The sequence below is a fragment of the Cupressus sempervirens genome, chromosome 2 (assembly GCF_028749045.1).
Source record: "Cupressus sempervirens isolate cs-2001-9-10 chromosome 2, ASM2874904v1, whole genome shotgun sequence".
NCBI classification, from domain to species: Eukaryota; Viridiplantae; Streptophyta; class Pinopsida; order Cupressales; family Cupressaceae; genus Cupressus; species Cupressus sempervirens.
In genome coordinates, this window is record NC_143119.1 from 576,709,858 (window position 1) to 576,781,946 (window position 72,089).

Sequence of the window (72,089 nt, forward strand, 5' to 3'; positions counted from 1 at the left end):
TCTAGTTATTTAAGGATCCCCATCATAGGTAATGCCTTAAGCCTTTGAGTGTTTATTATTAATGGACTTGTATCTATATTTGATTTTATAGTAGCTTGACTGTCCTTCTATTTATCTAAAAATTTGCTACCTTGTCTACTTATTTCAGTTAGAGTTGTTTCTTATACTTCATCAAACAATTCCACAGTTGCAACTATAAGAAAACCCAAATAATATCCATTTACAAATATGTCTTTAAGTAATCTGAAATAAACTAGAACTACCACTCAAAATGTGCAGAGAACAGAGAACAAATTAGGCTTAATACTAAAATAAACTTTATATATATTGGTGTCAAAAGATTACATAGATTCAAAAAGGAGATCTTAGAGCTGATTTACATAGTACTGTCTTACTGACCAGCCTCTGAAATCACTACCATTGGATGATAAATACCATCTAAACACTATGCAAAACTCCCCTTCTAGGTCTATAATATACATACCAGACTAATTCTATAGAAAGAAAATTACCCAATAATAGCCATCATAGCCTACCAACCAAAGAAAGAGATAGGGAAAGCTCAAACCTAGACACCAGGCCAAGAGCAGAACAAGGAAAAACTTCAACCAAACTACATGAACAAGAGCTAAGATCCTAACACACCCTATTATTTCCAAAAAACCATAATGACCTCGACAATATCATTGGGGTTTTTAGACTAGAAGTGTGGAGGCAATTCAAAAGAATTCTTTTCCTTACTTGACCTTTCGATTTTATGGGTAAAAAAATCCAGAGCAGCCAAATTTCCCAATTCCACACCCAGGAAGATGTAGTATTTCAACATTCTGAGGTAACTTTTGAGCCATTCTTTGCCATCATCTGCCACTATCCCTCTCCATCTGAGGAGGAATTGAATGCTAGATTCCATTTTTGGCCACACCTAGTTAAAGCTACAAGATCATGAATTACCAATGAGAGTAGCCTTGGTACTATAGCTAGATCAAAGCTCCCTAGAGGATGATCCATATACATTTTAGGGAGGGCGCCCTAAGCTTCTCATCTAAGCTCATGATGGCTTCTTCCAAACCTCCACACTAGGCCAGATCAAATATGTTTTGAGAGAGTCTCACCATATCCCATTTGTCTATTCTAGCTCTAGCCATACAATGAATAAATGATCCTATAATATCACTGTTTGTCCTCCATGTAAAATCATATTTGAAATAACCTTCACCTAGGGCCCTTCGTACCACAATTATTGTCATCCCATCTAGTAATCTTACACATTTGCCTTCATTGTGATATTTTGATGTGCCCATAGTTGCACTTTTATGCTTTTATAGCATTGTTCTATGCCCATGTTGGCACTTTATGGTTTATACCATTGATATACATGATTTATATGATATTTGTTTTGAGTTGCATAGGGAGCCAATTTTTTCAAGGATAACTATGTAGGTCCCCTCAGTATAACTGATACATAGTTTCCTTATCTGGCCCATGGAGTATTCCTCCATCCTATATTGGTATGCACTCATTTTATATGGAGTTTCCCTCCATTTGATCCTATCTGTTCCATTTTAATAGGATAATATTTTTATGGAGTTTCCCTCCATGTTGTTCCATTTTTGTTCCTCAATGAAGAGGATGTTATTATTGAAGTTTTCTCGCCAAATTTAGATGATTTGATCCAATTTGAAGGCAATATGTTGTTATATCCTCATAATCCATTCTTTTGATTATCTTAACAAATCATGATAATTCTATTTTGATCAGCATGTCTCTCCTTTATGTTATTTCCATATATTAATGTGATAATGATCTGCATACATTATTGCTTAGATCATGAGTCATGCATGTTATGGAGGGACGCCCCCATTAGCTTGCAGTGGGATGATTCATTAAGTGGACTGTCTATATCCACGTGATTGATGCAAGATTGATGCAAGTATCATTAGTTGGCCTTGTCTGTGGTCATTTGTGCATTAGTATAATATACTGTTCATGAGAGCATTGATCAAGCTTTTTACTTAATTTGTCCTTGTTGACAATTTTTTTGAGCATATACTTTATCTTGATATCAGGTTATCTCCATTGTTTTTTGGTAACATATTTTACTCATTTTTTCTCTATGAGAGTTTTATTATCCTTATTCAAAAGGATTTCGAATTTGCATATATGATGGCATTCTACTTGTGGATATTTGTCTTGTTCTTTTTTTCAGGTGGTCCATCAAGGAACCTTCTCGAAGATGTGTCTATGCTTCCACTTGATCACATTCAAAGGACTCATGTACTTCTCTTGGATATGCAAATGTACCATATGGCTTGAAGATAATCAAATTACTTCATATTGAAGATTAAGTTGCACATTTTTGTAAAAATTATGGGTTTAATACCCTTTGATATAATTACCCCAAGTAAAGATTAAAGGGGGGTGTTAGAAGTTGTAATCTTTCCTTGGTGTATTTATAAACCAAGGTTAGAACTCCTTTCTTTATTGTTGTAATATATTAGGATATAAGCCAAGGTATCCTAATATATTTATTTTTTGTCCTTTTTCCACTACATCTTATTTTGTCATCTAGTGGAATATGTGAGGACAAATATATATTGTAATTTCTAATTTTAGATTATTCCTCCTTAAGAGGAATCTCACACTTGGCCTCACACACTTATGAATGGTGGCATTCATAGACATGGGAGTTACATTCTAACTCCTCTCTCTCATCTCTATTTAAGAGATGACCCTCTTCTCTCATTTAACAATGAGGTTTCTTCCTCTTCTCAATTATTGTATGAGCATTGCTCTCTATCTCTCTCTCTCTTCCTTCTTAGGCTTTTCATGCCTCATTCATAATGTCACAAGGGGTTTTCTTTGCTTTCCCCTTTCCAAATATCTTGTCTCATGGTGTTGGAGCTTGAAGCTTTCTCTCTCCTATTTTATGGTAATATCTTTTCATGCATTTACTCACTTAGATTCTTTCCTGGTATTGCTTATTTACATTTTTTTTTTCCATTTCTAACAGTTATAAATACTAGAGCTCTATTTATGAGTAACAATCATTAAAAATCATAGAACTTTTACCATCAACCCCCTCATTTGCCAACTGGTCTACCTTTTGATTACCTTCCTAAAAAATATGATAGATCTGGGTATCTACAAATTGGTTTAGTAAATTGAGGACTTCTTCTAACTTTGAGTTTAGAATCCAGTTAGGCATTGCTCTTTTCCTTATTGCATTTAATACAATTTGAGAGTCACCTTCGATGATGATATTGGATAATCCTAGCTTTAGGCAAAGTTGAAGACCTTCTTCCAATGCTTCAAGCTCTACCAAATTATTAGTTGTTGGATTTGTCATGCCCAAATTTTCTTGAACAAGACACACGTATACACACATACAATAATAATAATATTTAATTTTATTTCTTGGAAACAATTTAAGAAATAATTAAACTAAAATATATTCATAGTATTGAAAAGTCCTTTCAAATGTTACAATCCTAAATTGATCCTTACATCAATTTTCAAATTACAAGAAGATCTACTTTTGATCTTTACAGAACATAAATTTTACAAATTTGCATAATTAAATCATCTTCAAATCTTCAACAGAAAGTGAAAATCTTCTAAGCTTTTCTTCAACACATATCCATTTAGAAAACCTGTACAAAACAACCCTGTAAACCATGGAGAGCTCACCTCCCAGCCTAGGTCTCTAAGAGACCACCCACTGAGCTTGGAGAACCAAGACCAATCGAGTAACCAATAGAATGGGTGAAGATGTGCCTAAAACCCCATGGAGAAGCCAAGTACATAAAACCAAATTTTCCTTCACAAGGCATACAAAATAAATACCAACTCTCACAAAACTTTCTCCCCTTATCACCCCCAAACTACATAACAAAGTACTGGCACATGCAGCCCATACTACATGCTTATCCCTCTTCCTTCACCCTAAAGGCCACTTGTTCCATCCCAAGGGTGAGTGATGTCCTTCCACACCCTTAACATCATACTCTCAAAATCAAATAAAAATAAGGCAATGGAAATTCATCCACACCCAACAGTACAATAGAAACAATGAACAACACACATATGCATTTGTAGAAAAATTTACACATTTTATATTTAGAAAAATAATTCAATACATAATTTCCAAAATATGGAAAAAGCTCCAACCTTTCTCCAAGCTATGGTAAATGACCCGATTTGAGAAGAGCCCCCTATTCTTCCTTGATCTCAATCTTCAAAACCAAAAATCTCTAAAACTGGAGAGTAGGTGAATGCCCAACCTATTTTCCAATTTCCCTCTAAAAGAACATTCCTAATTTTTCTCCATCATGAAAGAGAACAAACACTTTAACTCAACCTAAGTTTCCCTATTTGGTTGGAATTATCAACTTACTGGAGATAAGGTGGGAACTTGGGTAAGTCTTCTTCCATTTTCACAAATACTTAAGATATGGGATTTTAAAAGTGGTAGAAAAAATATTTTGACTCAAGTAAAGCCAAAATTAAAGCCCTAACATGTAGTACTAAGATGTAGGTAACTTAATTTCAGTAAAAGAACACTCTAAGACTCAAACAAAGCCCTCTAAAGTTACCCTAAACTTGGGATCCGAAATTTAATTTAATTAAAAACCTTCATAAGATATTTTATGCAAGGGGATGACAACTTAAACATTTCTAACTAGTTGGGAATAAGGTTGGGTGTCTTTTGCCAATGACTCAACCTGACTTGCCAGTAAACACATAACATCACAAGTGTCAAGTGACACTATAAATACACATATAACATTACAAGTGGCAAATCAATTTTCACAAAAATAAATCTAATCTAAGACATCCATTCACATTATGTTCACAAAGTAAAATACTTAACAATGAGGTTAAGATCTCTTCATTAGATCTAACCTTGGCAATCTCAATTAATATAAAGGTATAGTCCTGGTTCTCCATTTTACCATGGATATTTCCTGCACATTCAAACCACATATCAGTAATCCAAGATAAATAAAATATATGCATATATAAATCCTCAATCAATTCTATATTCATAATTGAATCAAAACATAAGGCATTTCCCAATTGAATAACATTTTTCTAACCATTATGCATATATAATACTACAATTATCAAACTAAACATGACATAACTCTTTTGCACATTTCATGATTTTCTTATATATATATATATATATATATATATATATATATATATATATATATATATATATATATATATATATTCAGATATAACTTCCTACTCATTGATAAAATAACCAAACGAGTACATGAATGTAACTAATCATCAAGCATCCTAAATAAGTTCTAACATCATAATGATTACCATAAAATAAAGTATCCCATAGTATCAATAGTCTGAGTAACAGTCCAAAATAGTCCAACATATAACAAGGTCTCAAAATATAAAGTATCTGCAATGCAAAATATAAGGTATCTAACATGCAAATAAACTACTATGATATGCTATGATAAAGTATCTAAAATGCAAATAAACTGCTATGATATGCTATGATGGGCCAAGGTGAGGCCTCACATGATGGTATTGCAATTATTGAATGCTTTATTTGTTGATCTAAGCCACTTTCATATTGAACTTGTTCATATCAATTTTCTCTTTGACTTGTGAGATTCTAGTATGAGGCTATGAATTCAATCTAGCTACAGACTTTTATAACATTGTTTTTTATTTGCCTTGACATACTTAGTTTGCTTTAGCATAAAAATAGCATTAGTATTTTTTGGTTTACACTTTACAAAGAATAATTGCTTTCTTTATGTTGAACTATGTATGACCATCACTTTAATTATTGTATGACAATACTTTAAAACAAGCAATATATGCTAGATGATTAAGTGATGCATATTTTCTTATAAATTCTCATGGTAGTGTATGCAAGTAATAAATAATAGAATTGAACCATCATAAAAGGGTAGTCTACAAGATTTTTTTTATTGTAGGAATTCATGGTGAAAATATGTTTGATAAGAGCCTTCTCTTATCATATTTATGTAATTATGCTATATTCTTAAAATAATCAAACTATATGTCTTTTGTCAAAAAAGGTTAAAAGTAACAATTCTAAGGTAATTAGATTTGAAGAGATCAAATAAGATTTAAGTCTTTGAAATAAACTAAAGTTAGACTTTCAACTCAAAGTCAACAATCAAATGAAACACTTTGTTTTGCGTGCCACCCTGTTTTCTCATATTTTCTTGGCACAATGTGGGTCATGGACTTGGATGATCCATTTGGATATCAGTCAGACCACTTCTGCACTTTTATGTTGCATTGGGATGCGTGTTGCATCCGTACTCCCGACATTGTGTTTAGTTCAGTGATTTTATACCTATTGTTATTGTTTCTTTTGGACCTTTGCTTTGTTTCATGGACGCTAGGATTCATGTAGAATCCATACTCTCGGATTGAGGCCGGTTGAGTAAGTTCATGACTTTTGGTCTTGTTACATCATTGGGATTTGTGTAGAATCCATACTCTCGGATTGAGGCCGATTGAGTGATTTTATGATGTATGGTTTTATTGGCTTTGAGATTCGTGTAGAATCTGTCCTCTTGAGTTGCTTTCGGTTGGGTGTTTTGTTTTGCATTATGTTCTCATTCTTGTCCTTGTGTTATGATCTTCGTGATGGTGGTGCGCCACACACGAGTACGTGCACGTACATTTGTTGGGTGACTTGCGAGGCCCGATCTTTCATGGATTTGTCGAAAGTTATGATCATTGGGGTTGGGATGGGAGTATGCATGCCCACGAGCACTTGTCGTAGGATGAGCATGGGTAGAGTAGGCTAGCATATGGAGGGAGCTTCTATCTCACAGCCTGACGATCATGACACCACAGGTATGGTTGAGAGGAGCTTGATTAAGTGATAACTAAAGAAAATGTGTGAATGGTAATAAAAACTTAAGATAATAAAACTTCATGTGATGGTTCCAAGGGAGTACCTTGCGAGAGTTTCCACACGTGATCCAAGCTTGGGCTTGTGAATACCAAAAGACTCTCCATGATGTCAGCCCCTACTTGGTAGCCTTTTGAGCATTGTCTTAGGTTATTGGTTATAGCCATCATACTGACTGGCGTGAGTGTTAGCCTTCGATGTTGTGCTTTTTATGTGTTTGTGGTTGGATCTTTATCTCCATCAGCATAGCGGGTGTGGACCTACGGGTTCCACGTGGTTGGGAGGCGTAGCTACCTTCATCACTGCTAGGGATCGATGTACAGAGACGATCTTTTGTCCTAGTGTGATCGTTGCTGGATGTTTTCACTTGGTACTTCGAGTTTCAGAGTATGCTTTCTTGTGATTTATGCTTTCATTGGAATGCTTGGATATCATGTTTAGATGATGTTAGTTTATTTGACGCATTACCATATTATGATGTTTAGTATATGATTAGATGATGTGAATTATTGTAGTAGCATATCTATTGCTTATTGATGTTTAGCATGTGATAGGTGATGTTATCTATTGTAGGATTATCTTATGCTTTTCTACTAGCATGTTCGATTTCCTTATGCTTTTGGTTATTTGCATGTTTAGTAGTGACGTCCCTATTACGACAGTACCGATGATCTGGTCAGTGACTTGGGATGTTACGCGGGGGATGGCTAGGATCCATGATGATCTTATGATGCTATTGACGGTTGGGAGGAACCGCATACTTAATTTGTTTGTTCAATTCATTGCAATGTTGCTTATGTTCATTGTGATGTTCCTTCCATTCTTTTCTACTATAGTTTTAGATGGATAGATGTATCTCCCTCTCGGCATCTTGTTGTTTATGCACTCGAGTGTTTGCTCCTCGAATTGTGGTTCTAGTACTCCCCGGTGTGGAGGTTCTAACTCTGTTTGGCTTAACGTTCTTCCTTTGTAGTCTTCTTGTCTTTTCCTGGGTGACCATGTGTCAGCATGGTGCGATACAATAAAGTGTCGCATGCCCATTTGAACTCTGTTGTGCACACCCTGTTTGTGTCACACGCCTCTTGGAGTTTTCTCGTGCGATACTTCACAGTATCGCACTACCTTTGAAGAAATGTTGTACGATACACTTCCAGTATCGCACGCCTTTTGGAGAAGTATCACCCAACCCCTGATTATGTCACCCTCCTGGAGAAATGTCGCACGACACTAGTAAAGTATCGCACAGTGCTGATAAAGTGTCGCACAGTTTTTATGAAACCTGTGCAGGTGGGCAACGAGCACTTTTTGGTCTGATCTAAACTTTGTAGGGATGGTTCGAGGTTACCCTCTTAGGTGTTCTTCAATCCCTTGGTGTTGCTTTTTTATTTCCGTTGTGTGTGTTTCTGTAGTCAGTCTCTTGGGGTTTAAAATATATCGTTTTACTTAAGATATATTTTAAAATATGCGATGAATCTTTTGAGATAGTTTTAGACCTCTAGGAGACAAGTTAAGGATTCTAGGAAATTTCAGGGCTTCAAAAATCCAGACTTAGCCAATTTTTTAGGGCTTTAGGATTTCAGGCTTAGCCAAATTTTAGGATTCTACATTTTACCCCAGCTTGGTGTTTTGTTGATGAGTGGTTGTTTCTTGAGCCCTCATCTTGTTTGTGGTGGTTTTTGGCTTTCGTTCACGTGTGTCAGTTTGGTAGTGGCGCTCGAAGATCTGTTGGTTGTCGGGATTGTGGTGAAGTCTTTTGTTGTGATCTTTGTGATCCTTGTATGATGTTGTCATGTGCATTCATACTTGTAAATATATATATATATATATATATATATATATATATATATATATCTTGGTTTGATTTGAATCCTTGTTTCCAAGGATCTCTGTGTGGGGCATTACACTCTTACTAGAGTTGGATTACTTATCATGTAGTACTGATTGATTTTTCTTTTCAATTAACTTTGCCTATATCTTTTTCATGTTGATGGGCTTGACAATTACACGTGATGACTCTAAATATTACATTGTGCACCAAGGTGAGTTTCAATGCTAGTTAGGTTCCAAGAAATCAAGAAACACTAACTATGGTACACCTTATCTGAAACAATAGATAGAACTCTCAGCATTCTGACTAGTTTAGATATTTCTCAAGTTCTTCGTTTTTCCATTATGTTCAAAATCTTCATGTACTTCTTAATTCTTTTTGGCTATCTATGTTGTTATCATTTAAGATAATAAATTATGTACATATTTCACATTTCAACATTTCATATCCTTTGACTGATGCAGAATTTGGAAAAGATAGTCTCTGGAATGTTAGAAGAATATTTGCAGACTACTGTGAGGAAAATCAATTATTGCGAAACCCCACAAAAAAAATTAACATGAAAGATTTGAGGTTTTTCTTTACCTATGTTAGAAGTTTTTGAGGTTACATTAGGACTTTATCCATGTTGCAGGTTTGTAGAAAAATGTATGCATAAGGAAAAGGGGCTCACCTAGCACTCAACAAGTATGCAAGTTATCCTCATAACCTTCAATTTTTTAGCTTACATATTCAGTCAAGGATTCAAGGATTCAATGTTTTACAAGGCATCCTTGAGAACCAATACATAATCCTCCAAATGAGCATTTCCTGAATGGAAAGGATGGGAAACAATGGTATCACAATATAAAGGCCTATCTGATGGAGAGCATTGACAATTCCTAAAAGAAGGGAAAATGCAAATGATGTGCATGAGATTTTGAAAGGCTGTGAAAGTTAATAACAGTGAAAGTGATGTTATTCTTGTTATGCCTCAATGTATCATTCTTGTGTTTTATTGTCAAAGTTAAAGGATAAAATACATCAATGCATTTGACCAAATGAAAATCATACCATGATAAGTAAACAAAGAAGCTTCATAAAGATCAGAGGTAAAGATTGAAGATAAAATAGGGGCACTGATCTTTGAAAAGCCTTTGAAACCCTTGCCAATTGCTTGATATTGCCAAGTTAATATGATTTATAAGGTTATGTCTTGGTTTTTCAAGGCTCATATACCCCCCATCTCCCCTTGGCCCCTCCACACCCCCCCCCCCCCCCCTCTCTCTCTCTCTCTCTCTCTCTCTCTACACACACACACACACACACACATTATTCTATTCACAATGGCTTTGTAATGATTTATTCAGGTGATAATGAAGTCCATTGTTTTTCATAACACCCTACTGTTATGTTGGTTTGTATCCTGATATTTGTCATTTAGGTTGCCTTCTATTGATATTTGCTTCCAAACATACTAGAATGATTAGAATGTGGTTGTGTTCAATATTGGATAAGAGAACTGAGCCTTGCCAAGAAGGGAATGATTCAGCTAATCCTGGAAATTAATAGGTTTCTACAAAGAAACTCCAATAAAAACCCCAAATTAAGAAGAAAAAGGATAAATAGGGTAGTGACCAATAGCGCATACCTACATTCAACCACAAGAGAAAGGGCTTGGATTGGGCATCCTAGGTTACCTCAGTAAGCCAGTGGGACAGCTTTACCAACATTTTTGTCCGCAATCACATACCCTAAATATTGGGCAAAGTTCACATTAAGGCTGCCTAGGTAGACCCTTTATTATATCCTTCATTTGCTCATTTTTCCAATTGAATTCTTCCCTGCTGAAATCAATACTGTATGTAGCAACAAAACAATCTTAGCGCACCTCGCCAAAAAAATTTGTCTGCCCCTCTCCATGGTATTTTTGTTTCAAAATCTGAATATGGTGTAAACACAACAAACTTTTCATAAGATGATTGCTCCAAGGAGGATGGTGATGGTGTAAACTTTTATTCTCTCAACCCGAAGTAAGATGATTACCTAGTTAACATGAGCGATTTCTGGCTTCTATTTTAAGATGTTTTTCATTTCCATAACATTCTTCTCTTATAGGTTAGGGCACTCGGTGCTCTTATTTTTTCTTTTTCCCATTTCATACTCTATTAATATTTTGGTGTTTGTGTGTAGAGATTCCTCATTTTGGGCCCTAACAACTCACAACTACTAAAATTACCAACCCCAAGGCAGTTGGTCGATGCCCACCATGGATGATACTCTAGCACAAAACCAAAGACTCATACCAGTTGAAGGTAACATCTCTCGACATATGGGCACGACAGGATGAGGCCACAATAGGTTTGTTTTGATCCTTGTCTACTACAAGTGATCTCCCACACCATAGAATTATTCAACCTAGGTAACTCCATACACATAGTTTAGGATGGATCATGTTGGATTATGTAATAACTCCATACACATAGTTTAGGGTGGATTATAAAATTGTGTTTTATGTAATCATGGAATGTCATTGCCATCCACAGTTCATCTTGAACTCACAACATTGTGTTGGACGAGATGCTGCACATTTTGTTTACTACACAACCATATTGAAGTTCCCTTTTCATACCTTCAATTATTGAAGAGATGCATTCTTAAATCTGTTATTTCATAAGGAAATGGTTCTACTCTTTCATCGCTCACAAATGATATGTGTTTCTATAGATGATTTATGTTTTCTACATGCACATCTTTTTAGAACAAGCTTATTTCCGTGTAGGTTGAGGTTGTGAGGTTCTTTGAGTGTTTGATCTCATGAAACAACTAGACCTAAAAATTTTCATATTTTAACATTGTACAAACTACCTTGACTGGCATGTATGCAAAATCTAGAAGCATAGACAATGTACGCGAATTTTTTGACAAAATGCCTAAATGAAATATAGCTTCACCATTTCACAAAATCCGTCAAAGAAATGTAGTTTCAAATATGCACAAAGTGGATCTTTTAGAAAGGCTTCAAAAACATTCAAACAATTGCAATTATCAGGTGCAAAGCCAAATTCCACACCTTTTCCAACATCCTCCATGCCTGTGCTAAAGTAGGTATTTTCAAATTTGGTATGGCTATCCATCAAAGCACAATGAAAAGGAGCCTTTTGTAATATATTATAGTTCGAAATGCTCATAGAAATCTGTATAAAAAGCATGGAAGCATGTAAAAGACAAGCGAATTGTTTCATTAAGTGCCACAAAGAGCTGTCATCTCACTGATTGCAATATGCACAAAATGGATGTGCAGAAAAAGAATTAGGAAATTTTAGGAAAATGCAATTGGCAGGTGTAAAGGTAAATTCTAAGAAGAAAAAAATACAGACATATTTTCCATGGACTTTTACATCACTTGTTCAACAAACAAAAATTTGTGGAAAAAAATGTGACCAATAGAGAAACATTAAATGTATCAAAACAATGTCAACATTAATTAGCCTTCCAGACCAAAACTATTTCTCCTCTCAGGGTATGAAGAATGTCATAGCTTTTAGCAGTCGATGTGGTTGTCATTTGTATTATATTTGATTATCTTAAAATATGGAGAGAGATCTAATCATCCAGCTATTGTAGTTGACTGCATACATTCTTATAAGCTTCTTTTAAACACTGAAATTCTTGTTTAATCCTTTCTTTACTTTGGTCCAACCTATATTGAAGAAGCTTCTTTCTTGAATTTTCAGATAAACCACAATCATCCTTAGAACATTTGTGGAGTAATCATCTATATGCACTACACCTAGAGCACTAGAACTAGCATCTTCATCTGCTACGACACTTGAATTTCAATTTTTACATTATCCATCATCTTCTGGTAAAAGGATGTGAAAGTGATCATATCTAGTCCAGCCATCACCTTCATTCCAAAGTGCATCAATTTACGGTTTGGTAAGTAGATCCAAGCTTGATGATCATATTTTTTGTTATCTATGGTAAGAATCTTCAATAAAATTATAATTATCATAGTTATAAATGGACAGTATAAAAAATATGAAGTTGTGAACTATTGCTTTCACTTAGAGCTCATGTATGGAGTAGGTAGAAAGTGGGAGAAGACATGATAGATTTGGATAAGTGATTGGTTAAAACAAGGGAAATTTTCTAAAAATGAACAGTAACATCTCATGATAGGTGCAGAAGAGAAAAATAAACATACGATAGTGGGAATGTTTCCTCTCATGCCTAATACTGGTCAGACTGGAACCAGATATTCTAAAGAATCTGAAAGGTCTAAAGAAGCCAAAACTAATGGTCAAGATCATAGAGATTAAGGTCTAAATGACTAAGAAATCTAAGATGAAAAGCTCAACTCTGCCCACATAAAAGATTGTAGATGTCGTTTCACCATTCACCAATGAGCAAATTATGAAATTAAGATTACAAACACTTTGATAAATATCTAAAATGCTACCTAGGACTATGTAAACTTAAGCCATGTGAATGTGTTCCCACAAATAAGTAGTCACAAATAAAACCACATTCCCACTAACAGTGAATAGCCTAATTCAACTCCTATTTACTAACAACCAAGATCTCTCAAAATGTAAATTTAAAGGAATCAAAGCCAAAAAAGTCTAACAAACTATAGTGTGAATGAAAACTCATAGAGTTAGAAATGGTTATACATAGGTGTTTATTGAAATAATATTCCACTTGCAATGGATGATGAACTATACAAATACAAATGTTCATTACCAATATTTTGATGAAGCTTTTGTATTTTGAGGATCATATTCAACTAAAGACTATCCAAACAGATTTATTTTGATATTTCAATTCAAGAAAATGAGAGAGAAAGAGGAAGGTTCCTTATTCCAACTTACATGGATGGCATGCCAACCATAGGAACCTAGATCATGGATGAGGTGGGCACGTGATCATAACCAAAGAATATGTATCCCTCATTTTTTGCTTGTCCAACAATACAAATACCAATGAAATTCTTGACGATACCTTGTTTTTCGCACTGAGATGGAAGACTTGTTGTACCCCTGCTCAGACCCAAAACACCATTTGTAGTTTGTGGCTATTTTAAAGACCTGACTTGGTCATATCCACATCTACACCACAAGAAAAATTAAAGTCATCAATACTCTAAACGTCTTTTACATAACCTTTATTTTCTTACAATCAAGTATGTAAAGGTGGTCATATCACCTCAAATGTGTTTTTTGGTTAGATGAGTTTGGCATTATATTCTAGATAATAGGTATGCTGAATTTGTAATCGTGTGCAAAATTTATGTTAAGATTCAGATGAAGTTGTACATTGCCAGTTTCCTATACCTTTAATGTGTTTGTTTCTCATGGTTTTTGAGGTTATCAGCTCCTCTAATTTATGATTTGTCTCAATTTATTTCCACTCTTTTGTAAAAGCATGAAAAGGAAAGGAAAATATAGAAGGAGACCTGAGGACATCGAAATTGGTGAACTTTACAATCAAACTATCCCTAGTAAGAAATTGCATGAAAACCCCTCATCAACATATGTAATCTTGTAATCATATTGCTGATTAGAACTCCAACAATCATATATTCCACGGTAGGCCTACACAGCTGTACAAGGGGGGTCATTGCATGGTACCAATAAGTGCTGATTTGGTTTGTATAATTGACAAAATGTCAGTAGAAATCCAAAGTAACCATTTGAATCAGACATTGAACACCATAAATCATATTTATGCCCACTATGGACTGCTACAAGACATCTAAGCATCTAAAGCCCCCAAAAGCGCTAAACTAGCCATAGAATATATGCAACATTTCTGTAATTTGTACAAAAATAACATATGGGTTTTGATTGTCAATTACCTTGGCAAAACTTCCACAAGAGGCATCACATTGAAGCCATGTTAAGTTATTGCTAGTGTCTACAACCAAAAAATATTGCTTTGGGGGTTACCAATACACGCAACCACATAATATATCCTACAAAATTCGATTTGCATATTCATTAGCTTCCAATTTAAATTCTAAAATGAAAATTAAAATTTGTGGGCTCGTTCTATTTTGTTACCCATATGGAAAAACATTACCTTGCATATTGAATATGATAGTCTTCGTTGCTGCCTGCAATCTCCCAATTCTCTGGGTGTCCTGTTTGACTGATGAGGAGACCTCAGATTGCTCATTCTTCAGATAAACTAGGAATACATTTGTTGCTTCTAAAGACACGAAGATTTGCATGACCTTGATGGAAAAGTCCACTAGTGTTTCAAACCTCTGATAGATAGCAAGTTGGTTGTCAGCTAGGTCCCTCATGGAATTCTCTAGCCTTTCCAATCTCACCTTGCTATGGCTATGCTTACCCTTCTTCTCACCACCTTTGGGGGTGTCTTTTCTTGAGGAAGTAGCTAGCCTTGAGGGTGTTAGAGACATGGGAGGGACTTAAAGTCTTGGGATAAGTTTCTTGTCCTGAGGCATTCTCTTCTTTTTACCAGGTTCCGCATCACTTTCAAAGGAATGGGAGCTAGAATCATGCATTGGGCAATTTAAATTTTTCCATTTGGAGACATTTGTTCGACCTCCTAGCACTTTTCTTACCATTCTTAGTGTCTGAATTTGACTCAATCAGGCTTATTTTACCTCAAGATTAATTTTGACAGGGCAGGGGTTTTCTTGAACTTCCTATGTTTAGGGCTAACGCCAAGGCCAAGGGAGGCTTCGGGAGGTGGCATAGGCAAGAGGGTTAACCAAGAGGAGTGGATTCAGGGCAAGTTGTTGGATATATAGTTTATTCATCAATCCCTGGCGGATGAAGTAGAAGATTTTCCCCTCCTTGTGTTTCCTCCTGCCCTTAAAAATGCAATCCTCTTATGAGTGCAATAACAAGAATGGGAAGGAGATGTGGTCTAGATTCCTCAAATGATTTAGGATAGGGAAATGGTAGTGGTATAGTACCTGGAAATGGTCCTCCAAGGTGATGTACTGCATGATAGCATAGCTGATGACATCCTAGGGCTTAGGAAGGGCAACCCGAGAAAACCTTCCCCACATTCTCTTTGGTTCCTCCTTGCCTTTGAAGAATTTTCGTAGGCTAGCTTCCTCATTGACCTTGGCCTACCTCCACCATTTATTTCCTTCCATTGGAAAATCACCAACCCTCACAATGGTTTCCTCTGAAATATTGAAGCTCATGCCATTATTAGTCACCTTCCCATTCTTCCAAATCTAGAAGAACTGCATTGATACTACCTCATCCTACTACACCATACCCTCCATATACTGTAAAAGGCCACCCTCCTGCTAGTACACTATCATCACCTCGCTGCTACGAATGCTATCTTCCACACCCATCGGTTCAATTTAATCACTATGTTCCATTTCATCACATAGATCAACCACTAATTCTTCAGATGACAAAGCCTTGTTGCAGGTTCTGATGTTGTTGGATATAAATTGAAGAACCCCAACAAATAAAATGAAAAGGCATTGCATGACCATCATAAGACTGCAATGTTTCCCAAAAAACAAAAAATCACTCTTCACAGCACGTGTGAACATTCTCTTAAATCCATAAACGACCGTTGTCAGTTGTATTTTGTGTGCAAATTCATTAACCTGCCATTTTGATCATTACTAGATCATTTGCTAGATCTCGCCAAATCCACCCTCTTTGTACTTTTATGGCAATAATCAATGTTCACGGAAACCAAAATCACAATGCAAATCAGTAAACAATCATGCCAAAAAATCCCTTTATGAAACATCATGTTAAAACACCCACATGGAGACAAGGCGTGCCACCTATTCTAATTATTCATATGGTATTTATCAAGGTACACTCCCTTATCACAACTTGAGTTGATGATGGAAACAATCTAACATCATCCCATTCCACAAGATGCATGATAGCATGGCCAAATTTAGCCAACCCGTCCACCACACCATTTCCCTCATCATGTCACAATCTCAATTCTAATCTTATAATAGTCTGATTTAATAATCTTATATAGACATAGTTTGCAACTTGAATGAGGTAATTGATTGAAAGAACTCAATTGAACTCCTAATGTTTACAACTTTTTATTTACAAAACTAATTAAAAGGACTCAACTAAGCTGCATCCCCACACTATAAGTCATGATGCAAGAGTATGAGGTCTCAAAGTAGTCCCTAACTATTGTACAGTCTGCCCAAACCAAATGTACCTTTGCAGGCAACTTATTTGGTTTTGCAATATTTCTCCAAGAGAAGTTTACATTAATAGAAATACAAATCAAAAGATGATGCTACACAAACTCACATGAGATTTTCAATGAATCGCATATGTTATGTGAGCTGAATCCTGATTCACTTGACAATTGTCACGCATGTTGGTTTTTGAAAATAAAATAAAAGAGTTATTACCTTTTAACTCAGAATCAAGAGGTTTTTCGGCTCTAACATGTGCGGCAAGACACCAAGTTTTTTTCAAGGCCTTGGATATTTTCTTCAAGATGGGTTTTCTTAGAGGCATTTTTCCTTTAGAAAATTTCAATGCTTGAAGACAACAAACCTGTGAGGCTTCCCGCAAGCCCTCTGCATCAAAATCCAAAATTTCTTGGAGATCTCCACCATGGTCCTTCCTTCAAGATAGTGATCCCCTTGCATAGATTGTCCCACAACCAAGTCACCTGACTGTCATTTCCCACAAGGATGTAAAAGATCCCCACCATTATTAGTTGCGTCACATCATTTTTTGTGAAAATCCCTCAAGATTTAGAGTCTAGATTGGTATCTCCTGATGCATCATTTCCACCAGGAGTATTATTAGAGCCTGAAGATGATATTTTAGGTTATCCATGTTCAAAAGAAATCCATGTTGTTAGCTACAAGACACATTTGAAATTTGACACAACTATAATAAATTTAATTCAAGAGTCCAATGCATCAAAATGACAAAAGCTTCATGAAATTTGCATTTGCAAAAGTGTAACAAAGATATGTAGTAGATTTTATAAAAGAAGACACCTAATGATTATTTTATTAGAATAGCATATTGAAATTTCTGCACATACACACAAAAGCATCTCCTTAAATTTTTGATACCTATTTAAATCTCATCGAAAAGAAGTATCATAAGCTATATACATATAACACAAAGTAAATTGAATCGGGATCAGCAAGGCCAAATCGAATTACAAATTAGCCATGAATTGGATTTGAATCGGCTATAAATCGACAAATTATTTTTTTTTAAAACCTTGAAATTTAGACAGTTGAACAATTTAAAACTTATTTTGTGCACCCTTTATTGAATGTATCTTAAACACACTATAACATCATCAAATAGAATCTAACATACATAAACAAGGAACATAAATGATAAATCCATCACATATATAAAATATAAATTTTAGCTTAAGTAAATAGAAACCATAGGATCATAATGAGTCACGACATAGATATATAGAATTATAAATGTTGTCAAATCATATATGTATGTAAGATGAAGATTCATAAAATCAGTGACAGCAAATCTAGCTCAAGTCTATCTCTCACTTTTCCTCTACTTTTGTTGTACTCAACAAATAGAAGGCCTTTTAGAGTTATAAGAAAGAGAAATGTGAAAAAAAATCATTAAAAAAGTTGTATTTTTTAATGTCTATAAGTTGTCCAATTGGGCTGCCTGATTTTTCCAGTCGATTCATGGCAATTCATGCCAAGAAATAATTGATTTGATTCACTGATTCACAAAAAGCTGCCTAGCTTGAATTGAATCGTGTGAATCTCTATGATTACTATGATATAACATGAACTGCAAAGGTCAGACTAAAAAATAGTTAAATACATAAAATAATACAGGAATGTACATTAAACCATCTTTAGTTATTAGAAATGGAATATTTCAATTGAACAGTTCACATCAAACCAAGATGAATAAATGACTCGTCAACTCTTTTGACTAATCAAAGAACTAGAAAAGGGATTCTAATGTCAACAATTAATCAATAGATTAACAAAGCCAAGATAATAAATAATGGAAGAAAGCATGAGAGGTCAGGAATCTCAAATATCTAATCTATTTCAGAGCTAAGTTTGTATGGAAACAAATCTCATGACTATTCTCAATCAATCAGATTTACTGATATTGTCTCCTTATTTTGTAGATTGTGTTGGGACATTTACAAGATTCATGAACTACATAGAAACTAAAAAAGAGTATACCAAGACTAGACTTTGTCAATTACAGCCTACTGCAGCTATAATTTTGCTTGAAAAAAACTATACGAAGGTCTCATTTTTTTAGTTTTATAGACTCTATAAACATATACCTCGTTCAAACTGTCCAAATAAATTATTTTGGTACAAACAGGTAAAATAAGAAATCTTAATATTTTCCATACTGATAGGATATAAATTATAATAATATAGAAGCTGAGATACAAAAACATTTAATTTGTGTTACTCATTATGTGTAGGTTTTTCTTATGCTAGAAAGAACTAAATAAATTGCATGATTGAGTTTTTTTTAATTAAGCTTAGGAAGATTTTGTGAATTAAAAATAAATAAATAAATCAAATCAAATCACACAGCATCTGGCATGGTTGGAAAGTCAAGTTTTTTTGGGCACATGGAGATATGATATCCAACATGTATCCATGTCATATCAGATATAGATACGGGGATACACACACCCAGAGAAGAGCACAGTTGTATCCAGCTACTCGGACAAAAACTGATAGGGACTGAACCTCAAAAATAGTATGTCCCATGGAAAATGCACCCAAATCAGGAATGCAACCTCAATTTGCCTGATTTGGAAATAAAGCACTTGGGAATGGATGCATACTAGGTACAATAGGAATTTTGCAAGGGACATGTACCTAAGTAAACCCTACCTCAAATAAGAGGCCCATATTCTTAACAGCTTGCTTGCCACTGGACCTGAGAATGAAAACAACCCCTTATCACTAGGCCGATGAATACTAACTAAGATAATATTGACAACAATTATAGATGTAATGGATCCATGTATTAGGGTGTATATTGATTAAGAAGAAGGCATTCCAGGTAAAATTTACATCATAACAACTACACAAAAAATAAATATAATTGCCAAGCATTTCAACATTAAATGTACCTTCTGGATGGCTTTGTAGGTGCTACTACTGCTGGAGATTTCCTTGGATTCCAACAAAGATTGAGTTTTTAACACCAAAGCTGTGAGGCAAACCCAAAATAAACATAAGAAAATTAGTTGACCAAATCAACAAGAAATGCTCACAACTTTGAGCAACAAATAGCAGTAAATTAACTAAAACTCCCATTAAAAGAGCTATGAATACTTGCTGGATCTATTAAAACATGCCAACCAAACATCAAAAACAAAAACAAAAAATCTTTATTTCCTCCGTATAACATTACTAAACGCAATTCTCTTCATCGATCTCCATTAACATAGTATTTCCTTTAACATAGTATTTCCTTAGGGACATTTATATTTCAATCTAATCTCTGAAACAACAATAAAAATTACCCAAACTGAGAGCTACTATCGAATGGAAAATCAGTGGATGTTTACCATTCTTGGGTAGGGACGTTGTTCCCCTTTGCCCTTTCAATATACAGGTCCACTGCCCTATGGGGTGCCAAAGAACAAGACTCAGGCATGCATAGTCTGGGAGTCTCAAAGTGAAATCACAACTTTGAAACTAAATCTAAGGGACTTTGGAGCTTCCTGCCCCCCTTCAAAAAAGAAGATTGCCCTAATGACAAGGGTAGAGTAATGTCACTAGGAAGATAAGAGTGAATTCTGTACTATTGGGATTCACTGTAGACTCACCAAATCTTTTAACTTGGACTCAGACTCAGCAACATCTTTATTGGTACAAAACTATCATGATTCAACAACTTATGAAAGTTTTTTAAATTTATAATTGAGTAAAAAAAAAGTTAATCCTACTTATCTTTTGCAATGCAAAAACAAGCTAAATTGCTTAAGTTTTACATAGTATATCTCCTACACTTGTAAGTGGACCTTAAATGCAAACTCCTTTATATTTAATGAAGAATAAAATTTCTTTTCAAGTTTAATCAGCAGATCAAGAGCTATATATTTACTAAATCTAATGAATTTTGCATTACAAGTACATCACAGAGTGATGGCAAAAGCTTTAAACAATATTTCCTATTTTCCATCAATATGGTTTACTACTAAAAATTAAATCTCTAAGAGGATGAAGCTATGACCTTGATAAGAAGTTGATATTTTCCAAATTTAACATGGAAATGGGAAAAGCAATCACCAAAATAATTTGAAAAGTTATTGTAGGTAGTAACAAGAGAATCCGTAAAGGAAGCATCCACAGTGAAACTAACATACTTGTCTAGCATCAGTGTTAACCAATCTCACCCCCACACCAAACATAATAATAGGTCTATCAGTAATGCTACCATAATAGAAAGGACAAGCTATTGTGTCTAACAAATGGATGCAAAGAGATACATAGAACATATTGGATCTTTTAAAAAGGCTTCAGAAACATTCAAGCAAATGCAATTATCAAGTGCAAAGCCAAATTCCACACCATTTCCAGTGTTGGTCTGACTTTTCGTTTGATAGAAATCCTTGTCCAGTTGTAGAAAAGTCAGATTTTTCATTTTAGTGGTGAATAGGGTTTAGGTGAGTCATTGGTTTTCTCCCTTTTTGAAAATTTTTATGAAAACCTTATGTTTCTCTCCATTTCTAAACTGTTAGGCGCGAAGTGTTTAAATTTTAAATCGGGCGAATATTCTTTTCCTTTTTTGTCTTCTATGCCCCGAGATTTTTTCCCTCTCAGTTTCCCAGCCATCCGATCTAAGTAAATCCATCGTTGTCGTTTCCTCGCTATGAAAACATGGGCACTCTTTATGTACAGCGAGGTAGCGAGTGTCAGATAATGTTGAGACAGGACCGCAAAATGAAGACACGGCAATCAGATTTTTAAAAAAAAAACTGGTCATTCAGTCACGGACACCTGGCCATTGTTGTCAGAGCCGAAAGAAGGACCTAATTAAAAAAGGGATAGAGGTCGGCGCCGAAATGAGTATCTTTCCGACCCTTCGCTACCTCGCTATCAGAAATCTTGAGCATCTCACCATTAGCGAAGTAGCGAGGCGCCGTAAAATTGAAGAGTTGGTGACCTTGAAATTTATCGGTACCATGATTAGTCCAAGTGGCATGATCAGTAATAACTACCGATGTCAGAAGTAGTTAATAGCAGCAATAGTGATTTGATGGATCCTTGCATTTTACGGTGCCAAGATTTATTAAATTTGTCAGAGCTCGCTACTTCGCTATCAGTAAATTCTAGCATCTCGTCGTTAATGAAGTAGCGAGGCACCATAAAATCAACAGCCAATGGGACCTTTAGTAACGTGGGATGATGACTAGGACTAAAGTAAAGTCTTACGGGGTGCCAACTGTGCAGAATTTCATACTTCATCAATGCTCTCGACCCACGCCCCATTGATCAAATGTGCAAGAGATCCTGAGCGTCAGATTAGAACAAAATCAATAGTCCTCACTATCTCGCATTGGAAAGTTGCATGTTGTTTAAACTATGTGATGCAGCGAGTATAAGGCCCACCATTTATCAAGAAACTTCGTGCAGCTTCCCCACCTTTGATTCGGTCTCTTATCAACGGTCGTCGTCTTCTCACTATGAAGAGTTGCTAGGGGGATACGTATAGCGACATAGCGAATAAGGGCCCTCTGTCGTCTTTTTGAGTAAGCACAGTAACATATCATCTGTTGAATTAAGATCAGATTGATGGTTGTCATTGCTTCGCTATGGCAAGGTGCTCATTCTTTATGCATAGCGAAGTAGCGACCTGCTGACACGCATCCTCAGTTGCTAGTGGGTCCAAACATAAGCGCCATCAAGGAAAGAGTTATGTACGTGGTAAATTTTCATTGGATCAATTGATCAACATGTCAAGTGCAACGCCTAGTTGTTTTCTCCGTATCACATGATCGTAGGATTTTTGAAGTTCGACGGCACAGCTTTAAAACACAGAATGTGGTGTCACTCTCTGTTTTAATTAGACATGAAAGCATCACGCGTGAAAAAAATAGAGTATAACACAAAAACATTTCATCAATTTCATCTTACGCGAGCAAAGATTCTGAGCCATTCCTGAGCAGAAGTAATTACTGAAGGAAAGCGTGCTGAAGTTTAGCAGAATTTGTGAAATTGTCCGTTCGCAGAAAGTTTGCAGAAATACAGAGGAAAACAAAAACAGAATTCAAGTAAGTAGTACTGCCATAATCTCTGTAGGCTTTTCAATTTTGTAAAAAATAATCCAAGATGCCTCCGAAGAACGGATTTTTAGGTCAAATAAACTATTTGGATAGAAATGTGCATGATGACTTGCTTGAGTTGCTCCCAAAGTCTATTGTAGAGAGAGTGCAAGTTAAAAGGTTAACCTCATTAAACCCTATGCCGAGGATAGCTGATGGATTGTATGATAAGGGTAATTGGGTCCAGGATGCTCAAACTTCACAAATGGGTTTGAGTTTGTTCAAAAAATGGTTTGCAGAAAGGAAATTGTATGCCCCACATGCCAATATATGGAATTTTGATCTGGGAAAGCTAGTTGTTCCCAATGTGTTTATGGATTATGACCTTCTTGAGGCCGTGGCAAAGAGTTATGATCAAGCCACTAGGGTAGTGAGAAGAGTAGATGGTGAAGTTTTAATCACCATCAGTCCAGAAGAGATTAGGGAAGTTTTCAGTTTGGGACCTCTCACTAGGTATCATGTGCCCATTGATTTGACAAAATTAGAAAAAGAATATATGTCAAAAAGGGATGTAGTTAGACAAGGTGCACTAAAGGCCCACATAGGCAGAACTGGAAACCTATCAGCAATAACATCATCTTCTAAAGAACCTTTCAAGAAATCATGCTTCAATGCCAGGACAGTAGAGATATATAGGACCCTGTGCAGAGTCTTTGGAGAGGGTGAAGAAGATTTTATTCATGTGAGCTTCATGTATATGATCATTCAAATCTCCTCTTTTGGTGTAGAAATAATTTTTGATTTTGCATCTTACCTGGCTAATTAGATTCACAGTGGATTGGTGGGGATTGCAAAGGGCAAGATGGAGAAGGTTTGGGGTCAGTACTCCCTATTAATGCATATGTTTCTATTTAAAGGGGTTACATATTTTAGTAAAGAAATGGTACTAAACAGGGAACAAGAGGGGGAAGCACTACCAGTTCAATTATGGAGTGCAGACATGACTGGGGAACCAGAAAATGCTAGTTTTGTTAGATTTGATAGGCACTTTGCTTCCAAACTAAGGTGCCTCATATTTAGTGACAATCCCAAAATTCCTAAGGCACTAATGCACCTTGTTAGGCCTATGGACAGACCCCATAGTCTAAAAGTTTCACATAATTGGGGAGATATCATCCCATATCCGGTCTCAACTGTCATTAGAGTTTATGGATTCAAAGGGACACCCCATGTACTACCTTATTAGGTGCCTTTAAAGGTAGGAGTAGCTGAATTTTTATGGCAGTTGGGAGGAGTGGACGAGACCTTTTTGCACAAAAGGAGAACAGGATCAATTTTTCCTACTTGCATTGTAGCTCACCAGTTTGTAATAACTAAAGAGGGGTGGATCTTCCTCTACAAATTTTTGGATCAGTATAAGATAGCATGAATTTTATTTTGCTGAAGATGTAATAAGGAATGAGTACTCTCTCCAGGAGCAAGAAACAAAGAAAGAGAAATGGAGAGTCTATTCAAAAGTTTTGGAGTTTATTAATTGTTTTGACAAGGATTACAGTCCTCTTAGTAATGCTGCAACTAATGCAGATAGAATAAATAAGCTCATGAGTACATTCCCCGAAATAATGGATGTAATGAATGAGAAGAAACAACATTTTATTGATTTTTCTCCAGATAAAGCTAGGGAAGTAATGAGGAAATTGGGTTTCACCCCCAACATAGGGGCAGGTCCATTGGTTGTGCGAAAGAGGACAGGATATACTGTCATTCGGGATCAGACACTTACTATAAACAAAGGAAAGCAGATAATTGAATCTACTAGTGTTTTTTTTGAAGAAAGACCCCCTGAACCCTCTCCCAAAAGAAGAAAAATAATAAGGGAAGAGGAATCACATGATGAAGGTTACTCACCTTCCCAAACTCCTATGAGAATTGAGGAGGAGCAGCTCACCAATGAGCAAATTGAACAAATGGGATCACAAGGAGGAGTTTTTGTTACCCAGGCAGAAATTGATGAAAGGAACCCCAAGGAGCCTCCTATGCCGAGTTTTGAACTAACTATAGCAGATTTCAGGGGAAGGGAATTAGACCCTGTTTTAGAACAAGCCAGTCAGCAATTTTTGTCTGATAATAGTTTTGTAAAATCTAGGGCTTTCCATCAATTTGCATGGAGGGCAAACATGCACATTTTTGAGAAAAGATGTAGGAATATGAAAATAGAGAATCCAGAAATGGATGAAGCCTCTATTCAGAATCAAATAAAGGAACAAGTGAAACAAGAGTTCCAGAATATAACCCCTGAAGAGGGTAGACAGATGGTGAAAGATGCAAATATTTTATTATTGCCCAATTGGGACATTGTTGATGCCTTAATTTTTAATTCTGTGTCAAATAATTTGAGATTACAGGATCCAAATAAAAAGGAATTCTTGGGAACAGCATTCAGTAATATGACCAAGCTGCTCTTGTTATGTGGTCATTAAGAAGAGGATCCAGGACTACTCCATCACAGCCTGATGATTCAGGACTAACAGGAAGTATCATTGTGAGGAGAGTCGCTGATACTTCACATGTACAGGCAACCCACATGAATGTGGACTATTCTAAATTTGCCTTGGCCACTGCAGAAAAGGAAGAAAAGGAAATGATTGACCTACAGAGCAAGTATGAAACAGTGGTGGATGCCTACAATAAAGAAGTAAAAAGAGAATTGAGCTTGAGAACAAGCTATTGGGAAGAACCACTAGGCCAAAAATAACATACCCTCGCCCCCCAGTTGAACCTTTTAAATCCACCCCTCTCATAGATATACCAAATACACCCCAAAGGCCACAATACTACACTGCTGAGGATTTTGAAGAAGAAAAAGGCAAACTGTGGGCCTTACATGTAGAATTGGAATCCAAATATGAAGATAAATTGAGAAAAGCTCTCACATATTTGGGGGACAAGATTGAATGGCCGCTAATTTATGATTAGTTGGCCAGGGTGATCAGTATCTGGGAGGATTTGAAATCTAATGATGAGGCTCTAATGCCTATTTTGAATAAATGAGTAAGAAGGGAGAAAGAAATAACACTTTTGTGTTTCTCTGTCATAGATGATTCTTTTGATCAAATTGAAAAAACATTTGATATTGCTTTTGATCTTACTGACTTTAATAATAAAAGGGTTCATTTACAAAAATTAGTAGTAGGCTACTTTGAAAAGTACAAGAGCCAGAAATTCAGTTTATTTCCTCATGCCTTAGATAAAAAGAATAATTTGAAAAGCAAAGATGAATGGGCAACACTTGATGATTTATTCTGTTTAAGAATGAATCAAGTCATTAATGAATCAGGGCATGCATGGTGGGCCGCCACAACAGAAGAAATGGTGAAGGCCCAAATATTCTTTGATTCTTTAAAGCAAGAATTCGTTACCCATTAATAAGGATGCTGAATATGTGTTGAAAAGATAGAGGGATATTTTACAGTTCAATTGGCCAGATGATACATTATTTGATAAATGGATGGCAGATATGGCTCCCGTTGAACAGTTTGATGAAGATGAAAATGATAGTGATGAAATGCAAGGCGAGGAGATCCAAATCATTGACCCAGTCACTACTCAGACCCAACCGGAAGAAGAAGACAAGGATGATCTGTTACCTTCAGTTACAGACCCGGGACCATAGGATGCCGATACAACTAAGGAAAGGGAAAAGGTAGAAGTTATTTTCCCCATACAGGATAAAGATGGTGAAAGCCCACAGGTGGAGGTTGACGTGCCATCGTCAGAACAAACTTCATCGTTGGTTAATTTGGCTATTGTATACGAGGAAGGATCAGAATAGCAACCAATTTAGCAACACACGAGCGTGTAATAAGAGGGCCCACAAAAGGAATGTCTAATGTAAAACTTTTGCTATTACTCGCATTTTTGTCATCTTGTTACAAGTATATGTAAGTGTCTTTTAAAGGACACCTGTCATTGTTTTAGCCTGAAGCTTGTTGCATCTCACACTATTTAAGTGAGATTCCAAGGCTAAAAAAGGGTCCAAATTCTATTTTTCTAAGTAATATGCTTAGTCTGTTTTTTGGTCCAAATTTTAAAAGCAAGTTTATGATGTATTTTCTCTGTCAATTTTCTGAGAATACATGAATATAGAATGAGTTGTGTTTCTTTCTGAAGGTCATTCTGAGTCTATTGTAAATGATATACCATTTTCAAAGAAAATGAATACAAATTGTGAACTGTCCCCATATCAGTTCTTTCTGAATCTTGTCTCCTTCCAATTACTTGGTTGTCTTGATATTGTATAAGTAAAGGCTTGTGCAATTGAATGCAATCTAGTTAGGTTGTATATCTATTTATCACTGCTATTAATTCAATGGATTAAATAAAAGCTTTGATGAATGTGATAAGGTTTCTTTAGTAGTGGAAAGGATTTTGAATGATGGATTCTGATAAGAATTGCTGATAGAATTTGTTCTAAGTCAACAATCTAGATCTGAGAACTTGCTATAGACTCTGAACCCCAATGGATTAGGCATTGATCAAATTGATTCAGCTGAAGGAGAAGAATATCATAAATGATTATCAAAATGTAGCATCAAGTCAAATTTTACTTTTATTTCTTGTAGATCTTCAAAGCTGGCCAGCACTTGTCTGCATAGAATGTTTTAGCTTCAGTTAGCCACTATTGTTAAGAACATTTGCAGATCTATAGAAGAATTCTTGGCCATATCTATTTTATGGGATGTGTTTATCAGGTTAGTAAAGAATTATGTATATGTTTGAGGATTTTTGAAATGAGAATCAGAATGGAACTAAGAATAATCCTCATACACTTGTTCCAGTTTTGAATCATCCCTGGGTATACCCACCCTGGTTTTGCAGAGCCAAAAGAGTAGAAAACCAACTGTGGTTTTGTTGAAGTTGGGTCCAAAATACTTTGCATATGCAATTGTTAATAAGAATTGGCTAGTTTTTAGATTGTGTGTGTACTGTCATCCTGGTATTAAGCATTTTGTTGCTTAGTAGTTTTAGTGCATTTTAAAACACCAACAAAATGGCAACTCTGTTGAGGAGTTGTCCAACACATTTGTGAGAAAGTACTGCAGTTTCTTTGGTCCTGCTATGTACGTGTGTGTCATGTTATCTAATTTTTTCCTGTGGTTATAAGGGAATCTTTTAGTGACAAACCTTGAGAATTTAAAGAAGATAAAGCCCAAGTACCATTGCTACACACTGACGTATCCCGCCTATCCAAGTGTCTTATCTAACAAGCAAGAGTTGCAATCTTACGACATCAGTGATTGGTCTATCTGTGCCAGATATTTTTGTTTCTACTTGTGTATTGTTTTCCTTGAGTCAGCAATAAGTGTCATTACATACTTTCCCGAAATAGGGTGGCGACTCAGTCAAGGTTTTGAAGCTAGTGCTTATTGTAACAAAAGGTGAATATGGTTGACAAGAGAAAGAACACAAGAGCTTATATAAGAGCCAATCCTGATGTATCAATGTATACTGATCTACCCCAAGGTGGTAGGAAGAACCAAAATAAGAAGAAGACAGATCCAAATCCCACTTGGAAACCCAGAGCATCCGCCAATTCCCATTATCAACCAGTAGTAGGAAGAGAGTCTTCTTCGCTTAGTTTTGAATCTGAAACTACAAGACTCTTAGGAGGCATTTTCTGTATCCCATTACCAGATGAGAGAGTCTTTCAAGACAAAGATGTGTCTACAATAGGAGTTGCTTCATCAAGGCCAGATCCTATAGCAGATATGAACTATAGGCTAGGATTTAGGAGTTCATTTGATAATCCTTTTAATCCCAGAGCAGCCCCATATGTAGAGCCAAATCTTATAGATATGGATGACCCTGCCGATTCAGAGGCAACTTCTGCAGATCCTAAAGAAGTGCACTCTGAAATAGGATTTTTGAAGAAATGGATTGCTGAGGAAGAAGCTAAACATATTCGTCTTGAAAAAGAAAAGGAGCAAACCACCTTGGATGCCATAATAGAAAGGGATGCTCTGCTAAGAAGGATGGCTGCTTTGAAGGAGCAAAATAAAAAGTTAGAAGAAAATACCACAACTCTCCATAAGGATGTTTTTGGAGATGTTGATAATCTGAGAGCTAAAGTTCAAGAACAAGAGAAACACCTAAATCAAAGGCAAGAACCAGTTATTGCTCAAATCCAAGCCTATAAACCTGTGGATCCTGTAGAGCCCACTGCAAAAGCTCCAGATAAAGGGAAAGGCAAGGCTATAGGAATCCAAATAAATGAGCCTCAAGCTATACCAAGCAAACCTATACAAACCTCCATGTCAAAATTAGATCTAGATTTGGAGAAGGCTCGAAAAGAGAGGGAAGATCTTGCAAAAGAACTTGAGAAGGTTGAGAATGAAGCTCAAGCTGCAGAAACTAGGAGAAAAATCCAATTCATAAAGTCTAATTCTGCATTGGCTTCATGGCCCAATTTGTCTATCCCACCTGCAATTCCTGCACCAACTAGTGGTCCAATAATCTCAATTCAGGGAGTACCCCAATCTGCTCCTACCTCATCTTCCACTATTGGCACCCAAGTCCCATTTGTCCCACCTCAACAATCCCAAGCTGCTCCTCTGAGTCAAGCTAATATAGCTAGTACCTCAAATGTTCCTGGTTTCCAGAAGAAACCTGTGTATCTGAAAAAGTATAGACAAATATCATTTGCTGGTATTCCCGGTGCTCCACATCCCATATCGTTTGATTTAAGAGATAAAGTGGTTAAGTTCTATGGGAATAATGTTGTTACTGGTGAAGAACATTTGAGAATTTTCATTGATATGTTGAATGATTATGAAGTTGAACATGAAGATATGGTAATGAAATTGTTTGTGCATTCACTAATAGAGGATGCAAGGGATTGGTTTAGGAGGTTGCCTGATGATAGTATTACCTCATGGATAAGTGATAGATTTGGATAAGTGATCTGTTAAAACAAGGGAAATTTTCAAAAAATGAAGAGTAACATCTCATGATAGGTGCAGAAGAGAAAAATAAACATACGACGGTGGGAATGTTTCCTCTCATGCCTAATACCAGTCAGACAAGCCAAAAGTAATGTTCAAGATCATAGACATTAAGGTCTAAATGACTAAGAAATCTAAGATGAAAAGCTCAGCTCTGCCCACATAAAAGATTGTAGATCCCAATTCACCATTCATCAATGAGCAAATTATGAAATTAAGATTGCAAACAGTTTGATAAATTATCTAAAATGCTATCTAGGACCATGTAAACTTAAGCCATGTGAATATGTTCCCACAAATAAGTAGTTACAAATAAAACCACATTCACACCAATAGTGAATAGCTTGATTCAACTCCTATTTACTAACAACCAAGATGTCTCAAATTGTAAAGCCAAAAGAATCAAAGCCAAAAAAATCTAACAAACTATAATGTCAATGAAAACTCACAAAGTTAGAAATGGTTATACATAGGTGTTTATTGAAATAATACTCTATTTGTAATGGATGATGAACTTTACAAATACAAATGTTCAAAACCAATATTTTGATGAAGTTTTTGTATTTTGAGGATCATATTCAACTAAAGACTATCCAAATAGACTTATTTTGATCTTTCAATTCAAGAAAATGAGAGAGAAAGAGTAAGGTTCCTTATTCCAACTTACATAGATGGCATGCCAACCATAGGAACCTGGATCATGGACGAGGTGGGCATGTGATCATCACCAAAGAACATGTATTCCTCTTTTTTTGCTCTTCCAGCAATATAGATACCAATGAAATTCCTAATGATACCTTGTTTTTCCATTCAAAATGGAACACTTGTTGTACCCCTGCTTAGACCCCAGTTACCATCTGAAGTTTGTGGCTATTTTAAAGACCCGACTTGGTCATATCCACATCTGTACCACAAGAAAAATTGAAGTCATCGATACCCTAAATGTCTTTTACATAACCTTTATTTTCTTGCAATCAAGTGAGTGAAGAAGGTCATATCACCTCAAATGTGTTTTCTAGTTAGATGAATTTGGTGTTATATTCTAGATAATAGGTATGCTAAATTTGTAGCCATGTGCAAAATTTATTTCAAGATTTAGATGAAGATATACATTACCAATGTCTTATACCTTTAATGTGTTTGTTTCTCATGGTTTTTGAGGTTATTAGCTCCTCTAATTTATGATTTGTCTCAATTTGTTTCCATTCTTTTTGAAAAGGGTGAAAAGGAAAGGAAAATACAGAAGTAGACCCGAGGACACTGGAATTGGTGAATTTTACAATGAAACTGTCACTAGTAAGAAATCGCATGGAAGACCCCTCATCAGCATATTTAATCTCGTAATCATATTGCTAATTAGAACTCTGACAGTCATATATTCCATGGTCTACACACACAGCTGTACAAGGGGGGTCATTGCATGATACCAATAAGCGTTGATTTGGTTTGGAGAATTGATGGAATGTCTATAGAAATTCAAAGTAACCATTTGAATTAGAGATTGAAAATCATAAATCATATTTATGCCCACTATGGACTACTACAAGACATCTAAGCATCCAAAGCCCCTAAAAGCGCTAAACTAGCCATAGAATATATGGAACATTTTTGTAATTTGTACAAAAATATCATATGGTTTTTGATTGTCAATTACCTTGGCACAATTTCCTCAAGGGGCATCACATTGAAGCCATGTTGAGTCACTGCTAGTGTCTACATCCAAAAAATATTGCTTTGACGGGTTACCAATACACGCAGCCACATAGTAAATCCTACAAAATTCAATTTGCATATTCATTAGCTTCCAATTTAAATTGTAGAATTAAAATTAAAATTTGTAAGCTTGTTCTATTTTGTTACCCATTTTGAAAAATGTTGCCTTGCACATTGAATATGATAGTCTTGGTTGCTAACTGCAATCTCACAATACTCTAGGTGTCCTATTTGACTAATGAGGAGACCTCAGATTGCTCATTCTTGGGATAAACTACGAATACATTTGCTGCTACTAAAGACACAGAGATTTACATGAACTTGATGGAAAACTCCACTAGGTTTTCAAACCTCTGATAGAGAGCAAGTTGGTTGTCAGCTAGGTCTCTCATGGAATTCTCTAGCCTTTCCAATCTCACCTTGCTATGGCTATGCTTACCCTTCTTCCCACCACCTTTGGGGTGTCTTTTCTCAAGGAGGTACCTAGCCTCAGGGGTGTCAGAGACATGGGAGTAGCTTAAAAGTCTTGGGGTAATTTTTTTGTGCTGAGCCATTCTCTTCTTTTTACCAGGTTTGGCTTCACTTTCAAAGGAGTGGGAGCTAGAATCATGCATGGGGGATTTAAATTTTTCCATCTGGAGATATTTGTTGGACCTCCTAGCACTTTTCTTACCCTTCTTAGTGTCTAAATCTGACTCAATCAGGCTTATTTTAACCTTAGACTTAATTTTGACATCTGGGGCAGGAGTTTTCTTGAACTTCCTGTGACTAGGGCTAGGGCCAAGGCCAAGGGGGGCTTGGGGGGGGTGACATAGGCAAGAGAGTTAACCAAAAGAAACAGATTTAGGGCAAGATGATGGATATATAGTTTGTTCATCAGCCCCTAGCGGATGAAGTAGAAGATTTTCCCCTCCTCGTGTTTCTTCCTTGCCTTAAAAATGCAATCCTTTAATGAATGCAATAACAGGAATGGGAAGGAGATTTGGTCTAGATTCCTCAAATGACTTAAGATATGGAAATGGTAGTGGTATAGTACCTGGAAATGGTCCTCCAAGGTGATATACCGCATGATAACATAGCTAATGATGTCTTAGGGCTTAGGAAGGGCAGCCCGACAAAACCCTCCCTGCATTCTCTCTGGTTCCTCCTTGCCTTTGAAGAATTTTTGCAAGCTAGCTTGCTCATTGACCTTGGCCTACCTCCACCATTTATTTACTTCCTTTAAAAAATTACCAACCCTCGCAATGGTTTCCTCTAAAATATTGAAGCTCATGCAATTGACAGTCACCTTCCCATCCTTCCAAGTCTAAAAGAAATGCATTTATACTACCTCATCCTACTTCACCATGCCCTCCATATACTGTAAAAGGCCACCCTCCTGCAAGTACACTATCACCACCTCACTACTATGAATGCTATCTTACACACCCATCGGTTAAATTCGATCACTATGTTTTATTTCATCACCCAGATCAACCACTAATTCTTTAGACAACAAAGCCTTGTTGCAAGTTCTGATGTTGCAAGTTCTTATGACCATCATAAGTGTTGGGTGGAATTGTGGTACAAATATTAAGGATAAACGATAAGATTAAGAGCCAGTTCATCTCACATTTAAATATCAATCCAGGGTCGTAAACTCGTGAAAGGTATAGTGGCTATATGCTCAAGGGATGAAGATAGCATGCCAAGTGGGGATGGATGCAACTAAGAACATGTGGAAGGAAACCTACAACAAACCAAAACAAAACTGGTGATAGGAGCTAAGCTGAAACCTGCAATAAATCAAAACATAACTGATGACAGGAATTGTCACTTCCTACGACAGGAATTAAACATTTAAATCTAAAATAAAACAATCCTAAAAACTAGAAAGCATGATAACATAAATTTAATCTAGAATTTAACATTGCATAAAATAAATAAGAAACCACAGAAATCTGAATTCACACTTATATCTTAAACAATACATGAATCAATAATCAATTACAATAACATGAATTAAAAAAAGTAAGCTAATATAAGAATTTTATATAAGAAATCAAATCAAAACATATATAAAATAAAATACACTCTAATCTAAAACAAATCACCAGTCATTCTGAGAAGTGGATCTTGCCTTCTCAATACTCCTGGTGATGGAAATAAATGATCCTCTACGCTCCTCCAATCAAAACAATGATATTTTATTCATCCATATATAACAAAGAATTTACATAGAATTCTGCTACAGGGAGATCTGTGTGTAGAAGTGTTTTTCTGATATATAAATCTGCTATAAATCTGTTCTCCTTATAGCTTACATTATGCATCATATATAATTGCAGTCTTACAACAAATGCATATAAAAATAGAGAGCTTATTTTGTTGTATCTAATAAACATTCTCACGTAATTCCTTGTTTGAGAATGACTACAAATTATTAACAAATTTGTGTGACATCAAGCAAAAATAGAGATGGAAATGGTTATATCAACTCCCCTATCAAAGTGAATTATTATCCACGTGGATATAACCATTAGTTGTTGCAGAAAAATGTGGAGTTTGGGCTGGCCGCAACAGCAAACTCAAAATTCTTATGTTTATAAAACCATCGGTAACTTCTAAATGGTTGAGTTTTTGAAGATTCCATCGCACGGAAACTTAATTGGGCCCATTCTGGACAAAACCCATGTCTTAGATTTTTCAGATTCGTCCTCATTTGCTCACAAATTGAAACGCAAAACTGACTGTCATATTTTTGCCTTGCAAATTTTGTTCCCTCTAAATAGCTGGCACATAAATCACGAGATTTTCCTCTAATTATTTCATGTAGATTTCACTTGATATGATATTATTTATGGATAAGAGATCATGAATAGTTATATCCATTGCCATCATATGACAGGTAGAAGTTTGTGACCAAAAGTGACAGGAAGATTTTCTGCATGAAAAATGACAGGAAGATGAACAACCTGAAATCTCTATATTAGAAAATATATTTTCCAAGACATAAAATAACAATGCTTGTTAGTAACAATAATCAATAATTAATTCCTGTATTTTAATCTCAAAACTATATCAAATATAACTTATATATATTTAACCATATGTAACATAAAGTAGTAAAATGGGACAAGATGGAATGGAAAATAGAATATGGAAGTAAATATGATGGCACATAAAATGAATAAAAAGATGGTATAAAATGATTCATAAACTGCTCTCATCAATAAGACCGCAAAATTTCCCAAAAAACAAAAAATTACTCTTCACGGCACCTGTGAACATTCTCTTACGTCCATAAATGACTGTTGTCAATTATATCTTGTGCGCAAATTCATTAACCTACCATTTTGATCATTACTAGATCATTCGCTAGATCTTGCCAAATCCATCCTCTACGTCCTTTTACGGCAATAATCACTGTTCATGGAAACCAAAATCACAATGCAAATCAGTAAACAATCATGCCAAAAAATCCCTTTATGAAACATCATGTTAAAACACTCATGGGGAGACAAGGCGTGCCACCTATTCTGATTATTCATATCGTATTCATCAAGGTACACTCCCTTATCACAACTTGAGTTGATGATGGAAACAATCTGACGTCATCCCTTTCCACAAAACGCATGACAGCATGGCCAAATTTAGCCAGCCCATCCACCACGCCATTTCCCTCATGATGTCACAATCTCAATTCTAATCTTATAATAGTTTGATTTGATAATCTTATACATACATAGTTTGCAACTTGAATGAGGTAATTGATTGAAAGAACTCAATTGAACTCCTAATGTTTATAGCTTTGTATTTACAAAACTAATTAAAAGGACTCAACTAAGCTACATCCCCACACTATAAGTCATGATGCAAAAGTATGAGGTCTCAAAGAAGTCCCTGACTATTGTACACTCTACCCAAACCAAAGGTAACTTTGCAGGCAACTTCTTCGATTTCGCAATATTTCTCCAAGAGAAGTTTACATTAATAGAAATATAGATCAAAAGAGGATGCTACACAAACTCACATTAGATTTTCAAAGAATCGTATATGTTATGTGAGCTGAATCCAAATTCACTTCACAATTTTCATGCAAGTGTTGGAAGTATTCAAGATATGACAGGTTACTAAGAGGGGAGGGGTGAATCAGTAACCTCAAAACTTTAAAACAATTCAGCACTTTAACCATATATACTATTCACCATTCATTCATCTAATCTATTGCATGTATGAGAGATCAAACATTCATAAAACATGTACACAGTGATTTGGTGACCCAAAAACCTTCCAAATAGAAAGTAAAACTAGGGTGGCGATGACACCCACAAAACTTCAATACTACATAATAAAGTTGGCCTGTTAAGGCTTACATTGACCACTTCTGGTGATCTACCTTGTTAGGAGCACAAAGGACTGCTAGGTCCACCTTGTTAGAGGATTTACAAACATACAATGAAGTATGCACTCAGTTAAGAGATTTACAAAAGACTGTTAAGTCTACCTTGTTAAAGGATTTAGAGACTGGTTCACCTGTTAGGATAAAATACTAGATTTGACTTACAACTTGATTGCTGATTAGATCCTTGAAGTACAGATTACCTCTTGTGATTGATGAATCTTTACTGTTCCTTGATGACCTTGCTGGGTATTTTGCTCTGCTCCTGATTTGCATTCATTCTTCTCAAAACATTACATGTCTATTCCTTGATACTCTCATCCATTCATTGTACATGATATAATACATTACATATATATCATTCCAATAATTATAATTGCAAGGTCGGTTAAAATACAAGTGAACAAAACATTACTAAGTCGGCCCGATAGTAAGTAACGGGTTCACTGAACTGACTCGGTGACCTTCTGATACTCGACGTCCACTGCATTACTCAGCATCATCATGCACTTGGTAGAAGTGAAGGCTTGGTCCATACTAATCACTTGACGTAGTTTTGACCTTGGTGACCACTAGTGACGCGGTAGATGTAGTGTTACTTGGTAGATACTACGCGCTAAGTTTACCTTGCTTTACTCGGTAAGCATTGTAACTTCCATGCTCGCTTTACACTGAATTCCCATGACACAGTCTGACTGTTCAATAGACACTGAGATGCTCGGTAGATATAGAGATGCTCGGTGGATACTGTGATGCTCGGTGTAAACTGTGAAGCTCAGTGTAAACTGTGAAGCTTAGTGTAAACTACTGAACACTTCTAAGCTTGGTTAACACTAAAATGCTTGGTAAATAGTGATGTAGATAAGTGTTGTCACTAATGGCAATAATAACTTAATGCCAACAATCTCCCCCTTTGGCATTAGTGACAAAACACTTATGAGCCAAAACATATGTACATAACCTGACTTATTGAACTTTGGTTTTCCAAAATTGATCTTTGTAGAATTGTTGCGTATTCATTTCTACATATATCTTCTTGATGACTTATAATATATATACAAAGATACTTATGTATACATGCTAACTCTATTGAGTGCTAACTCCCCCTTTCACTTATGTTGAATCTCTCCCACTTTTGACAATAATGTCAAAGGACTATATATATATAGTTTATAGGGTTACACCAAAGTGTGATAGAAAATCTTGATGTACCTTAAGGATGGTGGAAAAAGTATTATCCCAAGTCTGCTGCAAAATTTGACAGGTGGAGAGAGCAATTTGAACTTCTGCTGATAGTTGGATCATGTGATCAGCCACTGAGAAGTTCTGATCTTGGACCAATGTTTTGCAATGAGCAATATGTTTCTGCATTGTATCCATGATAGGAGGGATCATGTTCTGGATGTCTATTAGTGTAGACCAAATCCTTTCTTCTTCTCTCAATAGTTCTACCTGTACATCTGCCAGATATCTTATTTTGGTGTGATGGGAGATTGTGGAGGAGGAGTCCACCTTTAGCTTGGATGCACTTGATTGCATATCAATGTCAATCTTATTTAGCTTATCCTTTATTTCTTTAGTAAAACCAGAAACATCACAAAGTTTGGCAAAAAGTAATGCTACATTATTAAAAGAATTTTCAAAATTACCCAAAAATGTGGACAATTCAACTTGCTTGATTGCTATCTATTGAGCAATATGCTCTAACACCTTGTTATCAAATTTTCTTTCAGCCTTTTAAATTAGTTTCTCTTGTCTGGAAGGATCTTCATTAAATTTCTGTACTGCCTCTTCTAACTAAATCAAAATGTGTTGAGTGGAATATACTTCAACACCTATGGCTTCTGTAATTATATCCTTGGCATTCTCAATTATTCTGTATTCCTTATCCCTTTCAGATCTTAACTACTTCTACATAGCTTTCATCTCTATGAGTTGACTAGCTAACCTCATCTCTTCAATGGTAGCAATGTCATAGTCAATCTTTGGTATTACTATCTCTGTGTCTAGGTCAATGTCTTCTCCAATTTCCTTTCCAGTGATCAAAAGTTTTAATGGATGTTTTTATTTGACTTCTGTGATTACTGGTTTGACCTTTGGAATAGACACAATAGTGGAGATAGAAGGGCTAGCGGTGAAAAATGGGATAGGACTCAAGGATTGAATGCCAATAGAAGTACTAACTAGATTAGAGATTGAAACACTTCCCAAAAATGGTGACACACTTGGTAGAGTACCCATAGCAGTATCTGAACTGATTGGAGTTGAAGTGGATATAGATAATGCTGACAAAAAAAAAAACTCTAGAACTTACTGGAATTGATGAAAACAAAATTGTAGAACTTACCGGTACACTCACTGATGGTGAAAGAGCTAAGGAGGCTAACTCGGTAGCTGAAGAAGTGACAGATAGCTCGGTAGATAAAGTGCTTGGCACATTTGATTCAAATACCTAGGGCTGGGATGTGGCTGGTGAAGATTGAGCAATTGTAGTGGCTGTTGTGCTCACAATTTCACTTGCAGAAGTTGTCTCCATAGTATTTTTAACAGTTTTTGGTGGAGAGTGAGGAAGAGATGCAATAATTGCTACTGCAATTCTTTTCGGGTCATCTTCATCTTTTTCTTCCTCAAGTGCTTCTTCCTCCTTGTCTTCTTCCTCTTTTTCTTTCATTACAGCATGCAGCTCTCCTAGAGTAACTGTGATGGATGGAGTGTTATCAAAATCATCATTGTCACTGCTATCATCATCCTTGATTTCAACAGGATCATCTGATGGCTTCCTGAGATGATATGCATCACTCCAAACATCTGTAGCATTTTTGACAACTGATTCAATGTCTTTTAATAATATGAGACAAGTATTGAATCTCTTATTCATTCTTCCTTCATGATCTTTCATTGCCTTTTTGACTTCTACATCTGTCAGAGTGGGTACTAATTCCTTCAATTTTTGCTCAAATATATCTTTGATAGTTTGTACCGTGTTCTCCCATCTGACTTTTATTTTGTCAAGAAGTATTGCAGGAATTTGAGATGCAAATTGTTCAAGAGAGAATTTCCAAGTTCCTAATTTTTCCATTACCAAGTCTTTAATCTCCTTTTGCTCTATAGGATTCCGAGTTTCATATTTGAGAGCTTTAAAATTGTTGATGCCTACACCAATCCTTAATTGTTTTAGCCTTTCCTCAAATGTGAGTGGAGGCTTGACAAGTATAGTTTCCTTCTTACCTTTCTTGGTTCTCCTAGTGAAAATTGCAGTTGGTTGTTTCTGAGGTTTGGTGATAAACACCTTTCCTTTCTTCTTTGGTGGTTCCTCTTCTTTTTCAGATTCATGTTTTTCGCCTTCTTCTTCTTCTTCTTCTTCTTCGTCCTCTCATTTTCCTTCAATAAGCATTAGAGGGCCGATTGCAGTTTTCAATTTTGCTATCTTCCTCTTGCCTTTGCTTATAGCCTGGGGTAGCTTGATTTCAAGCTCAATTCTAGTCTTTGCTTCATCATAAGTGCCAAAGGTAGGAAGCTTAGGATCTACAGGCTCATTCACTAGTGCTTCAATAATATCCTTGGCTTCTTCAATATTGACCTCATAAGGAAGAGGTTTCACCCAGGCAACTCGGGGTCTGACTACCTGAATGTATACTCTGTCACAGTCAACCATGAAGCATACATCATCTTTGTAGTCTTCAACCAGTTTTGGTGGAATTCGAAACCTGTTATTCATTCTTTCCTTGAAATCTTCAAAATAATTATCCATAACCTTCTTAAAGTTTTCACCCATTTCAGCAATAAACTCATTAATCTGATATAGAATTGGGGTGTCTTTTCTCCATACAATTGAGCCCTTTGATGGAAAGAATTTTTGAACATAGAAAAATAAACAAGTGAACAGGGAGCCAAATTTGTAGGGATTATTCTTTGAGGTCCTTATGCTATCCATTTTCTTGTTCAATTGTTTCAAAAATAATTCTGATAGGTCAAATTCTAGATTTTTCTTCACAATCTTGAATGCCAAATCCACGGCCTCACAAGGCACACTATTCAAATGACTAGAGCTATAAATTTTGTGAGCAATGATGTGAATGCCAAACCTTAATTCAACATCAAATACAGTGCTAACCTTCAAAACTCTACCGTCCCATTCAACTAGGGTTTTCTTCTAAAGTTTTTCTCGACCCAGGGTTTTGGTAGTTTTGGCTTTCCTGAGAATGGGAAGACCAGTAATCTTATGAATCATCTTCTTGGTGATTAATACTAGCTGCTCTAACCATAGTTGCCCATTGTGAACATGACTGAGTATGTACCTGATCCACTTAATTTGGAAACTTCTTGGCATATGCGAGATATGGGTTAATCCTTTGGTCTCTAGATGCTTATGCTCGGGTTTCAAAGAGCCATCAACACTCATTTCTCCTAGGGCATTATCCATTTCTAGGTTTCCAATCTCTTGAACAGAACATTTAAAATGTGTACAAATATCATTTATGAGGAGCACCTTTGGTGGAATTTGGGATTGAGCTCCATTAGGGTCAAGTGACTTTGCAATGGCTGGAACAATTTTGAAGTTAGGCGCTTTCCATTCTACACCCTTTACTAGCATCTTCGAACCCTTCTTTGCCTTGTTGCTGCTGCTACTCCTAGATGCCATCACTACTCGGTAGGTGTAAGAAAAATTTGAACAAATTCTTTGCTAGAGAATCGCTTAAAATTGCTTGGAATTTGCTTGTGTGCACCTGGAAATCTCTTACCTCTGAAATCGCGGTGAAGAATGAAATCAAATTCTGCCTTTTTGACGAAAATTTTGCCATTAATGCTCGCTACGAAAGTAGCTGAGATGACATAGTTCTTAACAGGTTCTCATTCATTCAGTTGCTCGGTAGAAGCTTGCAACTCGGTGATAAAACTTATGTTACTCCCGACCTAGCTTGGTAAGGTCTTCAACTGACTTTCCTCGGTAGATGCAACTCGACGAAAGATATGTTTTTTTTTTAATTTTTTAAATCCTTGTGTATATGGAATATTAATTTGATCATTTGCTTTCTTTCATTTGGAACTGCTTGAGATATCACTTGAAGATGTTGTTCCATATTCTTGTTTATGAATCTAGCTTGGAATGGTGGAGTCACCCACTTCCTGAGTGACATGGCCAACATTTGAATTGTTCTGCTTGGTAGATTTAGGAATCCATTGTTGTCTCATCTACTTTCGAATGTTATCAGCTTTAGCTTTCTTTTCATCTTCAACTCTTCCTATATTCATGTAGTTTTTAGCTATATGACCGAGTTCTGTGCATGTATAGCACCTTACAGTAGTGTCCTTCTTCTTTAGGTGATGTCTTGCACAGTTTATACCAATGTGTCCATATTCTCCACAATAATGACATCTACACCAGGTATTGTAGTCTCATCCAAATATTGCTTTAATAAGTTGTTTAGCTGGATTGAATGATTTGGATTTGCATTGGAATGCCTTGTGACCATGCTTCTTGCATTTGTGACAATTGCCTTCAAATTTTGGTTTCTCCTTGCATTCATTAGCTTTATGACCATGTTGACTACAATTGTAGCATTTACCATTGAATTTATCTTTTCCATTGCTCCAACATTTGTTTGATGTGTGACCTGACTTACCACAGTGATTGCAAGTAAGTCTTTGATTCCTTTGGGCACCTTGTTTGGAGGTTTCACCTTCTTCCTTATATCCAAGACCAGCTTTACCTTTTTGTCTATGAAAATTCTGCTCACTTTGTTGATTTAATTGATTCATATATGTTTGAGATTTCATTATCCTTTCATTAACTTGTTTTTCAGTGATTAAGTCATTTTCCAAACTTTCATTGATTTGTCTTTCAGATCTCAAGTCACTTTGTAAGCTTTCATTGATTTATCTTTCAATGATTAAATCATTCCTCAGGCTTTCATTTTCAGGTCTCAGATTCATAATTTCTTCATTTGTATTAGATAGTTGATCCATGAGGTCTTCATGCTGAAGGGATTGATTATTTCTTGCCTCCAAGTCTTCATTTGCCTTGTTTCTCTGTTCCAAAACTTCACATAGCCTGATTGATTGGATTTCTTGTTCTCTTTTAAGTTTTCTTACTTCTTCTTGCAAAGAGTCATTCTTTGCTACGAGTTCCTTGATTGCCTCATTAGCTTCATCTGAACTGCTTGATGGTAAAAGGTCTTCAATCTTTTCTTCAACATACTGATGGTCATTCATTTGTCTTGCAAGTTCCTTCCTTTTCAGGAATTGGGAAAGATGCTCCTTTGCTTCTTTGAGTTGAGCCATGGCCATTTCCAGATCTAGCTTTTCATTTTCAATAGCTTTGTCAAGTCTGAATATCTCCATTGTCCTTGATCTTTGCTCAAGCTGTCAAACTTTTATTCTGAGAAACACAAAAGCTTTGATACCAATTGTTGGAAATATTCAAGATATGACAGGTTACTAAGAGGGGAGGGGTGAATCAGTAACCTCAAAACTTTAAAACAATTCAACACTTTAACCATATATAATATTCACCATTCATTCATCAAATCTACTGCATGTATGAGAGATCAAACATTCATAAAACATGTACACAGTGATTTGGTGACCCAGAAACCTTCCAAATAGAAAGTAAAACTGTGGTGGGGATGATACCTACAAAACTTCAATACTATAGTATAAAGTTGGCCTGTTAAGGGTTACATTGACCACTTCTGGTGATTTTCCCTGTTAGGAGCACAAAGGACTGCTAGGTCCACCTTGTTAGAGGATTTACAAACATACAATGAAGTATGCACTCAGTTAAGAGATTTACAAAAGATTGTTAAGTCTACCATGTTAAAGGATTTAGAGACTGGTTCACCTGTTAGGATGAAACAATAGATTTGACTTACAACTTGATTGCTGATTAGATCCTTGAAGTACAGATCACCTCTTGTGATTGACAAATCTTTACTGTTCCTTGATGACCTTGCTGGGTATTTTGCTTTGCTACTGATTCACATTCATTCTTCTCAAAACATTACATGTCTATTTCTTGATACTCTCATCCATTCATTGTAAATGATATAATACATTACATATATATCGTTCCAATAATTATAATTGCAAGGTCGGCTAAAATACAAGTGAACAAAACATTACTGAGTTGGCCCAATAGTAACTCGAGTTCACTAAACTGACTCGGGGACCTTCTGATACTCGACATCCACTGCATTACTTGGCATCGTCATGCACTTCGTAGAAGTGAAGGCTTGGTCCATACTAATCACTTGACATAGTTTTGAACTCGATGACCAATAGTGACTTGGTAGATGTACTGTTACTTGGTAGATACTACACGCTGAGTTTACCTTGCTCTACTCAGTCAACATTGTAACTTCCATGCTCGATTTACACTAAATTCCAATGACACAGTGTGACTACTCAGTAGACACTAAGATGCTCAATAGATACTAAGATGCTTGGTGGATACTGTGATGCTCAGTGTAAACTATGAAGCTCGATGTAAACTGCGAAGCTCGGTGTAAATTGTTGAACACTTCTAAGCTTGGTTAACACTAGAATGCTCGATAGATAGTGATGTAGATAAGTGTTGCCACTAATGGAAATAATAACTTGCCAATAGCAAGTTGGTTTTTGAAAATAAAATAAAAGAATCCTTACCTTTTAACTCAGAATCAAGAGGTTTTCCGGCTCTAAAATGTGTGGCAAGAGACTAAGCTTTTTTCAAGGCCTTGGATATTTTCTTCAAGCTGGGTTTTCTTAGAGGCATTTTTTCTTTAGGAAATTTCAATGCTTGAAGACAACAAACCTGTGAGGCTTCCCGCAAGTCCTTTGCATCAGAATCCAGAATTTCTTGGAGATCTCCACTGTAATGTCCCCTTTCTAGCATTCATAGCATGATGTTGTCGTTAGCCTATTTCCCCACAGTCCCATAGGCTAACTAGGACATTAAAGGGGCTTAGAGGCCATTTGGCCTAGACAGTTTCAGTTGCAGGTCTTTCTGAGGGGTTTTGAGGCAACTTTGGGCATACTTACTATTTATAGTAAGTCATCTTGGATATGGCCGGACATTCAGTCACAGTGGTATGTCGATGGTAATTGTTTAAAATCGACAAGAAGATTTATTTATCATTGATAAGATTTGTTATGCATTGATAAAGCCATTTTATAAAGTTAAATTTAAATATTTAACTTTATTAATGCATAGACTATAGTTTGTGGGAAATATTTAAATTAAAAGAGTTCCCTTTATTTTTATAACACATTGGAGACATAAGGTACATAAAGGAAGTTATGTTTTATCCCACATTGAGAAAACGAAGGATTGAGCTCTTGTGAGAACACTATAAAAGAAATGGAAGAGTTTTTTTTTATGTATGCTTGGATGAAGATTAATGTTATGTTGCTGGATATTTGATTATCGGGCTTGGAGGACGGAATCCCTCTTTGCTAGCATTCTCTTCGCTGTTGGAAGACACAGTCAGGAGGATCAAGGGTGTTTTCACTTCAGGAAACACACTGGGTTTCATTTGGGGCGTTTGCATAAAGAAATTTACAAGGGTTTGAAGTGCAGATTTGAAGTTAGTTTTTGCTACAGTCGGCATGAACAGTATTTTGCTACAGTACGGCGTGAACAGTGTTGGTATCAAGTTTACTTGTTTTTCCGGCTGATTAGAAGTTTGGAGGGCTGGCCGACTACATCTACAAAATACTACGGCCACTAATTGCAGGTTTCTTCTGTCAAATTTTGATATTTTGCATAATAATTGTTGAATACAAGTCTGAATAGTTGTTGCAGCCTTTAAGGCAACTATAAGTGCACATCTACATTTAAAAATTACCCTTTATTAGCAGATTGAAAGAGTTTCCAGATTTTTCATATACTATTGAATGTGTACCAAGTGTTTGTGAAAATGTTATGATGTGTATTATGCATTTTAATGTCACTTCATAGTTGTTTGTAAATCTACTCATTGGAAAGCAATTTATTGAGGAAATCAGCTTTATGAGTTTGCATACAAAGTGTTTGACAATATTCCTTAAGTTAAATTTCTGCAAGTCAAAGTTCAAATCAGGGGAGGATATTACATCCACCATGGTCCTTCCTTGCAGATAGTGATCCCCTTGCACAGATTGTCCCACAATCAAGTCACCTCATCGTCATTTCCTACAAGGATGTAAAAGATCCCCGCCATTGTCAGCTGTTTCACATCATTTTCTGTGAAAATCTCTCCGGATTCAGAGTCTAGATTGATCTCCTGATGCATCATTTCCACTAGGAGTATCAGTAGAGCCTGAACATGATATTTTAGGTTCTCCATGTTCAAAAGAAATCCATGCTATTAGCTACAAAACACATTTGAAATTTGACACAATTATAGTCAATTTTATTCAAGAGTTTAATGCATCAAAATGACAAAAACTTAATGAAATTTGCATTGGCAAAAGTGTAACAAAGATATGTATTGTATTTTAAAAAAGAAGATACCTAATGATTATTTTATTGAAATAGTGTATTGAAATTCTTCACATACACAGAAAAGCATCTCCTTAAATTTTTTATACGTATTTAAATCTCATTGAAAAGAAATATCATAAGCTATATACATATAGCACAAAGTAAATCAAATCGGGATCAGCAAGGCCAAATCGAATCACGAATCAGATTTGAATCAGCTATGAATCAGCAAATTTTTTTAAAAAATTGAAATTTAAAGATTTGAACAATTTAAAACTTATTTTGTGAATCCTTTATTGAATATATCTTAAACACACTATAACATCATCAAATAGAATCTAACATACATAAACAAGGAACATAAATGATAAATCCATCACATATATAAAATATAAATTTTAGCTTAAGTAAATAGAAACCATAGGATCATAATGAGTCACGACATAGATATATAGAATTATAAATGTTGTCAAATCATATATGTATGTAAGATGAAGATTCATAAAATCAGTGACAGCAAATCTAGCTCAAGTCTATCTCTCACTTTTCCTCTACTTTTGTTGTACTCAACAAATAGAAGGCCTTTTAGAGTTATAAGAAAGAGAAATGTGAAAAAAAATCATTAAAAAAGTTGTATTTTTTAATGTCTATAAGTTGTCCAATTGGGCTGCCTGATTTTTCCAGTCGATTCATGGCAATTCATGCAAAGAAATAATTGATTTGATTCACCGATTCACAAAAAATTGCCTAGCTTGAATTGAATCGTGTGAATCTCTATGATTACTATGATATAACATGAACTGCAAAGGTCAGACTAAAAAATAGTACAATACATAAAATAATGTAGGAATGTACATTAAACCATCTTTAGTTATTAGAAATGGAATATTTCAATTGAATAGTTCACATTAAACCAAGATGAATAAATGACTCGTCAACTCTTTTGACTAATCAAAGAACTAGAAAAGGGATTCTAATGTCAACAATTAATCAACAGATTAACAAAGCCAAGATAAATAATGGAAGAAAGCATGAGAGGCCAGGAATCCCAAATATCTAATCTATTTCAGAGCTAAGTTTGTATGGAAACGAATCTCATGACTATTCTCAATCCATCAGATTTACAGTTGATATTGTCTCCTTATTTTGTAGATTGTGTTGGGACATTTGTACAAGATTCATGAACTACATAGAAACCGAAAAAGAGTATACCAAGACTAGACTATGTCAATTACAGCCTGTTGCAGCTGTAATTTTGCTTGAAAAAAACTATACGAAGGTCTCATATTTTTAAATTTTGTAGACTCTATAAACATATACCTGGTTCAGACTATCAAAATAAATTATTTTGGTACAAACAGGTAAAATAAGAAATCTTAAATTGTTTCTTTCCCATACTGATAGGATATAAATTATAATAATATAGAAGCTGAAATAGAAAAACATTTAATTTGTGTTCCTCATTATGTGTAGGTTTTTCTTATGCTAGAAAGAACTAAAGAAATTGCACGATTGAGATTTTTTTTAATTAAATTTAGGAAGATTTGGTGAAATAAAAATAAATAAATAAATCAAATCAAATCACACAGTATCTGGCATGGTTGGAAAGTCGAGGTTTTTTGGGCACATGGAGATATGACATCCAACATGTATCCATGTCGTATCAGATACAGATACGGGGATACACACACCCAGAGAAGAGCAGAGTTGTATCCAGCTACTCGGACAAAAACTGAACCTTAAAAATAGTATGTCCCATGGCAAATGCACCCAAATCAGGAATGCAACCTCAATTTACCTGATTTGGAAATAAAGCATCTTGGGAATGGATGCATACCAGGTACAATAGGAATTTTGCAAGGGACACGTACCTAAATAAACCCTGCCTCAAATAAGAGGCCCATATTCTTAACAGGCAGCCTACCACTGGACCCGAGAATGAAAACAACCCCTTATCACTAGGCCGATGAATACTGGCTAAGATAATATTGACAACAATTATAGATGTAATGGATCCATGTATTAGGGTGTATATTGATTAAGAAGAAGGCATTCCAGGTAAAATTTACACCATAACAGCTACACAGAAAACAAATATAATTGCCAAGCATATCAACCTTAAATGTACCTTCTGGATGGCTTTGTAGGTGCTGCTACTGCTGGAGATTTCCTTGGATTCCAACAAAGATTGAGTTTTTAACACCAAAGCTGTGAACCAAACCCAGCATAAACATAAGAAAATTAGTTGACCAAATCAACAAAAAATGTTCACAACTTTGAGCAACAAAGAGCAGTAAATCAACTGAAACTCCCATTAAAAGAGCTATGAATACTTGCTTGATCCATTAAAACATGCCAACCAAACATCAAAAACAAAAACAAAAAATCGCTATTTCCTCCATATAACATTACTAAAAGCAATTCTCTTCATCGATCTCCATTAACATAGTATTTCCTTAGGGACATTTATATTTCAATCTAATCTCTAAAACAGCAATAAAAATTAACTGAACTGAGAGCTGCTATTGAATGGAAAATCAGTGGAAGTTTACCATTCTTGGCTAGGGTCCAAGTCTCAAGCATACACAGTCTGGGAGTCTCAAAGTGACATCGCAACTTTGGAACTAAATCTAGTGGACTTTGGAGCTTCTCGCCCTCCTTCAAAAAATAAGATTGCCCTAATGACAACTGACAAGGATAGAGTAATGTCACTAGGAAGATAAGAGTGAATTCTGTACTATTGGGATTCAGTGTAGACTCACCAAATCTTTTAACTTGGATTCAGACTCAGCAAAATCTTTATTGGTACAAAACTATCATGACTCAACAAATGACGAAAGTTTTTTAAATTTATGATTGGGTAAAAAAAAAGTTAATCCTACTTATCTTTTGCAGTGCAAAAACAAGCTAAATTGCTTAAGTTTTACATAGTATATCTCCTGCACCTGTAGGTGGACCTTCAATGAAGACTCGTGTAGATTTAATGAAGAATAAAACTTCTTTCCAAGTTTAATCAGCAGATCAAGAGCTACGTATTTACTAAATCTAATGAATTTTGCACTACAAGTACATCACAGAGTGATGGCGAAAGCTTTGAACTAAAAATTAGATCTCTAAGAGGATGAAGCTATGACCTTGATAAGAAGCTTGATATTTTCCAAATTTAACATTAAAATGGCAAAAGCAATCACCAAAATAATTTAAAAAGTTATTGTAGGTAGCAACAAGAGAATCAGTAAAGGAAGCATCCATGGTGAAACTAACATACTTGTCTAGCATCAGTGTTAACCAATCTCACCCGCACACCAAACATAATAATAGGTCTGTCAGTAATGCTACCATAATAGAAAGGACAAGCTATTGTGTCTAACAGATGGACGCAAAGAGATGCATAGAACATATTGTATGTCAGTTGTATTGAAAAAAAAGGCTCAATCTGGACATTGATGAAGACATATATATATTTAGCTGGGGCTAAAAATGCACAGGATTGCAAGTTATACTAGCTAAGTTGACAATAATTCACTTCAGTCTTTTGTATTATAATATCTTCTTTTAATTGAATTTTGGATAAAAAGAACTTCTAGGGAAAACATAAAGGTGTGAAAAGTGAAAGCCAATACAGCTGTAGAGACTTAGCCCAGTCAAGCGAGTAAAACTGGTTGCATGTAGCTTGGAATGCTACAAGTCTCTGTTAGGCTCACATAGTCTCAATACTATGGTTTAACCCCTACCCGCCTTACTGGCAAAGGCAGAGTGAAAAATAGTCCTAGAACCGAATTAGTGCAACAGGCTCAGTGATTTCCACTAAGAAGTTAAGCGAGCCCTGCCAAGGGTACATCCCCGGAATTCTAAAGGATCCACTTTTAATTTCAGTAATAATGGTAGCTTCCCACCATTTAAGCAGGACCAGTGTTACTTCCTAAAGTCATTTTAACTACCTGGATTGTCTTTCATCCATGATAATACATTACGTTAAATGGAGATCCAACTGCCTGGATCGTCTTTCATAAATTTCATGGCATAACAATTGGAGAGCTGTACATGTTGGGAGTCCAGTTGGTTTTCTCTATCTCCCTCTCTCTCTTACACACACCAAAAATAGAAAGTGGAGAATGATAAGCACTTGTCACAAAACATTTGGACTGATACACCTCAGGAGATCGATCGGATTTATTTCCTTCAATCAAAACCAAAAGCAGAAATTGTCGAAAGCAAAACTAAGAGCTTGAAATTAACTTACGAGAAGGCAAATATCCTTTAGGGATTTGAAGCCAGCGCTCGGCCTGTGCAGCTTCCTTCGGTGTCTCTTCCTGAAGAAGATCTAGTGCTTTGTGCGCGGCATTCACCGACCAGGGCAGAGAAAAACAAAATATCTTGCTTCTTGTTTGAAGAGGGGAAAATCAGAAACCCTTGGAGAGGCTGGCCCACTGATTTTCAAATTTTGAATTGCTACTCCCAACGGTTAAATTCCATTTGTACATGTTTATTTATAGAGGACTTGGAAAGAGATATGGATTGACCACGCGTCATATACTCGTTAAATTTGATGGCCGTACGGTCTCACTCCAAATACAATTATCTATTTTCAGTGTTTTAGATTCAATGTTAATTCAGTCATCTTTTATAAATGTCTTAAAGTTCCCTCCAAATATAATATTGATCAAATTTCAAAAATCAAATAATATATTAGATTTTCACAAAACTTTCAGAATTTAATTTTCATAATTTGTATATTTTGTAGTGGAAAACAATTAAATATTTGAGAAAAAAAATTAACATTTTTTTTTGTGCATTTTTGCGAGGAGTTCATCTTGTGCCATCTTTTATTATTATGTAATAATGGGCTCAATGATTTTTCTTTTAAAGAGTTTAAAGGGTTTTGTAAGACACACACTTGTTAAAGGTTTGACAAATGGGGTAAAATGTGTACATTTAAAAATTGACAAGTCAATTAATTGAATATTTTAATATTTAATTAATGCATATCTTCTATTAGTTTAATTATATTCATTAATTTATTAAGTTAATTCACTTAGGTTGGCTCTCATCATCCTAATTCCACTAATTAGTCTTATTAAGTGATTTATTTAATTACTTAATTACACTAATTGATGTGACTAAGTCTCCTAGTCCATGTCACATGACACCTCTCATTTGCATAAATAATTAATTTTAATTAACGATTCACTAAGTTTGTTTGTCATCACCCTTGTGTCCTATTCCTAAAGGGTTAAATAGGTTTATGAATCCTCCAAAGAATGAGTCATAGGGACACTTGCCCTCACATGACTTGATTTTGGGGGCACTTGCCTCTTTGTATTAAAGTCTTTGTCGCCTCCCCTATATGTTAGTTGTTGGTCAAGACACCTCACTTAGTCAAGGGTGACTCATAGGATACTAGCACAAAGAGTTCTCAATGACAGTAGGGTCTCAACACCCTTTCCTCAATGGTCTTTGTGAGATTAATGATGTGTGTCTTCCCTTTCCATCTCAAACACATTTATGTAAGGTGAGATGAACATGTCCCCTATTCTTCCTCTTACATTCCAACTGATTCCTCCTTTTTTCTCAACTCTCTCAACCAAGTCATTTATAGCCTTACACTTGTCCCACTCTCAGTCTCAATCGTTGATTTATGCCACCTAGGCTAGTGTCTTCCAAAAATCTATAAAAGGAGCCTTAATCCCCATTTGCAAGATAATTAGCAATCATAAAGAACTTTGAGCAATAAGCATTCTAGCATCTTTTAAAAAATTATAAGTGTAAGTGCACCACGTTGTGGTGCCCAAAGGGGGATATAAGTGGACACTTTTTTCTAAAATTAGCAATTTCTAAACTTCAACAAGAATTTGAAGATAGTTACGCTCAAAATTTTAAGATATGACAAAAAAAAAAAGTAGTAGTTCTTTGAATCTAGTTTCTAAACTACTAATTTTTTTTCAAAATGGTTTAGTTTTAGGTCCTCAAAAAAAGGGGCCACAGAAAGTGGTACTATTTATTCTAAAAAAACATAACATAGTACAAAGTGTGGCCCCCCTAAAATTTTAACTTTTTTTTTAAAATTCTTTAATTGCTTTGGTCAAAAGTTATTTAACACTATTTAGTTTATCCTATATTTTTCGGCTAATTTTATAATGTGTATTTTTTTTTAATGAATTTTTTAACTAGACACATACCAAAAATGTGAAATATCTGTGTGCTCCCCCTAGAAATGATTGAAAACTAATCTAAAATAAAAACTTCTTTTTTCAAACTGTGTAGAATGGAGTCTAGTTTCTAAAAAACTAAGTTGTTGTAAAATTTGATGAACGAGCTAAAATCTACAGCCCAATTAGTACATGTTGATTTTTGACAAAAAATGGACATACATTCAAAAGAAATTATAGATGAAAAGCTTGAAATAGTTCAGATAAAAAATAAAGTATATGGTTATATAGCTAGCATAGAGACCTACAATGTCATGTAACATGATCTTATCAATGCTCAACCATGAGGAATCTTGAAGGAGAGCACACAAGAAAAATCAATCATTTTTTGTATGTTTGCAACAAAACACATATCAGACCAGTTTATAGACTCCAAACCTTTGGATTGGATCCCCAAGGCAAAACCAAGCCTTAGGCTTGGTAGAATTCAAAGGTTTGAATAGAGCGTGCACACGCTATTTAAAGCTTTTTAAATTTGAGTCTTAATAGTGCATGTGTGCTTTAGTGTGCACACACTATTGAGACCTAAATAGTACATAAAGAGGGAAGGAGAGAGAGAGAGAGAGAGAGAGAGTAGGAGAGTGGAGAGAGAGAGAGAGAGAGAGAGAGAGAGTAGGGGATGGGAGAGAGAGGAAGTGAGAGAGAGTAGGGGTGGTAGAGAGAGTACAAGATGGGAGAGAGAGGAAATGTGAGAGAGAGTAGAGGTGGCAAAGAGAGAGTACGAGATGGGAGAGAGAGATTGAGAGTAGGGGATGGGAGAGAGAGGAAGTGTGAGAGAGAGTAGCGGTGGCATAGAGAGAGTATAGAATGGGAGAGAGAGATTAAGAGTAGGGGATGGTAGAGAGAGTAGGTAGTGAGAGAGGGAGCGAGAGAGAGAGAGAGAGGAGGAGGATGAGTGTGTGTGTGTGTGTGTGTGAGAGAGAGAGAGAGAGAGAGTAGGGCATAGGAGAGAGTGTGAGAGTGTGAGAGAGAGTAGGGATGGAAGAGAGAGAAAGTAGGGGATGGGAGAGGAAAGAGAGAGTAGAGGATGGAAGAGAGAGGAAGTGTGAGAGAGAGTAGGGTGGTAGAGAGAGAGTATAGGATGGGAGAGAGAGATTGAGAGTAGGGGATGGGGGAGAGAGGGTAGGCGATCGAAGAGAGTGGGAGAGGGAGAGCGAGAGAGAGAAGGATGGGAGTGTGTGTGTGTGAGAGAGAGAGAGAGAGTAGGGTATGGGAGAGAGGAGAGAGAGGGGGGATGGGAGTGTGTGTGTGAAAGAGAGAGTAGGGGATGGGAGAGGGGAGAGAGAGAATAGCCTAAGAAAGAGAGAGAGAGTAGGTGGTGGGAGAGGGAGTGGGAGAGGGAGAGAGAGAGGGGGGGGATGGGAGTGTGTAAGAGAGAGAGTAGGGAATGGGAGAGAGCGTGAAAATGTGAGAGAGTAGGGGGTGGCAGAGAGAGAGTAGAAAGGGAGAGAGTGAGAGTGAGAGAGAGTGAGAGAGAGAGTAGGCGGTGGGAGAGGGAGTGGGAAAGGGAGAGCGAGTGAGAGACATAGTAGGGGATGGGAGAGGAGAGAGAGAGAGGGGGGATGGGTGTGTGCATGTGTGAAAGAGAGAGTAGGGGATGGGAGAGGGGAGAGAGAGATAGAGAGAGAGTAGGGGGTGAGAGAGCGAGTGGGAGAGGGAGAGAAAGAGAGGGGGGATGGGAGTATGTGTAAGAGAGAGAGAGTAGGGGATGTGAGAGAGTGTAAGAGTGTGAGAGTGTGTGAGAGAGAGTAGGGGGTGGTAGAGAGAGAGAATGGGATGGGGGAGAGAGAGAGAGAGTGAGTGAGTGTAGGGGATGGGAGAGAGAGAGAGTAGGCGGTGGGAGAGGGAGAGGGAGAGGGAGAGTGAGAAAGAGAGAGGAGGATAAGAGTGTGTGAGTGAGAGAGAGAGAGAGACTATGAGATGGGAGAGGGGGAGAGAGAGAGAGTAGGGGATGGGAGAGAGAGTAGGCCCTAGGAGAGGGAGTAGGAGAGAGAGAGAGAGAGAGAGAGAGAGAGAGTAGGGGATGGGAGACTTGGGAGAGAGTGAGAGAGAGTAGGGGATGTGAGAAAGAGAGTGAGGGAGAGAGTAAGCGATGGGAGAGGGAGTAGGAGAGGGAGAGCAAGAGAGAGTAGGGGATGGGAGAGAGAGAGTAGGCAGTGGGAGAGGGAGAGAGAGAGGGGGATGGGAGTGTGTGAGAGAGAGTAGGGGATGGGAGAGGAGAGAGGGTGAGAGAGAGTAAGGGATAGGAGAGAGAGAGTAGGTAGTGGGAGAGGGAGAGTGAGAGAGAGAGTAGGGGATGGGGGAGGGGAGAGAGAATAGGGGATGGGAGAGGGGAGAGAGAGAGAGGGGGGATGGGAGTGTGTGAGACAGAGAGAGTCGAGAATGGGAGAGGAGAGAGGGTGAGAGAGTAGGCGGTGGGAGAGGGAGAGCAAGAGAGAGAGTAGGAGATGGGAGAGAGTAGGGGATGGGAGGGGAGAGAAAGCGAAAGAGAGAGTAGGGTATGGGAGAGAGAGAGATTGAGAGAGAGTAGGCGATAGGAGAGGGAGTAGGAGAGGGAGAGCGAGAGAGAGAGTAGGGGATAGGAGAGGAGAGAGAGTATAGGGAGAGAGAGAGTAGGGGATGGGGGATGGTGGGATAGGGAGAGATTTAAATGGTCATAAAGCAAGTTTGGGTCCCTTTTGATCCATATTCTGCTTTTTTTATGTTGTACATTCTATTGTTCTAACAAAAAACATGGGTTTCAAGCTATTGGAAGTTAGCAAACATTATTTGAAGAATTTTAGAAGCTAGCAAACACCAAATTCAATCATTAGATACGCTATTTGAAGGCTTTTTGAGTATTCTTTCTATAAAAAAAGGTTAGTGCAGTCCTTTTTAAATATTGTTTGTTAATATATAGAGACAAATTTGATTATAATTTGACATGTTTAATATATAGTAAATTCATTGAAATTTGTATGTTTGAATGAATTGTTATTTGGAAATGGTTAGAAATTTGGCAAGTTGTTTAATATATATTATGCATTCATTGAAATAATTGTAATTTTTATATGTATTTGAATGATTTGTAATTTACAAATTGTAAGTAATTTAGATGTTTGAATAATTTGACATATAGAAATCATCATCACGCCAAGGAAGAAATCAAAAACTCAAACAAAGGAAGAGAGGGAGATAGATTTGGCAATTAAAAGAGATAAAATGAAACTACTACGTGAATAAAGAAAATTGCAAAGCAATAATGAAGAATTGACTTTTGAAGAGGAACAAGAACCATCGATACAAAGAAATAAAGAGGAGGAATTGGAAAGACAAAGAGAAGGAATGAGATTGTTATGCTCAAGAAGACAACTGAATTGTGAAGCTACACCATCTTCCAATATTGGAGTCATATCATCCTCTAATGTTGAAGAGATGCTAATTTGTAGATCTGACGATGTACACACTCCATCATGTCATGTTGAAGGCACAACATCAACATATCAAGTAGGTGATATTCCATCGTTTGCATCTTATTGCCAAGGTACATCATCTCCAGTTCAAAGTACGTAAAACACTCAACCTTATGTTGATGTTCAAAATGTTGAGGGAATGGAAGAGATTATAACACCTTCTAGAATTCGTTTTAGAAGACCAGAATATTTGATTGATATTGATACTAACATTTTGAAATCAATGCCTGACAAGATTAGCAAGCGTATTTGTCAAAGAAAAGTTAATTGTATGTGGAGATTATTCTTTGAAGAATTAAATATTACGGGTCAATACCAATTATTTGTTGAAATGATGACGAATTTGAAATTCAAGCCTATCATGAAGATTCTTGGGCTAAGAACAATGGACAATTCAAATAAAAAAAACATTGTAAAGAATCTAATGAGTGCTTATGACAAAGTGGGTTCTAAATCACGCACCAAAAATAGTAATATCACAAAATGAGTACTTACATCGACAATAGTAAGTACCCAAATGAAGAAAGCTCGTCTCATGAGAAAGACAAGAAAAACATTGAAAATTGGTAAAGGTACTCTAAGGAGAGCCATGCTAAGGCATGAGAGATTGGAAGATCCAACAAAAAATGAGTTATGGACATTTAGTAGTAGACTCTTGCAAAAAGATAAAGAAATTAGTGAAGCTTTGAAATCATTGATCAAAGTTTTTTGGAAAAATAACACACGTGTTTCCCCTAATCAAAGAGATGTTGTAAAAAGAAGGATTGGTAGCCAACATCGCAACCCACATGCGAAACATTTTTTGGACTCAACTCAGACACAATTTTTTGCAAAATTTATTGGTATGTATCCTCAAGTTTGAATAAGTTAAAGATTTTTTGAGATGGGTAAACCTTTTTATGTGAAGATAAATCACATATGCACAACTTGTTGTTGTAGGATACATATTGATTTTCCTAACTATTTTGATGTTTTTAGGCATATATATTTGTGCTCATTCTAAGTTTGTTTTGTAGGATTGTGACATGAATGAGCCACCAAGATCTTCAAGGGAGTTCATATCCAACATTTTATCTGAATAGGGGACGACCAAAAAATTTACAAGACATCATGCTTGGATGGTGTATGTTTTTTTGGTGGTTCTTTGCCACTTTTATCAGCTCGTGAACATATGGATAGTACACGTGCAATTAGAAACAAAATAGTAGATTACAAAAAATTTAAGATAGTGACATATGCTCTAAAAGATGGGAAACAGAGTAAAAGATATGATTTAGTCATTGAAAAGATTCCAATGTATGAGTTCATGAAGATATTTTTGTGAAAAGATTATTTACAAGTATGCAAGGCATACATATAGAGCTTGATGGCTAGATTTGCAATTCAAGTTGTGCAAGGATATGTTTTCACTAGATACCATTGTTTTGGTTGTAGACTTCATAAAGAACTACACACTACACCACAAAATGAGGTGCAAGCAAAGTATTATACTTCTCAACAGGTTTCCATATTTGTTCACATAACATTCATGCATTCACCTACAAGTATAGAGGATGACAGGAAGATTTTGTGGGAGAATCATTTTTATATCAACAATGATCGATCATATTCTACAAAGTTTGTACATGGTTGTTTTCAACTATTTTATGAAGATTTGGCTAACAGGGGCATACCATATCGTCAGCACATTATTTGGTCAGACAATTATGCATTTCAATTCAAGAATGCATGGATGTTCTATTGGTTGAGCAGGATGCACAGGTTGTGTAGAATTCAATATATATGGAATTTCATAGAGTTTGGTCATGGAAAGGGAGAGCACAATGGTGCAGGCGCATGCATCAAAAGAGTCTTAGCTTATGAAGAACTAAAGTACAAAGATGGAGCAATATTGACAAATGTAAAATCCATCATCTAGTGGTGTAACACTACAATGGGTCCAGGTAAGGAAGGTGAGTCTACAGTTTGTAAATTTTTTTGGTTGATAGATAATACTAACATTGCACCATATGAGGATTGTTGCACACTAACAGGATCGAGTGAGTTGCAATCTTTTAGAAGCTCTGACATAGGTTCATGGAGTATCCACAAATGAAAAATGGCATGCTATTGTCCATCATGTGCAGAGGAAAATTGGGATGACTATGAGTCGACTAAATGGGTGGACAATGAGATATACGAGTTTTGGACCCAATTGAAACGTATCATCCTACACAAGTATTGGAAATGGTAGAGATGGATTCGTATATTGACTTTGACCGCTTGTCTGATCTAGTGCAACCCAGTAATATATTTATTTATATATCTTTGTAATTTCAATATGTAACTTTATAACTTTTACCTAAGTATTTTATGAATTAATGACAACATTTTGTACATTTATCACTGCAGGCCATGTTTTTGTTGTTATTGCACTTGAAGGCAATGAAGAAGGGGCATATTATTATTTGTGTCATTGTGTCAAAGCCAAACAAAAATTGGATCACTCGATTATAGATGGTGAAGGTTTAGAGTACCATATTAGTGAAGTGGTTGTAATCGACACATGGCTTAGACTATATTCTATGAAGAAACCTAACTTGTGGTTATTCGAAGATTGGCAAACAAAGAGGAAAATTCTTCACTATTCGAACCTTGTTGTCACATCAAATGTCCACTTGATAAAATATGGTGGAAAACCACATAATAAGACTCTTTGGAAAGTTCACGAATCAAACCATGAGGCAATACTTGATACATTAAAATGTAGAGTAGATCTAGTTGGTTCATTAGATTGAATAGGGAGAGAGGGAGAGAGAGAAAGTGTGGTCAATTGGATCCTTGGTGTCATTATAAGCTAGGATACCAAATTGAACAAAAGGTCAAATTTGAGGAATTTGAGTTATTTTGTATGCAATAAGGATTTTGTAGGTCTTTAGATAGATTTAAATGCCTTGGGGTCTTTGGGCAAAGATTTAGGTGTCTAGGAGGTTATTAAAGCAAAAATGTCAATGTTGTCATGGAAAAAAAATGCAAAATGACAACTTTTCTTGCTAAATAATTGAAAAGGAAGTTGATCATTGGCATAACCATTTGAATGATGGTTATGACCATTGGAGGCAAGGAATACATGTTTAAAAATGTTGTACATACTGGTGAAGATTTACATGAATAAAACTCTAATTTTTTTCCTTTTTCTCTATTTTTTTTGAGTTGTACAGATGTGTAGAAATTGGTGAAGGGGATCAGCTATCATGGTTGGATAGCCTGATGAACTAGGTCTCATTTGCATTTGGTTTGAAGGTTATATATTTTCATTTGCTTAAGTTATTGTAGTTTTTGTGAAGGTTGCTTATTTGGGCCTAAATTCAAGGGTTTTGGCAAACATGTGCCTCTAACTTGCAAACCCATAGTTGGAATTTAATTCCTCTTTGGGGGATGCAAGTTAGGGGAGTGTAATTTGATATGATAGAGTTTCAAACCTGGAGGAATTAGTTTGATATTTTTACCAGACAACCCTAGGCTGAACATCCCTTTGTGTTCAGCCAGGAATTGAAGAAGAAGTGGCATTTAGGCTTCCAAACTAATTGTCTGAACCCAAGTGAATGATGTAATGGAGCTTTAGGAAGGAGAGTAAGAGTTCCATGGGTTGAGTTGATTCTATGAACCCATCTTCAAGCACTCTCTTTGGAAAACCAATTTAATTAGGCATATTAGGTCTGTAGACTAAAGTGGTGTTTGGGTATGCTAGAATGGAGTCATCCCTTGATCCTGTGATGTCTTCAAGAACTAGGTAAAGGGTATTTGAAAATGTGATAAGTTGGCCTTATCCTTTGGAATTTTGAAAATTTTCCAAGGAAAATTAAATTTTGACCTACTAGGATTTCTAAGCCTAAGTTAGGGATATTGATCCTTTGAAGGTGTTGGGGCCTTGAAAGTGCATGAATCCTAGTGGTTTAGTCCTAGAAATTCTGAATCAAGTCTAATTTTGAAGTCTTGAAACCTTTTTACTTGTTTTGCCTTAATTGGCCTAGTTGAGGGCAAGTGCCCCTAAAGCCATATTTTGATCCAAGTTTGCCAAGAGCCCTAGGAAAAGGGAAGGACCTTAGGAGAGTGGAGTCTACTTAGATAAGTAAAGGTCATCATTTGGCAAAGGCTAGTAACCAAGACATCATCCTGAAGTGGGTTTGGGTACCCTTAGAGGTTTAAGAACCAAGTGGCAAAAGTAGGTTGTGTGCTCTGCATCAATAAGGGTCATTAGACCTAGGTGTGATAGCCAGGGTGTAGGAATTCATAATGTATTTGGAAGATTCACTAATTGGCCTAAAAGTCAAGGCATACCTTACCATATGGAAATGAGCAACTTGAAGGATAAGTCTCTAGCTTAGGGAAGGGTCCCTAGCATGGAATTGCTAAGGGATGACCCATTTAACAAGTTGGAAATGTGAAAAAGTATTTTGCATGTAATAGAAGTTTGAATTATATAGGTGGGGATAGAAAAGAGTAAAGAACATATGAAGCAAGTGAATTGAATAACGCACATATTGTTTCATCTCAAATAACAAAGTATATTGAGATGTGACTTTCTTTAAAAGGGTTCAAAGGTAGATTGAAGGTCATCATCAACATTATTTTTGTTTAACATAACCTTCAATATGTTGCTCTTGATTTTTGCTTGGTAAGAATTAAGTATAAATCTACACAAAAATATCCATATTCATTGTGGCTCATGCCTCTTAGGCCCTTTTTTATGTCTTTAAATGCCCTTGCATTGTCCTCATAGTTACTAGTGTATAGGTTGATATTTGAATCTCAACATGTGAATAGTTTGTCTTAGTTCTCATATGTAGTCAAGGTCCTTGACATCAATTACAAGTCATAAGTTACATGCATTAAAAAAAATGCAATTGGGTCTCACAAACTTGATTGCAAGTTTTCTCCTGCCTAAGTGGTTGGCAGGCCTTAAGACCCAATGAATAAGTCATCCTTCTATGTTGATAGGCACATATTGTAATCAAGTCTCTAGGAATTGATTGCAAGCTCTTTAAGCATCTTAATATGTCATCAGATTAAGTCTTGCATCCATAAAATCTAGTCTTGAAGACCTAATTGCATATCACCCTCTTAACACAATCATAGTTAAGTATTTGAGACTTGACTACATATCAACATGTATTGAACTTACAACTTGCAATGTAGCTCTAGGACCCAATTACATATTGTATCTCTTCTACAATTGCAATCAAGTCTTTAGGGTATGATTACATATCTTCTTTATAGACACTTATAGGTAAATTTATGTAGAGCAAGATGGGCCCTTTCAAGTTCTATGAGAAAATACTCCAAACAATGTGTTTTCCCAAAGGTTTTCGAATGCAACCTTAAGGCTTAAGTTTCCCAAATCAGGTAAATGACTTATCCAAAGACTTTGTAGTAATATAATGGTTTTCAATACCCTAATACACCCCAAATAACTAGTTTACCAAATACCAAAAGTCTATCTCTAAGGTAAACCAATCATCCCAGCCTACTAGGCCTACAAGCCCCAATTAGCCCTCAAATGTTGTCCTCTTGGATTTTTGTCCACATTTTTGCATAACATCAAGAGAATAAATTGAAGATTAAGATACCCAATTGGATTCTCTATAACATATCAAAAGATGAGGTATGGTTGTTTTGGACCAAGTCTTTGTTGTTACACTATGGGCCACTTTTTAGGCATAAAAACCCCTCCATTTACAAAGGAACTATATGGAATAATTATCCCCCAACCATAAAACTTAGTGAAATATCTTAATATGATCCTAAAGTGAGGATTCTTCAATTGGATTGAACCCATCAACTCTCTATATGTGCCTTTATGAAACCCTCACCAAACAAGGCTAAAAACTATGGCCTCTTCAAATCTGACCACTTCTAAGACTTGTTATTTGATCCTGCACCATGTTTATGATGATTAATTTGACTATTTCACATAAAACCATGGACTCCTTTAGGCAGATCTGCGGCTGCTATACCTATGGCATCAAATTTAATGCATTTTCATGCACCCAAGCACTCCAAACTTGTCTAGTTGGATGATCATTTGCATCCTCTAACTTTTCCTTGCATTAGTATACATAATTAGATATGATACATGTTAATAATCCATCCCCAAGTCACAGTTAGAACAGAAAGGGGATGGTTGCATCATTTTTGCTTGAAGGAAATTAGTGCATTACTGGGGTGCATGAATTATAGTGGTTTAGTCCTAGAAATGTTTAATCAATTCTAAGTTTGAAGTCTTGAAACCTTTTTACTTGTTTTTCCTTAATTGGCCTAGTTGGGGGAAAGTGTCCCTAAAGTCATATTTTGATCCAAGTTTTCCAAGAGCCCTAGGAAAAGCGATGGACCTTAGGAGAGTGCAGTCCACTTGGATAAGTAAAGATCATCATAGGTGTGATAGCTAGGGTGTAGGAAGTCACAATGTATTTGGAAGAGTCACTAATTGGTCTAGATGATTGGAAATGTATTGTCATGTTGTAACTTTTTGCTTTCTAGGTGCATAGGGTGTTCCTAAAATGTTGGAATGGTGTATTGGGGGAAGTTTGAAGCCCAAGAATGCCTTGGGAAGACCCAAAATTGGTCTTGTAGAAAAATTGGAAGAAAAATGTACTGAATTAACAAAGATCTCAAACATGCAGATGGATACACTTGCCCAAATGATGAACCTTCATCATGAACTCAATATGAAAGATATTGAGATCTCTACTTTGAAGATGCAAAATGAACAACTGCAGAATGAATTGAACAGAGAAAAAGAGGTAGCAGAGAATCTCAACAAGTCAAGTGAAGCCATCAAGTACTTTGAACAGTTGATGAAATTCCCAAGATCAGCCCATGATACATCAGGACTTGGATACAACAGCACTGAAATTGGAGAATCATCAAAGAGTGTTGAGCAAAGAAGTGACAAAGGTAAGGATTCTAAACCCATTTGTCATTATTGTAATAAAAAGGGGCATGTTGCTAATGTTTGCAAGAGGAGAAGAATCAATCAACCAAACACACCCAAAAGCAAGAGTTACTATCACAAGTGCAACATGCAAGGACATATGACACAAGATTGCAGATCCAAAGTCACAAGGACACAAAGATTTGATGGACATTGTCATAATTGTAAGAAGCATGGACATAAAGCATTTGAATGCAGATCAAAGCCTATGTGGGCATCAAATCAACCAGCAAAAACAAAAGAAAATGAAAGTCAATACCATTGGGATTACAACACCAGGTATAGCTGTCATTATTGCTAGGAATATGGACATATACCCCAGAATTGCATAAGAACACATTTCAGAGGGAACTATAGCAGGTGGCTAAGCCAAACCACATGTTTTAGTTGCCTGAAAATTGGTCATATCAGCAAAAATTGTCCTACTAGGTTAAAGGCACCAAAGATTGAAGTAAACAAGGACAAAGAAAAGATTGATGTGGAACACATCAGAGCAGACATAAAGAAGACATGGAAAAAAAAGAATGAATCAAGTACATCAAATGAAAGGGTCACTTCACCCACAAGGTCAAGTGATCATTTCTCATTCAATTAATCTCAAGATGAGCCTATGGGGCTGATACATATAAGGAAGTATCATACATCAGCCCTAAACCATGAAGAAGCAATGCAAAGTATAAATCTACATGAAACAAGATGTCAAGACAAAAATTATAAATGATGTTGTCGAGCTATCTTTGGATGCCGAGTAAAACTCCTATACATGTTGAGTTCCTATCAGTGATCGAGTAATGCTGAGTTGAGTAACTCCTATGGAAATCAAGTAAAGTGGAAATGTAGTGCAAGCCAAGTAATGTTAAAATCCTTTAGAAGCCGAGTTGGCAGTTGAACATTTAATGCGATGGAAATAGGGTATATTATCATGATTTCAATCATTTTTCCTCATTGTGATAAAGAAGCAAATAAGATAAAGAGAGAGGAGTGACTTCATAGCAACGAATCCAACATCCAAAGCAGATTGCAACCTCTTACAACGCGTTTTCATCAATCTTGAGGTATTTTCATTTTTGTCGAGCTATGCAGTTTCATATTTCTGTGTAAAGAAAACCCTAGTTTGCATAAATGGCTTCGAGTTCTAAGAAAACCCAGGACAAAGAATCGTTTGAAGTCCAGTTAGTATCCAATAAGGTTAGGCAGCCTGATTTTCGTCCCATTCCTAAAGTTGCATACAAAAACGACTCCGTCAGAGCCCTTTCTTGCATACTCCCAAATGTCGTTATGGTCTAGGATGTAAGAAGATGTTATAATTGCAAGATAGGAGCCCTAGGAGACATGGAAATAAGAGAAGCCTTTGCGAAGCTGTGTGTCAATGGAGTCTTGAAAGATGAGTACAAAATTGTTGAAAAGAAGGGTTTGACACGAGTTTTGAGTTTTCCCACCGTATTTAAAACAAAGTGGATCAGACTTGTATTGAGCAAAATTCATGATGGTAGTTTGTGGTCAGAAGATGTCCCTGTCAAGATCATAAAAAGAATCATTCATAGGGTAACTGGATATCCTACCCTAGATCGGTTCAAAACCTTAAGAAGTGAATCCAAGGAGGTCATTGAAAAGAACACAGGTGCTCAGTGGAACAAAAGAGGAATGACAATTCACACCATCCAAGATCTTCTAGTTGAGTTTGTTGTTAGAGTTATTGCCCACAAATTCTATCAATCTAGTAGACTCAACAGTGTGCCATGTATTGCAGTAGATGTAGGTTACAAACTGGTGAAAAAGGATGATACTTATGATCTTGTAGAATTGCAAATACAGCAGATAAATGAAAACCTAACAGCTATAAGAAGGTCAAAGGGTGTCCAAAGCAAATTTGGAGCAAATTTGGTTTGTATATTCTTTTATGTTCAGAATGAATTTCCCTCTTTTGGCAAAGTTACATGGAGGAATGATAGAACTATCATATCCCAAATTAATGAATATATAGAACAAATGAGAGACAATTTTGATACCCTGATGACAAGCTATTTTGTGGATTTTAAGAAATCCATGAAGCAAAGGGTGAGAATACCAGTTTCCTTAGTGGAAAAACATATTAATGATATATGCTTCTTAGTTGATATTGACTTCACCTATATCCAAGCAACAACTCCAAGAGTGAGATGGTTAAGGCCATTTGGTTATGAAATCAACATAGATGAAGCATCTGCAGCAATAACTGCATTATTGGTAGAAGAGATAGACAAAAGTGCCCCAAACTTTGGCACTTATGATGTGGTAAGGTCAAAGGTAAGTATGGAGTTAAAGACTGCTTCCATAATGAAGAGGAAAGACAAATTGGTGAAGAAAATTAAGAAGAAATTTGGTGAAGGAATTGAGGCTGAAGCTGAAGTTGAAGATGATGATGACAATGATGATGATGAGGATGAACAAGAACAAATCCCAATGGAATTAACTCAAGGCCTAGGTGAAGACAAGGAGGAAGGTGCTGAGGAAGAAGAAGCCAAGGAAGCACCAACCCAGGCAAAGCCAAAGAAAAGAAAGGCAACAGTATAGCCCCCAGCTCAGCCCAAACCAAAGAAAACTGCCATGCCATCACCTCAAAAGCCAACAACTAGAGTTGCAACAAGGGCCTCCACACAAAAAGCTAAAGAGGATGCCACAAAGAAGAAACCAATCAAGAAGACATAGGAAGAGCCAATGAAAAGAAGAAAATATGTGGCTCAACCTGATACTGATGAAGAAGATCAATCTAAAAAGGTAAGCCATTTTTCAGTTGACACATTATGTAAAAATATTGGTAATGGAGACTTAAGTAACATAAATAAAGTTGATTTCAATAAGTTCACTAAAGAAGAACAGAATAGAATTGAAGAATCAGTTTATGGAATGATGGCACAGTTCAAGTATACTCCTCTTGAACTAGATGGACAATTGCCAAATGAACTGTCTAAAATTGTAGAAGATGGATGGCATTTTTGTTTAAGAATGGAGAAGTAGATGAGAGAATCAACCCTAGCAAGCATAATGTCTGATTTGACCAAGGAGCAAATAGAGAAAGTAGTCAAAAGGCACAATACTAGGTTTACACCCAAGTACAGGGCATTCTTCATTCTCCAAAACAAAATGGAAGAAATTGTACAAAGAACAACAAAATCATGGAAGAATTTGTACAAAAAGATTGAAAATTTTCTTGAAGAAGAATACAAGGAAGAAGCTACTTCTCCACCAGAAGAGAGAAGAGAAGACACAAGTAGAGAAAGGAGAAGAAGAGAAGAAGGAAGAAGAAAAGAAAGAAGAAGAAGAGAAGAAGGGAGAAGAAAAGAAAGAAGGAAACATAGAAGAAATAGAGGAGGAGGAGACACAAAAGCAAGATGAAATGACAATAGTTGAGCAAGAGCAGCAACAAGACCAGAGTGTGCAAGACACACAATTGCCACCTTCTAGCCCTTCTCATATACCCATCACACCTGTAGAAACTGTAACAGTACAAGATGTTCCTAACACTTTTGCTCAAAACATCAATCCATTAACTCAAGAGGATCTCAAGAGAATCCTTGACCAATCCATGCAACAAGCAAGATTATGTATACATCTAGTATTGGTCAGTGTGGATGAATTACAAAAACTAGTAGAAAACACAGTTACAGATAAGGTGAATCCATAAGAACCACCTTCCAACATCTCTATAGCTACTAGTGGTCAACTTCAAATGCCAACAATTGTTTCATCAAGCATAGTTGACACTATAGTTCAGAAGCTGAGAGCAGTAGGAGAAAAAGCAACAGAACAAACAGGACAGACTATTACATCTGATCCTATAGCACAAACACAAGGTGCACTTCCTAAAATTACAATAATTGATCAAGGTAGACAGTAGGAGGAGAAAATAGAGGAAACCCCTAAAGAGCAGGAGGTAATACAAACATTGATAAATTTGCCTACCTCGGGAACTCCTTCACAACAACCACTGCAAATATCTGCACCAGGATCAAGTTCTACCAAAGTTGCAAGGGTACTTCACTATGGAGACCCTGAATTAGATGAGGAAATAGTCATACCAAGTTATGACTCAAAAACAATAAACATTGATCAAATCAATGAGGTACAGGAAGCATTGCATAGAAGAAAGAGGCAAGAAATACTCGGGAAGGAGTATAAACAAAAGAAAACAATGCATGAGATTAAAGACATCTTTATGGATGCCTTCAGTATTCAGTCACCAGATGAGTCCAAGCATATCATGGAGCAATTATCAGATATTGTTGACCAGGTGACCAATAAAGACCAAGAAAAAAATGTAAAACTTATGGAATGGTCTGAAAGAAAATTTCAAGGGAAAGTTAATGAAAAAATATCCAATGAAATTGCACTTTCACAAGTTGAATTGGCAAAGGTCATAGATAAAGTGAAAAAGGTACTTGAGAATATATTCTCATTGTACAAAAAGTTGTGTGATTTTTTGTATTTCACACAAGAGACAAGTCAAAAGATAATGAGCCTGGAGAGGAATTTGAATATCTCAAGCATGCAACTACCAAAAGATCCAGCTCAAAGTGAGAAGCATTTTGCTCAAATGCTTCGCACTCAAAAAGAAATAGTTGTATTAACAGTAGAAGAGGCCACAATCAAGGCAAAACTAATTTAGCTCCAATCCTCCATAACTCCACATTTGCAAGTACTCCATAAAGAACAAGTCTATGCTGAAACTATTCTCAAGAAAGACCCTAATCTTTCTACTTCAGAAGGACTTATTGACCTTGCTTCTGAGACTACCATCCAACATAAATCATTGGAAATTGCTTTGCATAATTGGGATGCAGCTCTCGAGATTATTATGGAGGTAAATAGCACATTTTTGGTGAAATATGGTCTTAACCCTTAAAATCCTTTGACATAAGTGTCAAAAAGGGGGAGATAGTATAGATAAAGGGGGAGACAAGATGAATGGGGAGACAGAGAGACAAGTTAATAGGGGGGAGACAAGATAAAATGGGAGTATGATATACAGCATAAAATTTTGGTTACCAAGATAGCACAGATAATGGCACAGTCAACTCAGGGGGAGTTACAATAATTTTGAGGTATATGTTGTAAGTTACAAAATTTTGATCAAGGTTTTAAAACCTCTATATATATACCGAGCAGATTAGTGAATGAACTCATAACGTTAGTTAAGTGTTTTTGTTACTCATGTCAAAGGGGGAGATTGTTAGTCTCAAAATGGTTTTGACATTTGAGTGCCAATACACTTAACCATTTTCTACATTGGAGTCGAGCACACAATAGGAGTCGAGTCAGGAAAGTCTTCAGGTGTCAAGCAGGCTTCAGGTGTTGAGTGAAGATCAGGTGTCGAGTGAAGATCAAGTACCAAAGGACTTTAGATGTCGAGCATGATACAAGTGCCGAGTGATATTTGAGTGCCGAGTCACAGACGATGTCGAGCAATACAGAAATGCAACAGGAGCTGAGTAAGCCAGTTTTGTTATAAGTGTCGAGCATCATGAATCAACAAGTGTCGAGTAACACAGAATGCATATATGAGTTTGTAACTTCACAAATTCAGATGTAAACCATTTTCATGGCCGACATATGATGAATCTCAAAGGATTAAATGATAAGATCAAATCTTTTGTATTTCCTATGCAATCTACATGCAGCCAATAAGAAAAATGGAGAAGGCATGCAACCAATAAGAAAAGTACAAGGAATGAGCAAGAAATAGAGATTCAATATGGATCATAGATCCATACCTAACCCTAAGTCTTTGAATGTCTTTATAAGGAAGACTAGATCTCATTGTATATGTGGATGGATGAGGGTGTGTAAGGTTAACTATTTTTCAGAGTAAAGAGTATTAGATCTCAGAGGATCAAGATCAGAGAAAGTAGAGCAAGTGCCTATATTCAGCAATCGAAGGATTGTAATTTATCAGGTTTATCATACCTAATACTCTCTAGCAAATGTATTAGAAAGGAAACCCTATGGTGATAGGTTAGCTTAACAGCTATTTTGTAGATCCTTTAAATAGGTGATTAAATCCTTTAACAGGGTAACACTTCATGTAAAGTGTTTGTAAATCCTTTAACCAAGTCACTATTGATATAGTGTAAAGCCTTTAATAGGGCAGGCCTTTAACAGGGCAGACCATTAGAAGTGGTTAAACATTATTACTGCAGTGATTTTGTGGGTATCATCCCCACCCCAGTTTTACCTTCTTATTCCTAGAGGGTTTCTGGGTTACCAAAATCTCACGTGTTATGTGGTGATGCTTATGTGTTTCTCATAATTGTTTGATATGTTTATATGCATGAAATCTACTTTTAGTTAAAAGGTTTTAATGGTCAAAGTGCAACACTTCTGATTCACTGCCTCCCTCTTAGAAGCATTATTCCTATTTGAATATTCTAACACAATTTTTGTTAGAAAGCAAGTTAACTTGTTTAAGTGGCTAAAAACACCCTAACTCAACCCATACACCATGGGATAGCCTATTTAAGGTTAGAAGAACCCGAACCAAGGGTTGGAAGTCATTGTTTTGTATAGCATTGTACTTCTACAGCCTACTAGGCCTACAAGCCCTAATTAGCCCTCAAATGTTGTCCTCTTACACTTTTATCGATATTTTTCCATAACATCAAGAAAAAAAATTGAATATTAGGATATATATTTGGCTTCTCTATAACATATAAAAAGATGAGGTATGGTTGTTTTGGACCAAGTCTTTGATGTTACACTATGCGCCACTTTTTAGACATAAAAACCCCTACATTTACAAAGGAACTATATGGAATAATTATCCCCCAAAAATAAAACTTGGTAAAGTATCTTAATATGATCCTAAAGTGAGGATTACTCAATTGGATTGAACCCATCAACTCTCTATATGTACTTTTTATGAAATCCTCACCAAACAAGGCCAAAAACTCGAGTCTCTTCAAATATGACCAAGAAATCACTTCCAGGATCTATTAGTTGATCCTTAGAAGGTTTTAATGGTCCTTAGAGTCATTGGTCAAGTCCTAGGTGTATAGGAAGTTAGTTCTCAAAAATTGTCAAGCAAAATTGCAAAAATGTTGACAACTTTGCAATATGGTTGCAAAAATGTTGACAACTTTGCAATATGGTTGCAAAAATGGTTGTACATTGGCATAACAATTTGAAATATGGTTATGAATATTGAATACATAGAGTAAATTTTTAAATATGTTGTACTTGGAGAGGACAACATGATGGTATGGATTGGTGAACATTTGCATGAATAAAACTCTGATTTTCTACCATTTTTACTATTTTCATGTGTTGTACAGAACTGAATGGATTGGGAGAAGGGATCAGTTGGCATGGTTGGATAGCCTGATGAACTAAGATTCATTTTATTTTTGTTTGAAGGATTCATCTTTCCATTTGTTCAAGTTATTTCAATTTTCTGTTCAAGTTGCTTGTTTGGGGCTGAATTTGAGGGTTTTGGCAAACATGTGCCTCTAACTTGCAATTCCAGGGTTGGAATTTGATGCTGCTTGGAGGGATGCAAGTTAGGGGAGTGTAATTTGATATGGTAGAGTTTCAGGCCTAGAGGAGAAGGTTTCATATTTTTACCAACCCGCCCTAGGCTGAAGATCCCTATGTGTTCAGTCTAGATTTATAGAAGTGGTGATTAGACTTCCAAACCAACTAATCTAACCTAGGAAAAGGGTGAAATGGAGATGTGGCATGGGGAGGAAGAGTTGCATATTGTTGTACTAGTTCTATGAACCCATTTCTTAACGCTTGCTTTGGAAAGCCAGCCTAATAAGGCTCATTAGGTCTGTGAACCAAGTGGGAGTTAGGACATGCTAGAGTAGGTTTCAACCCAAGATATTTTGAAGTCTTCAAGAACCTAGTAAAGGGTATTTGAAAAGGTGATTTTTTGATACCTCATTTGGAAATTTTGGAAGTTAGCCATAGAAAATTGAAAATTGACCGACTAGGATTTCTAGGCCTAATTTTGGGAATTTGGTCTTTTGGGGGTGTTAGAACCCTAAAAGTGCATGAATCTCTGTGGTATGAGCCTAGTGATGTTGATCCTAGCCTAAGTTTGGAGTTTGGAAACTAGATTTCACATTTTGCCTTAATTGGCCTAGTTGAGGGCTACTGTCCCTAAAACCTATAATTGACCCAAGTTTGCTAAGAGCCCTAGAAAAGGGGAAAGACTTTAGAAAAGTGGAGTCCACTTGAAGAGATAGTGATCAACATTGGGTAAAGGTTGGTAAGCCTGATTGGCATCTTGTAGTGGGTTGGGTGCTACTAGACACTTAGGAAGCTTATGGCGAAAGAAGGTTGTAAGCTCTGCATCAGAAACAATGTGAAAATGACTATCTACAACACTTTATCTAAATAAATGAAAACTTCAAATTGGACCTAGGTGTGGTAGTATTGGTATTTGGTGCAAGGCACCAAGGAAAATAAATAGGGATCCTAGTTGTAAATTAGGAACAAGGTTGCAAAATGATGTAATAAGACCCAAGATGTAAGGTCAATTGGACTCTTGGTGCCATTATAAGCCAGAGTGTCAAATTGAACCAAGGGGTAAAAAATATGCAATATGGGTGATTTTTCAAGGCAAAAAGGATTTTTATGTTTCTTAGAAGGTTCTAAAGGTCCTTAGGATCATTGGGTTAAGTTTTAGGTGTCTCGGAGTTAAAATGTCAAAAATTGCAAAAGTTGTCAAGCAAAACTGCAAAAATGCTGACAACTTTGCAATTTTGTTGAAAAACTAAGTGTACATTACAACCACAATTTTAAATTTGGTTATAACCATTGGAATGGAAGCATATATTTATGATATTATGATACAAGCCTCGACGGGTGATGGTTGTATGGATTTGATGTCTTTTGGAGCAATAAAAACTTGATTTTCTGCCATTTTTCCTATGTTTTACTATTGTATAGATGCGTACAGATTGGAACATGTTAAAATTTGATAGGGTTGGATAGGTATTTGAATTATCTTTCATTTTCATTTGGTTTGAGGTTTTTATCTATTCATTTGTGTAAGATATTGCCATTTTACTAAGGGTTGCATGGTTAAGCCTGTAAATTGACTAGATTTCACTTATGGCTCTCTAACTTGCAACCCAATAGTGGAACCTTAATGCCATTTGGTGGGAAGCAAGTTAGGGGTGTATTCTTACATATGGAAGAGTTTCAAGGGCAGAAAAGTTGGTTTGCTATTTTTTCTTGTAGGTCCTAGGCTAAACATCATCATGTGTTCAACCCAGTTTTGAAGAAAAATTGGGGTAAAACTCCCAAACTTGTTGTAATGACCCAGGTGAAGGGTGGAATAGATTTTTGGCATAGTGAGGAAGTGTCCCAAGTGGTTTTGTTGATTCTATGATCCCATCTTTTGGCACTTGCTCTGGAAAGCTAGCGTAATTAGGCCTATTAGGACTGTGAACCTAGTTGGTGTTTGGGTATGCTGGAGTAGGATCAACCCATGAGACTTTGGATTCTTCAAGAGTCTAGAAAAGGGTATCCAGAAATGTTTTTTTTTTTCACACTATTTGGGGATTTTGGGAGTTAACCTTGGAAAACTAAAAACATACCTACTAGGATTTCTAGGCCTAGATTTGGGAAATAGGTTTATATTTTGGTTTTCATGTTTTTGTTCACCTACTTAGGCTAGAATAAACAATCCTTGGATGATAATTCCATGGTTTTCAAACAAAGACACCATTTTGTATGCTTAAGGCACTTTATGTAATTTATAAGCAAACATTGCTCATTAGGAAAATTTGGGATTTTTAATGTTTTTGGTCAAGAATTCCTAGGACTGAGTTGTTTTTTAGTTGGTTTTAGATATGTTGGAACCTTTTCCAAGTCCTAGAAGTGGAATCAAGTGGAAAATGTAAAAAATGCACTTTTTGTGCAAAGTTGCATTGTTGAAAG

General features: G+C 36.1%; 1 long non-coding RNA gene across 3 annotated transcripts; it reads right to left on the minus strand.

Moving 5' to 3' along the window:
• Positions 1 to 17,100: 17,100 nt before the first annotated feature.
• On the minus strand, positions 17,101 to 49,979 carry LOC149574741 (uncharacterized). 3 transcript variants are annotated; one of them, XR_016359660.1, is made up of 6 exons: positions 49,775 to 49,979; positions 47,660 to 47,739; positions 45,162 to 45,419; positions 43,882 to 43,934; positions 19,854 to 19,933; positions 17,101 to 17,509 (listed from the first exon to the last, which is right to left on the minus strand). It is a non-coding gene; the product is annotated as an uncharacterized LOC149574741 (long non-coding RNA). The 3 variants fall into 3 exon arrangements; XR_016359659.1 differs by lacking the exons at positions 43,882 to 43,934; positions 45,162 to 45,419 and adding an exon at positions 19,612 to 19,657; XR_016359658.1 differs by lacking the exons at positions 17,101 to 17,509; positions 43,882 to 43,934; positions 45,162 to 45,419 and adding an exon at positions 19,260 to 19,657.
• Between the last annotated feature and the right edge of the window lie 22,110 nt (positions 49,980 to 72,089).